The following is a 72,089-nucleotide window of genomic DNA, read 5'->3' on the forward strand; positions in this document are numbered from 1 at the left end:
CCCACCCTCATTAGTTCGGTATATTCATGCTGAGTCTGAGTTTGACTTTTTCTACATCTTCCTTCGTGGGACCAGTTTCCGCAACCTAAGCATTGTTCATATCTTTTTGCTCTTCTCTTCATTGCGTTTTTGGAAATTCCACAGAATGGTGGCCTTTGTTCATTTTGGCGCCACTTTTTCATCACCTCATTGCTAAAGTGAAAGATTCTCTTCCTAACTTCTGAAGGCTACTTAGGTTTTTGCGAAATGTATGCAGCAAAGGAATTTGAAATTGAAATAATGCATTTCCAGTTCTTTAGGGTCTGCCGGTAAAAGACCAGTGTTGTATTTACCGGTGAGAGGGATAAAATGGTATGGTAAGGTTTTGTAAGGTTTTTGGTTTTGTGATTTGAAGAATGGTTTGATGGGATTGTGACAATATTACCTTCTTCCTTATACAACGCTTCGTGCGGTCTTGAAATGAATAATTGCGACAAGTTCTAAATCACACGAAACATGTGACTCACTCAAAGCTTCCGAAAAAATATTTATATGGCATGAGGTTTATCTCACAGTAACGGAGGAATTGCGTATAAACGCCATATTTTGCATAAATTTCTTCTCAATATAACAAAACTTCTTTTTACTTTTTCACTTTTTTTTTGTTATAATAGATTTGTAGTTGGTTATTTGAAAAACTTTTTGTTGGATATGCTTTTGGTTTTGTTATTAAAATAGTCTTTGTTTGCTACAAAAATTTTGTTTATTAGAGAATCTTTATAATTAGCTGAGCAAGAAATTGGTCAAGTAATTCCCCTCCCCACACTTGAATCTCACATTGTCCTCAATGTGAAAAGATTCATAAAAAGATTAATAATAATATTCATATGAAGTATGGAGGGTAAAATGGAAAGGAACTTCCCTACGGGCTAACGAAATTTCGATAGAGCGTCCCCTGTGTTTCGTCCGTTTTCCTGTAGTGTACCTAAGTAGTAAAACTGCAAACAACTAACAAACATCCAAATCACAATTATTATATATTTATTATTATTATTATTTATTTATTTATGATGCCTGGTTTAATCAGGGTCTTGGCCAGACCCTACTCCCAATATGTTTATCGGTTTTGGTGGAGGATTAGTACCTCTGAGACGGTCTTGAATGGTCCATCGATGTATGGTTTTAATCGATGTCCATTAACTTTGAACTTGTGGTCGTCAGAATTTGAAATCTCGACTGTCCCGTAGTCAAAAACTAATTCAACTATGTGTGGACCGGTCCAACGAGATTTCAACTTTCCTGGGAAAAGACGTAAACGTGTGTTGTATAACAATACACGATCGCCAACTTGAAATTTTTTGTTTCCTTTTAAATGAGCGTCGTGTAAACGTTTAGTCTTTTCTTTGTAAGACCAGGAATTTTCATATGCCAGTGCTCTTAGTTCTTCTAGTTCGTGAATTTGATCTTTCCGGTTTTTACCGGCGGACATTAGATCAAAGTTCACTGCTCTGAGAGCCCAATACGCTTTGTGTTTTAGTTCTACGGGTAGATGACATGCCTTACCATAAACAAGTTTGAATGGTGTTGTTCCTATGGGGGGTTTTGTAAGCCGTCCTGAGGGCCCACAAAGCATCATCTAACTTTTCTGTCCAATTTTTGCGATTCATTCCTATAGTTCTTTCTAAAATCCTCTTGATTCCTCGATTCGAGACTTCTACTTGTCCACTGGTCTGAGGGTGATATGGTGTTTCCAGTCGATGGTGAACTCCAGATCGTGCTAAGACTTTGTCCATTAGGGCATTGCAGAAGTGAGTACCTATGTCGCTGATTAAGGCCATTGGAGTACCGAATCGTGAAAATAACTTTTTCAGAAATCTTACTACAACCCGAGCATCATTAGTGGGAAGAGCTTGAGCTTCTACCCATTTAGAGACGTAGTCGACTGCTACTAGGATATACTTATTTCCGAATGAGTTAGGAAAAGGGCCCATGAAATCTATTCCCCACACATCAAAGACCTCACAAAATTGAATGCCTTTTTGAGCCATATCATTCTTGGCTGAGATTTTCCCGGCTCTTTGACAAGCATCGCATGCTTGGATCAAAGCATGTGTGTCTTTATATATGGTGGGCCAGAAAAATCCTGCATCAAACACTTTTCTGACCGTGGTGGCGGTACTGTGGTATCCCCCAGTAGGTCCTTCATGACAGTGTTTGAGAATATCTAAGGCCTCCTTTCCCGCTACACACCTACGAACAACCTGATCGGCCCCTATCCTAAACAAGTATGGATCTTCCCAGAAGTAGAACTTAAGGTCAGAGAAGAATTTCTTCCGTTGTTGATACGTTAGCCCTTTTCTTTGGATTCTACAAGCCAGATAGTTTGCGAAGTTGGCAAACCAAGGACTTTCATCCTCTGCATGACTACTTGGATATGCATGAGAATTTAATTTGGAAAATTATCATCGATAATTTCTTTGTGAAGTTCTTCTGAAGCTGGGCATTCTAAGCGCGAAAGATGGTCTGCGGTGAAATTCTCTGCTCCTTTTTTGTCCTTGACTTCAATGTCAAATTTTTGGAGTAGTAGGATCTATCGGATGAGTCTGGGTTTTGCATCTTGTTTTTTGAAGAGGTATCTTATGTAGGCATGGTCGGTGTATACTATGGTTTTGGAAAGAACTAGGTAGGATCTAAATTTTTCAAAGGCGAAAACTACTGCTAATAACTCTTTTTCTGTTGTGGTGTAGTTTTCTTGTGCATCGTTAAGAGTTTTACTGGCATAGCAAATTTGGTGAAAGTGTTTTTCTTTGCGTTGTCCGAGTACGGCTCCAACTACAAAGTCACTTGCATCGCACATGATCTCGAATGGAAGGGTCCAATCGGGTGTAGTCCTGATCGGTGCGTTGACAAGTTTGTCTTTTAATATGTTGAATGATTCAACACATTCTTTAGAGAAGAAAAATGGTGCGTCTTTCTACAAAAGTTTGGTCATAGGTCTAGCAATTTTTGAGAAGTCGTTTATGAAGCGGCGGTAGAAGCCTGCGTGACCTAAAAAACTTCTAATTGGTCTGACTGAAGTTGGTGGTGGAAGTTTGGATATGGTTTCTATTTTGGCCCTATCAACTTCTAGTCCTGCTTGGGATATCTTGTGACCGAAAACAATGCCTTCCTTTACCATAAAGTGGCATTTTTCCCAGTTGAGCACTAGATTCACTTCTTCACACCTAGCTAATATTTTGTCTAGGTTTTTCAGACAATGATCGAAGGAGTCTCCGAAGACTGAGAAGTCATCCATGAAGACTTCCATAGAGTTTTCGATCATTTCATGAAAGATGGCCACCATGCAACGTTGGAAGGTGGTTGGAGCATTACATAGTCCAAATGGCATTCTTCGGTAGGCGAAGGTTCCATACGGACATGTAAAGGTGGTTTTCTCCTGATCTTCAGGAGCAATGGGAATTTGGAAATATCCGGAAAATCCATCAAGAAAACAGTAGAACATTTTTCCATATATCGCTCAAGCATTTGGTCGATGAAAGGAAGTGGAAAATGATCTTTTCTTGTGGCGTCATTAAGCTTCCGGTAATCAATACAAACTCGCCAGCCTGTGATGGTTCTCATTTGCAACTTTGGTCCTTCTCGTTCATTACGACTGTCATTCCTCCCTTCTTGGGTACTACTTGAACTGGACCTACCCAAGGCGAATCCGAGATTGGGTAGATTAATCCGGCATCAAGCAGTTTTATTACTTCCTTCTTCACCATATCTTGCATGTTGGGATTGAGATATCTTTGATGTTGGACCACAGGTTTGTATTCTTCCTATATGAGAATTTTGTGAGTACAAAAGGAGGGACCTTGATATCCATGATTTTCCATGCGATAGCCTTCTTATGGTTTTTGAGAACCTTAAGAAGTTCGTCTTTCTCTTCTTTAGAAAGGTGAGATGAAATAATTACTGGGAGTTTAGAGTCTTTTTCTAGAAAGGCGTATTCGAGATGGTTTGGTAGTTCTTTTAACTCTAAGGCTGGTGGTTCTTCAATTGATGGTTTTGATTTTTCATTACATTCAGTGATCTCATATACTATTTCTGATGTATCCTGATAGTTATTGACAGTATTGAGATTATCATTTTCTAAATTGGGTTTGGTAATAGTGTCAGTTAAGATTTGCGTTTCTAATGAGGTATTAATGGATGATTTTCGCACATAGCAACTCATGATAGAATCTATTATGTCGACACAGTATAATGTGTCATCGTGATGTTGCGGATATTGCATAGATTTTCCTATGTCAAAAGTGATTGCCTCGTCAGTGACCCTGAGAGTGAGTTTGCCGGTGCAAACATCAATCATAGCCTTTGCGGTGGCTAAAAAGGGTCTTCCTAAAATCAGTGGTACACTTTTTTCTTCCTCCATGTCTAGAATCACAAAATCTACTGGGAAAACAAATTTGTCAATTTTGACAAGCATGTTTTCAACAATACCCCGGGGATATTTAACAGATCGGTCAGCTAATTGAATGCTCATGCGGGTGGGCTTTGGTTCTCCTATCCCTAGTTTTGCAAAAACCGCATAAGACATTAAATTAATACTAGCTCCTAGGTCAGCCAGGGCATTGCTAACAGACAAATTTCCTATGAGACAAGGGATAGTAAAACTCCATGGATCGGTCATTTATGGCGGCAGCTTGCTTTGAAGGACAGTTGAACATTCTTTACTCAAGGTGACATGCGATAGCTCCTCCAGCTTCCTTTTGTTGATCAGCACTTCTTTGAGAAACTTTGCATAGTTCGGCATTTGAGCAATGGCTTTGACGAAAGGGATGTTGATGTGGAGTTGTTTGAAGAGTTCTAAAAACTTCCCGTACTGAGCTTCCAATCTCTCCTGTTTCAGCCGTCCAGGGTATGGAATAGGTGGAATATAAGTTCGGAATGGCTCCTTGGGTTGTACGGTGCCCATTGGGATCAGTCTTTCCTGCGTTTTATCAGGGGATTCCTTTTTCATAACTGGTTCTGAAGTTGGTGAGGCAACAGTGGTTGTGCCACTTCTTAATGAAAAAGCGTTGGCTGCTGCATTTGGGTTTGTTATAGTGTTGCCTGGAAGAGCGTCGGGTTTTTCTGACAATTGTCGGGCAATCTGTTCGATCTGAGTTTCTAGATACCGCAATGATGCTTGTTGACTTTTGAGGTCGGCTTCATTTTTTAATAATACTCCGCTGATATCATCAACTCTTGAGTCGGCCTTCTTCTCTGCTTCAATTGTTTTGGTCATCAGTTGGATTAGCATTTCTTCGATCTTAGAGTAGCTTGGGTTTTGATGGCAACTAGAACTTTGATCTTGGAATTGAGGTTTAGGCTGGAAGGGTTGATTTATCGGTCTTTTCTCAAATTCGGGTAAGTGAGTGTTACCTCCGTCTTGACAACTGAAATTCGGGTGGTTTCTCCATCCTGGATTGTAGTTGTTGCTGAAAGCGTTGTTCTTTCAAGCGATGAAATCGACTTCTTCCATGGCTATGATGACTTGTTTACAGTCACTCGTCTTTTGATTTCCCCCACAAGTGTCACATGTGAGTCTGGTTTTTGATAGTTCGGCTTGAAGTTGTTCGAATTTTTTAGAAAGAGCTTCAAGCTGTGCTGTGACAAGAGTGTTGGAATCAACGTGGTGTATTCCTTTATGGGTAGGTGTAGATCTTGGTGGGTTGTAAGCAAAACTCTTCTTTGCGGCCTTCTCCAGGACTTCAAATGCTTCGTTAGGTGATTTGGATCCCAGGTCTCCACCAGCGATCTGGTCGATGGTCTGTTTGTTTTGACTGGATTGTGCGTCAAAGAAAGTTTGAACTTGTAACCATACGCTCAGTCCATGGTGTGGGCATCTTCTTAGAAGACTTTTGTATCTCTCCCATGCTGCGTGTAACGACTCATCATCATCGGTCCGGAATCCGGTAATGCTGGCCCGGTATTTGGCAGTTTTATCGGGCGGAAAATATTTGAGGAGAAACCGTTCAACCATCTGGTCCCAAGTGGTGCTGGAACCAGAGGAAATAGATTCTATCCATTCTATCCATTCTGAACAGTTTTGGATTTTAAAGGTGCCGCAGATTCGTAGAAATCGGGATATGTGAGAAAGAGGGTCTTCGTCGAGGAGACCATGAAATTGAACTGAATTTTCCACCATATGAATGGTGCCTGATTTGATTTCGAAATTTTCGGTGATTTTAGGTGGAGCCACTCCATTGTCGTAGCCTTCGAGAGATGGCTTGGCGTACTGGCTCATGTTCGGCTCATTGTTCTGGGCCGTCATCATTTATTCGGTTTTGATTTTCTCCTGATGTGGTGGCGTCTACTGATTCGTCTTTGATTGCTTCTGCGGTTTCTGTAGTCCGTTTACGCATTCTTCGACGAAAGAGTCGTTCCGGTTCAGAAATTGGAGAAACAAGCTCAGGCTCAAAAGTAGAGGACATACATGGGACTAAATCAAAATTAAACTAAAGTAAAAGTTAGCTAAAGTTAATCTAAAGGTTAGTCTAAGTTAAACTACGAGTTATGCTACGCTATTTTAAACTAAACTAAACTAAGGTCTAAATAAATTAAGCTAGAGTAAGGTAAGGTAAATAAAGATAAAAAGTAGGCTAGCCGTAATATTTATATATTTTAATATTTAATAAAAAATAAAAGTAAAACAAAATAAAATAGAAGTTAAAACTTTGTACAATTATAGACAATGATTAAATTAAAACTTGGATCGTTCTTAGAAACGTACCATGTCACCGGCAGCGGCGCCAAAAACTTTGATGCGTGTGCGCGTGTAGTAGTAAAATATAAAAGGATGGAATTAGTTGCTTTTGCACAAGATCGTGTTTTAAATTTATAAAAGTGATTTCTACAAAGACTAAACATACCCAAAATAGGCAAGTGTACCTATCGTATATGTAGAATAGTATTGGTAAGAACCAAGTATCGATCCGTGGAAACAAAGGTTTCTAATAATAAATCATTGTTTTACTTTAATCAAAGGTTTTAATCATTTTGGGGTTAATTTTGAACTTTTTATAAAATGTAAAAACTTATATATAATATATAGGTGACCAAGATAATAAATTATAAACGAGTTGTCCAATTATGCGAAGGTTAGCATCTAATATCTAGAATCCACTCCATTGTTCATTGATGATTAATAGTTAAACATGTGATAGACTTGTCCTAATAATATATGATAGAATTATGATCCTCATTTTGGAGTGAACACATTCTATGACATAATGAATAATAGCATGCATATTTTCAAGTCCATCCTATGCTTAATAGCACGCTACCCCGAGAATGTCAATTTAAGTAGATAAGCAGTTGGTAAAGTAGAATGATTAGAATTGACTTCGATTTCTCAAATACCAATCCTAACAACTTTGAGTGGTTGTAGTTAACTCACACAACCTCCCCTTGGGTGATTTATGTAGGTTATAATTACACATTCCGTTAACATGTTATTTCTTTAACTAGCATGATATCCTAAGCAAAGCCATTTTCGGATTACCAAGACTTAGAGAAATACATCATAACTTATATCTCATCATTTCTAAGTACAATATAAGGATCCATGTTTCGATAATGTATCAAAGTATTTCTATCTTTCAAGAACATGAATCGATCATGAACGATTGCCAATATAATTGAAAATCACCAACTTTGAATTAGTATTTTAAGATGGTGAAACATTTCTCATCAAAAGATAATTGTAAGATAACCATGTACTTTACCAAACTAAACCACATGTTTTATATAATCATCAAGTAAAACAAATCTTCTTCATAGATTTTAGATGGTAAATGGAGTTTAGCTCATAATGAACATGATGATAAACATTAAGATGGATGATAATAACAAATACATGATTAAACTTGGAACAATCTAACCAAATGTAGATGAAGCTTCCTTCTTAATGATGATGATGATGGATGATGATGATGGTTGATGGTGATGGCCTCCAAGCCTTCAAACTCTTCACTAAACCTTCTATGTGAGTGTTAGTGTGTGTTTTTATAAGAGATAATCGGATAGAAATCTTTTCAAGGCACACTTAATGAATGCAACATGAGCCACTATTTATAGGCAATCTGGATGGTGAGGCACGGCCCCGTGCTTGATGAGCACGGCCCCGTGTATTTTTATGACATGTGCCAGATTTGTTTTGTCTTTTGTGTGAGGTGGCAAAGGCCCCGTGGTAGGTAGGCAAGGCCCCGTGTTTTTTAGTGAAATGTGCTCAATTCTTTTTGTCTTTTCTGTATCCTCGTCCACGGCCCCGTGCGTGATAAGCACGGCCCCGTGCTTTTTTAGTGACATGTGCTAATTCTTTTTGTCGTTTCTGAGAGGTAAGCACGGCCCCGTGTTTCAAAAAGCACGGCCCCGTGTCCAGCAGTTCACTATTTTGTCTTTTCTTGTAGATTATTTTGTCTTTTCTGAAAAGTGACCAGAAGCACGGCCCCGTGCTTCCAAAAGCACAGCCCCGTGTTTGCCAAAAGCACAGCCCCGTGTTCCCCAAAAGTACAGCCCCGTGTTTCCAAAAGCACAACCCCATGTTTCCTGAAAGCATAGCCCCATGTTTCCTGAAGCACAGCCCCATGTTTCCTGAAGCACAGCCCCATGTTTTGCTGTTTTCTTTGGTTTTTCTTTGTTTTTTCATTCTTTTCTTCGTTTGAGGCTTGGATTCACCCGAAAATACATTTTAATATGATAAGTAGTTATTTTAACTATATTATACGATAGAAGTTGCTGTTTTAGAGATTATTTGATGCTTAAAAAGATGTATATTTTTATATACATGACATACCCTTACACCTAGCCCCATTACAACCCTTTTTAAGTCCTCTTGATTTGCATTTGTGTCAAAGAAATTTTATGGATGGATACCTGTTTATGAATGATACTGAGAGCAGAGTGATACTAGCACATCGTTTGCTAGTCCATATATTAAACCGAGAGGAGAGTTATTATATTATGAGTGGTATGAGCATGTGTACCTTAACCGGAAACAAAGTACACTTGTCTGGGCGGCTCTATTGTTTTTATTATAGCATTAACCGTATTTGTGCGATATCAATCTAGAAAGTGTCAATCTGGGAAACTGGGTATGACCTTAAACCTTACTAGTATTAATGGAGATAATCTACATACCTATGATGGAGGTTGATGTTTGCTTTAGAGTTTGCTTGAGGGCAAGCAAAATATAAGTGTGGGGATGTGATGGTTGGTTAATGTGTATATGTTTTAGTTCGTTTATTATTTTGTTTTAATCATTTATTTTAGGAACTTCGATACTTCATACGTGTATTATTGAATTTCAGGTCACAGGCATTAAAGTACTCAATTTGGACCTGTTGTGGTATGGAATGAAGACCCGGGATGTCCAGCACGTGAAACGAGACAAGATAACAAAGTTTGCTGGTGACAAGACCCATCGCGATACGCGATGGGCTTGCTTGAGAACCCATCGTGTATTGCGATGGGATTTAAAAATAATGTTGACTTCTGGTCCATCGCGTATCGCGATGGGGGGTGCAGATGGGAAATTAGGTTTATATCATACTCTTCATGATAAAGAACCCTAACTCCGTTTTTATCAACAAGAGGCAATTCCAGCATTCCAAGAAGGCGATTTTCACCATCATAACTCGTGCCAAGACCTTATACATGATCCATATCATCCATATGGAAGATTTCACGATGTCAAGGCTCGGCTAATCTCCTAGAATCGCACCAGGGATGTATACTTTGTAATCTTTACAGTTTTTCTCATGTGATTAAGAACATTCTTGTATGATTATTGATGATTGATATATGATTATTGATGTTTGGTATTTATGTGTGTTCAATCGGTTTAGGCTTACGTTAGTCTGAACGATTTGTTACCAGTTGCTAGATAATTGATCATATGACTGTTTGGTAAAATTGAATACGATAAAACATACGATCGCCCTTAACTGAGTCACACTGGCAAGAACTGTTTGATAACCAGTGCCGTGTGTAAAGTGATTGTTGATGTCTAAGGTTTTGTCTGATTAATCAGTCTATAGTTAATCGTTAATAATTAATTTGTTAGGTTGCATGAGATAACTGTAGGTTGCTTACTTGAATTCACGGGTGTGATTTGCTTTGTTAATTGCTTGAAACTCGTTTACTTGCGTCTTACATAATTCTCTAAATTCACTTTAATTGCTTGTGTGATCAGCACTAAAACCAGTTACATCATAATATTAAATATGTACACGAATCACATTGACCACAAAATGGTGGATACGATACATTACTTATCCTATCTGGGTAGTTTAATTAGGTTTTTGATTGACTCAAATGACGGTCATCACTCGACTTATGGTTTTAAGCCTTTATAATATTTTATTATTATTTTATTCGCCATTATGCCTACCTTGGTTTTCTTATAATTACTCTAGACGATCGAGCATCACTTCGACATCTTTTACCTTTTCCAACACTTTCTTGATCAACACTTCACTTTGGCACGCAAAACGAGGCACCAACAATTTTCCATACTTCGGCACGCCTTATGAGGCAATTCTTCGGGACGTCGAGATGGTTGATCCTTCTTGATTGGAACCTCGGTAGTAAGTGGCACGAATATCGAGGAACGTCGGCATGGAAAACGAGGAATAAGGGCACGTTTTTCGAGGTGGATCGAGGTTATGATTCTTGGGTTCTAGAGAGATGCTATATAGAGATATATGTGTGTGATTTGACTATGAAATGTGAAGAACCCGAGCTTGCTATTTATAGGCAAGGCAGGGGACCCATCGCGGTAATCGATGGCCCTTTGAGCTAGTCCATCGCGTATCGCGATGTAGCTCTGCCTTGTCACTACTAGGCTTGCCACGTGGCGACACATGGCAGACGTGATTCCACGTGGTGACACGTGGCGGAAGTTGTGCCACGTGGCAGGCCAGGTGTCCAGCCTGTCAGTCCACCCATCGCGTTACGTGATGGGTTTCCCCTTCTGATCCATCGCGTATCGGAATGGGTCAGGTGACCATAATTTTTATTTTTAACCCTATAGATTAGAATTTTACATTTTTGATCCCCTGACTTTGGAAACTTGTTATTTTTTATCCCAAAATTTCACGATGTTACATAAACGAGTTAAAAATCGAAAAGATGTGGTGTTAGGGCTTTCCAGAATTCCAAAACGACTATTTTGTCTTGTAGTGGTTCATTTGACCGGTTCTGTTTGTTTAATGGCTTGGATTTTAGGGTTTTAACGAATTTTACATTATATAAACATCACATATCAACCCTAATTCGATAGACATCCTCATTCTAGCCACCAAACATCATTCTTGGACGAATTACCATGGAGGACAAACTATCGGTTTCAAGTTTCATAACCCGGTTGTTGGTTTTGAGTATTTTAACAACTGTGAGTTCTTTTTTGAGTTTTAGACATTCAAACAAGTTGTAATTAGTTTCTAATGAACAATTTTATCATATTTATCTGTTTTATCTTCTATTCATTCATGATTCTTGGCTAAACTTGTTTGAATCACCTATGTTTGATGTATAACGGTTTAACTGAACTAGTTTTGGGTGCTTAACGTGTAGTTGATTGTTTGTCCATTGTAATGCTCGTATTTTTAAATAATTATGTGTTTACCTGCTATCATAGATGTATTTTAGGTTAAATGTACCCTGTGTGATTGATTATAGCATGAATTAGTTTCGTGTCATCGTTAATTGCATAGTTCGGTTAATACTTTGTGTATTGATTGATTGTGGTAGACGTACCATTAGGGTTTTTGTTGCTTAGGTCATTAAAACCAATAGGTTCACCGCCTTTGAGTTGGACCAAGACCTTAGGTGTCAGCTTATCTTGCTAGTTTAATTGATTTGGTTATTCGTTGCGAGACCACGTGCGGTTTTCCAACAGTCGACTAGGTAGTTTGTGATTTGAGTTATTTTGCCTTTAGTATAGAGTTACCCCTTATATCATAGGTTGGTAATAGCTCGAGCCTTAGTGAGACATATGACTTAGACATGGACCAAGTTATGAGTCATTAGGGTACGTAGATAAAACAACCAAGAATTAAAAGCTATCTAGACGTTATTAGGGTTTACTAGTAGCACTGACCATAGGGACCCAGTGTCTTGACCTCACCTATGTTAGATCATCTTTAGAACCCTGGTTTCAACCATGTGTTAGCACCCGAGTCATCTTATAGCCGTTTAAATCATCCTGCCTAGGTGATTCGTTTTCCCATTATCGTTAAATCCCATTAAGTTTTCTCGTTAGTTTCTTTAAGTTGGGTTAAGTTAGTTTAATTAATTCAAATAAAATAAAATTATAATAATATCTATTAATAATCATTCAGGCAGGACTTAGTTAGGTTTTAGTATCCAAGCCACCTCTTGTGTCCCTAAGTTTGATACCCGGACTTCCTTTCTCTTTGCTACATGCGATCGGTACACTTGCTGATTGTGTGAACTAGGTTTGGTTGTTTTGTTTTAAAGCTTCTTTGCGATTCGTGTTTATTTTATATATATATTTTTGCACATAAAGTTTTTGGCGCCGTTGTCGGGGACACGGTTAGAGGCGATTAAAGAATATTTTTGTGAGGCCTGGGAGAGATTCAAGGACCTACTTCTTAGTTTTCCTCATCATGGCCTGCTGACATGGATGCTTGTCGAGAAGTTCTATAATGAGGCGATAAAGCACACTAGAGAGATGCTAAATCAGACGGCCAATGGGAATCTGCTGAAGAACAAACTTCTTGTCGAGTGATTTGATCTGTTACAGGACCATGCCGCGAGCTACGAGGGGCGAGAGACTAAGGCCCCAACCAATACAACCAAAGGATTGTACGAAGTGGATTCAAACACCTCACTCCAAGCTCAAGTTGACTCGCTAAAGAAAATGATGAACGGTCTCACGGTGAAAAATGTTGCAAACTGTGAGGTGTGTAGAGGCGGCCATGACACCATAGATTTCCCAGTGAAAATCAGAATCTCGCCTTTCAATATCAAAACCCCGCCTTCGGCGATAACACTGGCTAGAGAAATCAGAATAACTTTCCTGGAGGCTAAACCAGTGGCTATCAGCAGCAACAACAGCATCATCGTGAAAACCTAATTGAGGAGTGGTGCAGGGGCACGTGAAGAGCCCGTTATTTAGGAGGTGACTACATGAGGAGTCGTCGAGGAGCATGCAGTTGACGAGGAGATTCAGATAGAGTCTCCGCCGGCCAAGGTGCACCAGAGGTGCAGCCCAGCAAGTACAACACATGCCGAGAAGCAATCAAAACCGTCACTGAGTGTTTATAAGCCGAAGTTGCCATATCCCGGGAGACTTCAATTGAATGGATACGAGGAAGAGAACGCCAAATTCTTAGAACTTCTTAAGCAAATTCACCTACGTTCCATTCCTTGAGGTACTGACTTAAATTCCCAAATATGTCAAGTTCCTCAAGGACACTCTCACGAATAAGCAAAAGTTAGCCAAAGTCTCCTTTGTTCCTGTTAGTGCTAGGTGCTCTTCCGTATTGAGAGCAAGTTGCCTGAAAATATGGCCGATATTGGGAGTTTCACGATTCCTTGCATCTTAGGCGACAATATGGTTAGTCATGTGTTCGCTGACCTTGGGGCCAATATTAATCTTATTCCGTATTCTGTTTTCAGTAGACTAGGGCTAGGCTAACCACGGCCCACTAGAATGAGCATTCAACTCGCGGACCGATCCATGAAATATCCATGTGGGATTGTTGAGAACATGCCTGTTCACATTGATAAGTTCATCTTCTCGGGGACTTCATTATTCTTGACATGAACGAGGATGATAGTGTTCAACTCATTATAGGCAGAACTTTTCTAGCCACCGCGCAGGCGTTGATCTACGTTCGCGATGGTAAATTGATCCTTCAAGTAGGGGACGAGAACGTCACATTTGACGTACGACAGTCTAGAAAACACCCCAAATCGACTGATGACTTCCTACACTTCATTGATACGATCATGACTCATATGGGTGAGTTTTTCAGTGACATTTGTGAAGGCTCTGCCTCAGACACACATATTCTAGATAAGGAGATTCTAGAGTTTGAGATGGTCGCAATGACCGAACAGCCCTCTGATGCTGACGCCGAGTCGTCCTCCCTTGATTTTGATTTGTCTACCAAGATCATGCGAGTTGATCCGAAGGATCGACCTTCTGTCAAGAGTCCTCCTTCTTCCTTAGAATTTCAATATCTACCTACTCACTTAGAGTACGCGTTTTCGGATGAAGAGAGAAAGCTGCCAGTGATTATTGCTTCTACACTGATGGAGCGCGAGAAGAAGAAGTTGATGAAGGAACTCAGGGTGCACAAGGAGGCCATTGCTTGGAATATTATCAACACCAAAGGTATAAACCCCTAATTCTTCACTCATAAAATCCTCATGGAGGATTATTTCAAAACCGTTGTTCAGCCTAAGAGAAGGCAGGCTAAATCCGAAGATGCAGGATGTGGTGAAGAAATAGATTGTCAAACTCCTTGATACAAGGATCATCTTTCCCATTTTTGATAGTGCATGTGTTAGTTCAGTACAAGTGGTTCTTAAGAAATGTGGCATGACTGTTGTCACCATTGAGAAAAACGAGCTCATTCCCACTCGAACTGTGACTGGTCGGAGAGTCTGCATCGATTATCGTAGACTAAATGATGCCATCAGGAAAGACCGGTTTCCTTTACCCTTCATTGAACAGATAATGGAACGTTTAGCAGGTCAGCAGTATTACTTCTTCCTTGATGGTCTTTCTGGGTATTTTCAGATCCCGATAGCTCTAGATGACCAGGAGAAAATCACACTCACTTGTCCTTATGATATGTTTGCCTATAAACATATGCCGTTCGCACTTTGCTATGCTCGAGCCACATTTCAGAGATGCATGGTGGCTATAGTTCTTGATATGATCAAGGAATCCATGGAGGTTTTCATGGACGACTTTTTGGTATTCGTGAATTCTTTTGATCATTGTCTTTTCAATCTTCAAAAGATAACGCCTCGTTGCATTGATACCAACCTAGTCCTTAACTGGGAGAAGTGTCATCAGATGGTTCGCGAGGGCATTTCCTTGGGGTATCGAATCTTGATTGCGGGGATTGAGGTAGATCGAGCCAAAATCAAAACAATCTCTAAACTTCCCCCGCCTACTTCCGTGAGATCTATTCGAAGCTTTTTGGGTTACGCTGGATTCTACCGCCGTTTCATCAAAGCTTATTCTAAAATCGCGAGACCCACGACAAAGCTTCTTCAGAAAGATGCTCCATTTGTCTTTTCTGAGCAGTGTATCGAGACGTTTGATCTTTTAAAAAACAAACTTGTTAACGCCCGATCATGGTTGCTCTGAACTGGACGCTACCATTCGAGTTGATGTGTGATGCGAGCAATTATGCATTAGGTTCCGTTCTTGGATAGCGGAAGTAGAGACACTTCTATCTGAGCTACTATGCGAGCCAGACCCTAAACGACGCCCAGCATAATTACACCACCATTGAGAATGAGCTGTTAGCAGTTGTGTTTGCATTCGATAAGTTTAAGTCCTATCTTGTTCTGTCCAAGGCCATTGTTTACACAGATCATGATGTTATTTGATATATCTTCAGTAAGTGGGATGCTAGGCTTAGTCTTATCCATTGGATTCTACTACTTCAAGAGTTTGATATAGAGATCTGTGATAAAATGGGGCCGAGAATGTGGCGGCCGATCATTTGTAACGCCTAGAGAGTGCCGAAGTTGGAGATGAAAGTGTTGAGCTCGATGATCATTTTCCTACCGAGTATTTGATGTTCGTTAAGGCACAAGATTTCGGTTGTAACACCGCGTCTTTTACCCTCTTTAATTTAAGCCTAAATTACTAATTTAGAAAGTACAGGGACCAAAAATGAAAATTCTGAAAATCTTCTCCCGTCGCGGTACGCGACGGGGTAACACTCAACCCATCGCGTAGCGCGATGGGCTTGCTGAGTCAGTGGACACGTGTCCAACGACGTGTCAACATGTGGCACGTTGTGACAGGCCACGTGTCACCACCGCATAAGGCGGCGTCTTTTTGCGGCGCCGCGTTACGCTATAGGGCACAAGGAACCCATCGCGTACCGCGATGGGGTCCAATTTTGGCTATAAAGGGGGGGGGGGGTGACGGGCATGAGCTCCATTCATCCCAAACACACCTCCATTTACACATACTTAACCTCGAAAGGCGTGCCCCATTGCCATAGTAAGCCGACATGCCATTTTCTCGTATTTCGTGCAAGAAACGAAGTTATAATCAAGTAGCAATCACTTAAGCGAGTTGATCAAGATCCTGCCTTTTTTTATTATTAATCTAAGTATCCAATCTGAGGTAGGAGTTACGTTTAAGTTATTTTTGCTTAGACTATCAATCGAGGCTATAGCCTTTAACCTTGATCATATTTTACAAATCATTCACAATCATGTTTTCATAAACGTTACTTCATGATGAAGTAATGTTAAACGAAAGATATATTTTGACGGGCATGTAGTAACTGGAAGCGGGATATCACTAGTAGTAAGTTTCTTGCCTAAGGAAAAGTAATTCGTATAAATCCCAATCAACCGAGGGACCCGTTTACTTACCTGTAGAAACTTACCACGTGATAGAACCTATTAGGCCAAAGCATGTTATATCAAACGTCACATAAAACAAGTTTTTTCATTCACAATTAAAGATAAACGATTTCAAGGTTAAGTTTACAATCATAGCTTAAAATCATTCAAAACATTCATACGAACCTATTTATGTATAGGTTAATATCATTCACACTCACTCAATCAATCAGTCAAGGTTTTCAACACCGACGGTACTGGTGAATACGTGAACCTTTTTAATCAGTCAAAACATATTTATACTCAATGAGACGAACGGGCGTTTGTCTCAACGAGTCAATCAATTTCTACATGAGATAATGAAATCCCTAAAACGTTATAATACAAAGTAGAGAATAATATCAACTCAGACCGAATACGCATGTGTCTGGATCCAAACATTACTGTTAAAGCTCAAATCAATCAATCAAAAGCAATGAAGCCACGAGCTTAAACGGTCATGACCAGTTCTCAGTTCAGGGCCGTTTGGCTCAGGGAATACCGTTGTGTGTGTAGGGCAGTGGTACATATACCGGAAGTAGAAATACTTTCGCTGAGGTTGTCAAGAAAACTATATTTGTATTATAATGTCATTCAAATGTTTTATCGAGTCATACGTGTTCACCAGCATATAGCTGACGTATTTTTCCAACCCATTGCAGGTAATTAAGCATTAGTAGCACTAGCAAGGATTGGAGTCTTTTGAAGTTAGAAGCGCGTACAAGGTGGCTCCGTTTTTGATAACTAAAATCCTTGTAATATGAAACATATGTTTTTTAAACTGATACTCGGGTATTTAATTCCCGAGTAAAATTTTTCAATGTAAATTAATATTATATTCAACCTAAAGTCTTCCGCTAAAATTAAACCATAAACTCTGATATATTTACAAAACATGTACCAACTTGTGGTCATACGCCTAGACCCTAAACCGGGGTGTGTCAGTTTGGTATCAGAGCCATCAGTTTAAGCGAATTAGGTATTAAACATTAGTACCTAGGCTTTAACCATTATTATGATTATTATTACTATTCGTAGGGATAAGATAGGATTGGTAAACCTCCTATCCCTAATCTACCTAAATGCAGATGTCTTATATTAACTATTTTGGCCATAGACACCGATTAGTTATTCGATCAATACGGACAATCAATCACGAACCATCCGATATGGAAAGTAGCAATAGTTATTATACTAGTTTTTTCAGTCACAATCAACCAATCAATCCAGTGTTACCGTATGGGAGCCAACTCGTGTATCTCCCAAGCAGTCAACAATGTCCAATCGAAATCTCTGATAATACCGAGGACAACATTCCCCAGTATTACCCCTCCGACATTCCAACATACCATCCTTCCGAGGAACAGGAAGTGCAAAGCAAGATCAAGCAGGAAATTGAATCGGAGTCATCAAGCTGGATGAATTGTCACTCTGATCAAAGGAGATGGCAATTTGGATCACCACCATTGAACTATCAATACGAGACCACACCAGCATCTGCAGAACCCAGTCATAAACCAAAAATGAGGGTTAGTATGCCATATAAAAAGAGACTTAACTCATCACCAATCAAGAATCCTTATAAATCGGAGGAGGATCCTGAAGAAGAGGAGGATCCCGAGGAGGAAGAAGAAAACGAGAGTCCTTAATTTCCTCCATATTTAGGACCAAGACCTTCGATTTCACAACAAGCTAAGGAGATTCGTGAGGAAGCAAATCTTATCGAGGAATTTTATACTACCAATATTCCCGATGAAGAAATGCACGCATACGTTGCGAAACCGCATCTTTATCCACAAGAAAATGTATATCTCTTTCCAGCTGCATCTGCACCAATGGGATATCCGAACCCGCCAAACTCGGTGATGGACGAGCTAAGGAATGAGGTTGTGGATAAGAAGAAAATAGGAAGGAAAATAGTTAAGAAATGTGACAAGATGAAGAATCTTGTTAAGAAATGGATTAAGGATTAGAAATCGTAGTTGTGTACTGTTGTAGTTGTTGTAATCCTTTTTCTTGTAAGATAAATAATGTAATATAAAGTGTGTCCTTCCTAAATCTTGTTTTATTCATGTAACAGCATGTCTAAAGCAAACAGTAATCCAGAAATTCAAGTAAACAATAAAGGAAAGACAATTGAAGAAATTTTGCAAGAAAAAGCTACCACGAAAAATATACAAGCTATACCTCCAAATTATATGCTTGGTATCCGCGACTTAATAAAAGAAGCTGTGAACCCGATTTATGAAATATTGAAAAATGATCCTAGTCGTTCCGTTTCTCAATCTAATAAAAGAACAAGTCAAAGTAGAAGTGAAACCGCTACTTCAAAAAGAGAATCCAAGAAAGAATCTAAGAAAGAGTCGGAAAAGAAAGAAGATAAGAAAAAGGAAACTGACAAAAAGAAAGAAGTGAGTGATGAAAGCTCCACTACTGAAAACGACCTCCGTGAGAAGACAAAGAAACTTAAAATACACGAAGGTTGTGATTTCAAGGTGTTTAAAGTCTATAACCCCAAGGAATTTCACAGGGATAAAGGAGCAATACATACCCTCCGATGATTGGAGGAAATGGAATCAATTGAATTGATTAGCAAGTGTACGGAGAGTGAGAAGGTGCAATATACTTCCCAAATGTTCAAAGGGGAAGCATTAGAATGGTGGAATACCCTGATTGGAATCAAGGGTAGAGAGAATTTATACAACTTGGATTGGGCAACATTCAAAGCCATGATACTAAAGAAGTTCTGCCCGATAAACGAAATGGATCAGATTCAGACTAAACTGTGGAACCACAAGGTTTTAGGGACAAACCTCAAGGAATATAACACTAAGTTTCTTGAGTATTGTAGGATCGTGCCTCACTTGGTCACTCCTGAAATTAACAAAGTGACGCGATATATTTACGGGTTACCAATCGAAATCCGTGATTTAGTCCGTTCACATATGCCGTCTTCGACGGAATCTGCCATGGAGTTGGCCGGGTATTTGATGGATGGGATGATAAGGAATCGGGATGAGAAAAAGAAGGATGATGGAAAGACTAGTGTGAGAGGAAAGATAAAGAAGACGGAGAAGAAAAGAGAAGGGGGATTTGTGTATAGTCGCCCCATTTGCAAGTCATGCGGAAGGAGACATTTCGGTAGATGTCTTCGACCAACTAACACTGTTGTATGTGGATTTGCAAGAAACCAGGACACTCGGAAGCAGATTGTAGGAAGAAGACCGGGGTATGTTTTGAGTGAGGCGAGAAGGGACACTATAGTACAGAGTGCCCAAAGAAAAAGCCAATGACAAATGCAGTAGGTGCAAGTGGCAGCGGTGCGAAGACCGATGCCAAGAAAGAAAACGCTCGTGTCTTTATGTTAAACACTCAAAAGGCAGTTGACATACCGGACGTGATCACCGGTACGTTTCCTATAAATAACGTTTATGCTAGGGTTTTATTTGACTCGGGTGCAAACCAAAGCTTTATAGATTATAAATATTGTAGTCTATTAAATGAGCCCTTAGTTAAACTAAATAAACATTATGAAGTAGAAACCGCTGATGGAAGTATAAGTAGAATAACCGAAGCTTTAGATAATGCCAAAATTTCTTTAGCCAATCACGTCATACCTGTATGATTGTTACCCATGAAATTGGCAGGTTTTTATGTAGTATTATGTATGGACTGGTTATCGTTTAATCAGGCCCGTATCCTATGTAATGATAGAGCCATTGGCATTTGAACACCTAATAATAAAACCATTCGTATAACTGGAGAGATAAAGAAGGAGGAAAAGTAGGAATCATTTCAAAAATCAAAGCAAGTCATTGCATAGGTAAGGGATGCCTCGCATTCATGGCTTATGTAACCAAGGAACCTGAACCAAAGAAGATGGAGGAAGTGCCAATCGTGTCCGAATTTCAAGATGTCTTTCCTAATGAATTACTAGGAGCCCCGCCTGATAGACAAGTAGAATTTAAGATCAACCTTATGCCGGGAACTTCACCAATTGCCAAATTACCTTATCGTCTAGCACCAACGAAAATGAAAGAGTTAAAGAAACAATTGGATGAACTTTTGGAAAAAGGATTCATACGACCGAATTCGTCACTGTGGGGAGCTCCAATTTTATTTGTAAAGAAGAAAGACGGATCAATGAGAATGTGTATAGATTACCGAGAGTTAAACAAAGTCACGATCAAGAACAAGTACCCATTACCTAGAATCGACGATTTGTTTGATCAACTCCAAGGAGCAAGTTGTTTTTCCAAGATTGACCTAAGGTCGGCTTACCATCAATTGAAGGTGTAAGAAGAAGATATACCTAAAAAAGCCTTTAGAACCCGACACGGACATTATGAGTTCACCGTGATGCCTTTTGGACTCACTAATGCTCCAGCAGCTTTCATGGACATGATGAATCGGATTTGCAAACCATACTTAGATAAGTTTATTATTGTTTTCATCGATGACATTCTTGTTTACTCAAAATCCAAAGACAATCATCAAGTTCACCTTAAGATTATACTTGAAATCCTAAGGAATGAGAAATTGTACGCCAAATTCTCAAAGTGTGAATTTTGGTCGTCCGAAGTACAATTTCTTGGTCATGTTATAAATGAAAAGGGTATTCAAGTAGACCCAGCAAAGATCGAAGCTATAACTCAGTGGGAGAAACCCAAGACACCGACTCAAGTCCGAAGTTTTCTAGGCTTAGCCGGATATTATCGAAGATTCATTCAAGACTTCTCCCGAATAGCTATCCCATTAACTTCACTCACAAGAAAGTCAATTAAGTTTGAATGGGGACCGAAGCAAGAGGAAGCATTCGAAACACTCAAACAAAAGTTAACCAACGCACATATTCTGGCCTTACCAGAAGGATTGGAAAACTTTACCATATACTGTGATGCTTCACACACAGGAATGGGATGTGTTTTGATGCAAGGAAAGAAAGTAATTGCCTATTCTTCGATACAACTGAAAGTTCATGAAAAATATTACACCACACATGACCTTGAATTAGTCGCTATAATTTTCGCTTTGAAGTTATGGCGACATTACTTGTATGGTGTAAAGTTCACTGTATACACTGATCACAAAAGTTTAAAGCACATATTTGATCAAAAAGAGCTAAATATGAGACAAAGGCGTTGGATGGAAACGCTAAATGGTTATGACTGTGATATCGTGTATCATGAAGGAAAAGCCAACGTTGTGGTTGACGCCTTAAGTAGAAAAGAACATGAGAAACCAAAGAGAGTACGAGCTCTTAAATTGGAACTTAAAGTCGATTTAGCTAGTCAAATCAAAGAAGTTCAGAAGTTGGCACTGGAAGAAGGAAACATTAAAGCCAAAAAAGAGAATGGTACAATCGATCAATTAGTCAAAGGAAGTGATGAAATACTTAGACTTGGTACAAGAATTTGGGTACCAATGATCGGAAATCTAAGAGATAAGATTCTCGAAGAAGCACACAAGTCAAAATACACGATGCATCTGGGTAGCGACAAGATGTATCACAATCTAAAAGACGATTACTGGTGGATCGGAATGAAGAAAGACATTGCTTTGTATGTAGCTAAATGTCTAACGTGTTCCAAAGTGAAAGCTGAACATCAAAAGCCGTTAGGACTACTACAACAACCCGAAATTCCAATATGGAAATGGGATATGATAACTATGGATTTCATTATGAAGTTACCTAAAACTTCACGCCAAAATGATGCAATCTGGGTTATTGTAGATAGACTTACCAAGTCTGCTCATTTCATTCCAATCCAAGAAACATTCAGCATGGATAAGTTAGCACACTTATATGTCGAAAACATTGTATCCTTACATGGTGTGCCGCTATCCATCATATCCGACAGAGATAGTCGTTTTACTTCGAATTTTTGGTCAAGCTTTCAAAAGCTATGGGGACCCGATTAAACTTAAGTACTGCATACCATCCCCAAACTGATGGCCAAAGTGAACGTACAATTCAAACCTTGGAAGATATGCTTCGTGCCTGTGTTATCGACTTAAGAGGAAGTTGGGACACTCATATCGCCCGCTGATGGAATTCTCGTACAACAATAGTTATCATACGAGTATCCAAGTATCACCATTTGAAGCATTGTATGGTCGTAAGTGTAGGACGCCTGTATGCTGGTCAGAAACAGGTGATAGTCAGTTATCAGGACCTGAAATTGTTCAAAAGAACCACTTGTCAAGTTATACAAATTCGTGAACGATTGAAAACGGCGAGAGATAGACAAAAGAGCTTTGCGGACGTTTGTCGCAAGCCATTGGAATTTAAAGAAGGAGATAGAGTGTTGTTGAAAGTATCACCTTGGAAAGGTGTAGTAAGATTCAGAAAGATAGGAAAATTAAGTCCACGATTCATCGGACCATTCAAGATCCTCGAAAGGATTGGACCAGTTGCTTACCGACTAGAATTACTCGATGAAATGAAAGGAATTCATGACGTGTTTCACGTATCCAATCTACGCAAGTGTTTGGCCAACGAAACCCTTGCTATGCCATTAAAAGATGTCAAGATCAACGAGAAACTTAAGTTTGTGGAACAACCTATCCAAATAGAAGATAGTATGATCAAGTTTCTCAAACACAAATGACTCAAACTCATGAAAGTCAAATGGGATTCAAGACGCGGACCCGAGTACACTTGGGAACTCGAGTCAGAAATTAAGAAAAAGTATCCCAATCTATTCCAATAAATCTCGAGGACAAGATTATTCAAAAGGTAGGGAGGATGTAACACCGCGTCTTTTGCCCTCTTTAATTTAAGCCTAAATTACTAATTTAGAAAGTACAGGGACCAAAAATGAAAATTCTGAAAATCTTCTCCCGTCGCGGTACGCGACGGGGTAACACTCAACCCATCGCGTAGCGCGATGGGCTTGCTGAGTCAGTGGACACGTGTCCAACGACGTGTCAACATGTGGCACGTTGTGACAGGCCACGTGTCACCACCGCATAAGGCGGCGTCTTTTTGCGGCGCCGCGTTACGCTATAGGGCACAAGGAACCCATCGCGTACCGCGATGGGGTCCAATTTTGGCTATAAAGGGGGGGGGGGGTGACGGGCATGAGCTCCATTCATCCCAAACACACCTCCATTTACACATACTTAACCTCGAAAGGCGTGCCCCATTGCCATAGTAAGCCGACATGCCATTTTCTCGTATTTCGTGCAAGAAACGAAGTTATAATCAAGTAGCAATCACTTAAGCGAGTAGATCAAGATCCTGCCTTTTTCTTATTATTAATCTAAGCATCCAATCTGAGGTAGGAGTTACGTTTAAGTTATTTTTGCTTAGACTATCAATCGAGGCTATGGCCTTTAACCTTGATCGTATTTTACAAATCATTCACAATCATGTTTTCATAAACGTTACTTCATGATGAAGTAATGTTAAACGAAAGATATATTTTGACGGGCATGTAATAACTGGAAGGGGGATATCACTAGTAGTAAGTTTCTTGCCTAAGGAAAAGTAATTCGTATAAATCCCAATCAACTGAGGGTCCCGTTTACTTACCTGGAGAAACTTACCAAAATGATAGAACCTATTAGGCCAAAGCATGCTATATCAAACGTCACATAAAATAAGTGTTTTCATTCACAATCAAAGATAAACGATTTCAAAGTTAAGCTTACACTCATAGCTTAACATCATTCAAAACATTCATACGAACCTATTTACGTATAGGTTAATATCTTTCACAATCACTCAATCAATCAGTCAAGGTTTTCAACACCGACGGTACAGGTGAATATGTTAACCTTTTTAATCAGTCAAAACATATTTATACTCAATGAGACGCACGGGAGTTTGTCTCAACGAGTCAATCAATGTCTACATGAGATAATGAAATCTCTAAAACGTTATAATACAAAGTAGAGATTAATATCAACTCAGACCGAATACGCATGTGTCTGGATCCAAACATAACTGTTAAAGCTCAAATCAATCAATCAAAGGCAATGAAGCCACGAGCTTAAACGGTCATGACCAGTTCTCAGTTCAGGGCCGTTTGGCTCGGGGAATACCGTTGTGTGTATAGGGCAGTGGTACATATACCGGAAGTAGAAATACTTCCGCTGAGGTTGTCAAGAAAACTATATTTGTATTATAATGTCATTCAAATGTTTTATCGAGTCATACGTGTTCACCAGCATATAGCTGACGTATTTTTCCAACCCATTGCAGGTAATTAAGAATTAGTAGCACTAGCAAGGATTGGAGTCTTTTGAAGTTAGAAGCGCGTACAAGATGGCTCCGTTTTTGATAACTAAAATCCTTGTAATATGAAACATATGTTTTGTAAACTAATACTCGGGTATTTAATTCCTGAGTAAAATTTTCAATGTAAATTAATATTATATTCAACCTAAAGTCTTCCGCTAAAATTAAACCATAAACTCTGATATATTTACAAAACAGGTACCAACTTGTGGTCACACGCCTAGGCCCTAAACCAGGGTGTGACATCGGTCACCCTTGGTTCGCCTATATCGCGAATTTTCTCGTTGACGGGTCTATCCCGAAAAAGATGTCTCACCAGCAAAAGAAGAAACTTTTTGCTAACATTAAGCTCTACATATGTGATGATCCATATCTATTTCGTATCGGTGCTGATCAACTTGTTAGGAGATGTGGGGATGCTAAGGAGGGGTGGTAGATTTTGAGCCATTGTTACGAGGGACCGGCAGGAGGACATCACGGTGCGAGCCTCACCGTGAAGAAGGTATTGATGCTGGATTTTATTGGCCATCAGTGTTTAAGGACGTGCATGCATTCGTCAAAGGTTGTGATCGTTGTTAGCGTATTGTTAATATCTCTTCCCGGAATGAGATGTCCCATTATTTTATTCAGGTTTGCGAGGTCTTCGATATACGGGGTATTGATTTCATGGGCCCGTTCCCGTTATCTCGTGGGAAAACGTACATGCTCGTGGCTGTTGACTATGTCTCAAAGTGGGTCGAAGCCAAAGTCTTGCCCACGAATGACGCCAGAGTTGTAGTGAGATATCTTAAGGTTCTATTCTCTCGGTTTGGTATTCTGAGAGCCTTGATCAGTGATCGAGGTACTCACTTCTGCAACACGCAGATGCAGAAGGCGTTGCAACGCTCTGGGGTCACCCATAGGCTTATGACGGCCTACCACCCACATACTAGTGGGCAGGTGGAAGTGAGTAACCGGGCATTAAACGCATTCTTGAGAAGACGGCTGGGCTAAACCGAAAGGATTGGTCCGACTAGCTAGATGACGCTCTTTGGGTTTTCCATACAGTGTATAAAACTCCGACTGGGTCTACGTCGTTTTGGATGATTTATGTGAAAATATGTCATCTGCTCGTCGAGTTAGAGCATCGTGCTTCATGGCACTTCAGACAGTAAACCTCAACCTTTCGACTGTCGGAGATAATCATTTTCATCAGCTTCATGAGTTAGAGGAGCTTCGTTACCATGCATATGCGTATTCTTATAAATACAAACAGAGGACTAAGGAATTGCATGACCGAAAGCTACGAGGTGATAAACAATTCAAGTGTGGGGACATGGTGTTACTATTTAACTCCCGGTTAAAATTATTCCCTAGAAAGCTTAAGTCCCGATGGTATGGACCGCACACGGTCAAGGAAGTTTTCCCATATGGAGCAGTTTAAATAAAAGATAAGAATGAGAGCTTCAAAGTTAATGGTCATCGTCTGAAGCACATCGGTGAGAAGGCGAACATGAAGAAAGGCGAGGTCTTGCGCCTTACAACATTACTTATATAGACATGAGAGGGGGGTCATGCTAAGGACCCAGTAAACCAAGCGCTCTCGGGAGGCAGCCCGAATTGTAATTTATCTGTTTTTTTATTTTTCTTTGTTACTAAAGATTCTCCCGATTGAAGCCGCTCATACTCAATCTTCATTTGAGTGGCTGATTTTGAGGGTATTATATATATATATATATATATATATATATATATATATATATATATATATATATATATATATATATATATATATATAATCCAAAAAAATATAAAAAAAACATGTTTATTACTAATCTTTGTTTTTGTTGTGTACGCCACTATATGCGAGCGATTTTGCTAATGTTATATCTTTCCGCATGATAGCTCTGGATGGCGTTTTGGAACTATTCTCCAAAGGTTGCGGCCACGAACGAAATTCTATACGGCCGTTGATACACATATTATGAAGACATACACATAAAACATGGGAGTAATACATTCTTATATCCGATTATTTGCTTTTGTTTTTAGTTGCTTTTATTTTATTTTCTTTTCCAAGTGCTCATCGGGGAAGAATTGTTGTTCAAGTGTGGGGATGAGAGTTAATTTTTCTTAGTTTTATAATATATATATATATATATATATACAGAGAGAGATAAATTGTACTAAAATCCAATAAGTTTTTAAATTTTCATGTCCTTTGATATCAAATATTTGTATTAAACAGGAAATGATATTATTACCGAATGTTTTTGACAATCTATTAGTGTTTTCTTAATATATATATATATATATATATATATATATATATATATATATATATATATATATATATATATATATATATATATATATAAATCAGAACAGTTGTGCATCTAATTTGGGACACTACAACAAAAAAGGGCTTTTTAGCACGCACAAAAGCGTCCTAAAATGCTATTTTATATGACCTTTCATTTAATAGGACCAAAGAGAAAAGCGTTTCATGTAATGGGGTTGTAATAAGTCTCGGAACTCAAAAGGTGTCCTGATATCCCAAATAAGATTAAGAAACCAATTTTACGGTCGCATAATATATCCATTAACAACCTAAAAAGCGTCTCAATAAAAACATATTAGGACACTTTAACAATGTTCTGACACGTGCTTACCTAATTGTAAACTTTTGATACACATACAAGCATCCTTAAAAATTAATTTATAAGACCCTTATGATGGAACATTATACTACCAAGAAAAGGGTCCTAATATCCCAAACAAGATTATGAAACTAAGTTTTATGGTCGCATAATACCTCTATGAACTTAAATAGCGTCCTAAAAAAACATATTATGACACTGTTACAATGTTCTAATGTTTAATAGGACAAAAATTCGAAGTCCTAACAAATCATATTATACAACCCTTTTTTAAACGTCCACACACACAATTTTACGATACGGTTATGGACATCTAATTAATGGTTTTTATTAAACAATAAAAAGATCATTAACATATATAATCCTAATAGTTATTGTGTATAACATCAAATATTGAAAGAAATAAAACTTCATTATATTAAATAAGCTTATTCATAGTAAAACACTAAACATAAATAAGTTATAGCATTATCCAACATAAACTCTTGTGACATTCAACAAAGAAATTAAAAGCAATAAAAGAAACAAGCACCATAAAATCCCGAGTCATCCTGCGTCCTCAATCCTCACGGACTACCTAAAAATAAACCATCCATGTATAAGCATAAAGTTCCATGTTATTAAAATTATTCGTATAACAAGTTTAACAAATACATACCGAGATGAATGGACAAGGCCATGCGATGGATACACTAATACAATCTTGAATTTTGGAAAAACAAACTCATATGGTCTCACCAAATTTTCATCTCTTGATTGTTGCCACAAATATGTGGGCAATGTTCGGATTCACAAGTGAGAGACAACTTTCAAGTCTCTTTTGTGTTCATGTAAAACTTTTGTGTTTGTTCTAGATTTCCAACTAACGAAGCAGATGCGATGGATGCACCAATACAATCTTAAATTGTGAAAAATAACCCATATGGTCTCACCAAATTTTCATCTCGTGATTGCTGCCGCAAATATGCGGGCAATGTTCAGATTCACAAGTGAGAGACAACTTTCAAGTCTCTTTTGTGTTCATGTAAAACTTTTCTGTTTGTTCTATATTCTCGAAAACACGTTTGAACGAGTCCTTGAAGACTGAATGACTAAAACTTTCGGCTAAAACAACAAGGCCACCAGTTCTCTCAATAACAACCTTCATCTCTGCAACCCCGACCTAATTATATAAAAACTAAATTAGCAATCTGATAGTTTAGGGGTTAAATTATCAAAGGATCAAGGTATTGAGTGCTGACCTGGTCAAGGGAAGAAACAAAAAGGTCTAAAACATGACCCTGGTCAACCATCTGCTTTGCAAGCTCCTCATAATTAGAGGTGGCAAATGGGTTAGGTTGGGTCGAAACGGGTCATGGGTCGAAACGGGTTAGAGTTGAAACGGGTTAGGGTTGAAACAAGTCACTTAAAAAAGGGTTGTTTTGGTTCGGGTCGGAACGAATTAGGGTCAACAGGTTCGGGTTAGAACGGGTCAAGGGTGGAACGGGTCAAAACGGGTTTGGGTCAAAACTCGTTTAAGTGATTTTTCATTTCGTTTCAGCACGTAACAGCTCGTTTAAGCGATTTTTCATTTCGTTTCAACGCGTAACAGCTCGTTTAAGCGATTTTTCAGTTCGTTTCATCGCGTAACAGCTCGTTTAAGCGATTTTTCAGTTCGTTTCAGCACGTAACAGCTCGTTTAAGCGATTTTTCATTTCTTTTCAGCACGTAACAGCTTGTTTAAGCGATTTTTCAGTTTGTTTCAGCACGTAACAGCTCGTTTAAGCGATTTTTCAGTTCGTTTCAGCACGTAACAGCTCATTTAACCGATTTTTTAGTTTGTTTCAGCATGTAACAGCTTGTTTAAGCGATTTTTCAGTTCGTTTCAGCACGTAACAGCTCGTTTAAGCGATTTTTCAGTTCGTTTTAGCATCTAATAGCTCGTTTAAGCGATTTTTCAGTTCGTTTCAGCACTTAACAGCTTGCTTTAGCGATTTTTCAGTTCCTTTCATCACTTAACAGCTTGTTTCAGCATGTTATTGTTCCGTTGTTGTCGACTTTTCAGTTTCGGTTAATTTGTCGATTTTTTTTGAACGAGGACAACGGACGAAACATTTTAGTTTTTTTTACATTTTTTGTTTTTGTTTTATTTTTTGAGTTATGATTTTTTTTATTAATTTTTTTGAATATTTTTTGATGGTTTCTAATAAGATCAAAATCCCTAAAAAAAATTCAACAAAAAACAAATAGAAAATAATAACTCAAAATATAAACGAATAACGAAAAAAGTAAAAAAAAAACAAAAATATTTTCGCCGTTATCCTCGTTCATCAAAAAAAACCGACAAATTAACCGAAACCGAAATGTCGACGAAAACGAATCAAAAACCTTAATCGACCCGTTTAGTGTGAAAACTCGATAGAAACCGAAACCCAACCCATCCAGTGCTAAAACTCGTGTCGGCACGAAAGCTGATCCGAGCCGAAACCTAAACCGATATCGTTCCAATCTAAAACCCGTTTCAACCCAAACATGTCACTTTTCCTTAAGACACTAACCCACATCGACCCATGTAGTTAAATTTGTCAACCCATTTTGACCCAAAAATCAGAATGTGGAATTTCAAGTGACCCATTTTGACACATTTAATTAAAACCTATGACCCAAATCAACCAATTTGAATTTTAAAACAACCCAAATTTACCCATTTGGAATGGTTTGGGTCAAGGTTGCCACCACTACTCATAATACTGAACCGCCTTTGTAAACTACGGGGCAGCGTCCTTGCTAGATCTTTATGTGAACGAACCGGGTCCGAGAGATCTTTGGATACAATCTACCAAAATAACAAAATGTAACAGAAATATTATTTTCTTATAAGTGAAAAAAAATTAGCGGTATGATACGATATGATCATATAGCTTTATAAGTCATAACATAACCATCAAGAACGAAAACTAAAATCGATTATGTTTATAGTTAGTTACTGTGTTCATCAATTTATCAGCCAATTTACAAAAAGCCATATAGAATAACCAAATTAAAAGATCCTTATGATAAACGACTTACAACACCAGTTTCATTTGTTATACAGTTCAATTTTTAAATATTTCAGTTGCTTACAAGGCAATGCTGAAACATATGCACACAAGCTTGTAAATGAACCGAATGAAAACAAACGTAGCATGTTCATGTTCAATTAGCTTTAACCAACTAACGATCGAACACAACTAATTAAATGAACGAGGTTTTCTGGCTAATGTGAAGAGCAATGTGTTGAGCCTGAAAAGATATTAAAATTATACTAAGTTGTAATGGACCAAAAAATTTAAATGAACGAACATAAACAAATCTAAAATGAATGAACGTGAATTAATGTTCACGAACATAAATGAACAAAACTACATGAACGGTTCACTGAAAATTCGGTTTGTATGTAAGCCTAATGAAATAGTACCATTACGACGATAAGGGAAAAACTAATTGTATTTTGTATAAAGTATAAACAGTAAGCTATGCTCATTAACAAGTAGACTATTAAATCTAGTTAACATGCTTACCGAACCGGGACCTTCTGTGCACGGACCACCCACTAACGCAACCACACGACCACCAGTTCCAGGCAAGCAAGCCCCAAGCAAACCAGCAACAACACTCAATACCACACCAGTACACCTTAAAGACAACCGGCCACTGATCCGTTCCCAATTCCTCCAAAAGCTGAACCATCATCACTTCAATAAGCATCAGACTATTTACATTCAAACAAATTAACCATAATTTAACTTGCAGAATGAATAACATAAGCTCCTTCAGACGCCGGGAGCAAAAACTGAGTAACTCCAGGATTCGGAAACCCTTGCCCTTGCCCTTGCCCAAACCCACTACCAACTCTCCTACCACCAACAAAACCTCCACTTAACCCTAACTGACTCAACACCTCATCCTTACTCATATCCTTCGATCCACGAAACATGTAAACCCTAGACATCTCACTAAACCCTAACTCATGCACCTGGACTTGCATCCCGAATGACACAAACCCTACCAACGCATTCTCCGGCAACAACTCAAGTGTCTGCTGCACCGCCGACTTCGCAAACGCTAACTCCTCATCAATCACACACGTGTCAATCAAAAACACATACACCAGAGCAATCGGCGTGTTTTGGATATCCGGAATTGAGTATTCAATTGTGGTGTAGGTCGGGTATAGTTCAGCCGGAACGTTGGCTTCCGATATGCCGGAGAAGTGGTGTGGGAAGTGGTTACGCTGGAAGCAGAACGGTCAGATCCAAATAAGGGCGGAGTAATCGACGCGTGAGTAGGGTTGAGTACGGAGGAACATGTTTTGCAACGGAGTGGTGGGTAAGTGTGACACTCCGTAAAACAGCTCATGTTCCGTACAATGCTTAATAATGAATTTTTAACGTTAATTCCCGCTTGATTAAATTTTGTTAAGTTTAATCAAATCGAGTCTAGCATAGACCCGCGTATGCATGATATATTGCATATAAGTAATTTATTTTATTTTATTTTGATTATGTTTAACGGATACAAACGTTGGTGATAAATACTTTTAAACGAATTTGACGTATATATAAACGAACCGAAAGGGTTCAATCCCTTGATACAAGATTATATATTTTATAATTATATTTATAAAATATTCGAAAAATGAATACTAAACAATTTATCAAGCGTTTATTATTAATTATTTTACAATATATTATAGATCTAAGCATGCTAATGCTTAAAACCATATCTTGCGAGCACAATATAATATATGCTCAGCAACTAAGAATCATAGATTATTAAACAATTGACTAATCTATTTTTAATTCTAAATAGTCTAAATGATACTGGTAAACTTAAAAGAAAAAGAATAAACAAATACCTTACAATAAAAGAGCCTGCAGGGTGGGAGTAATAATAAGAAATCACATGGAACAAAATGTTACCAACTTCAATTATTAAACATCCACAACACAGTCTACTTCCCTTCTTTCCTAGATATGGGGTGACCCACCTATCCCATTCATATCTTTGAAATTTTTGTGATTTTATCAGTGACCAAATTCAACACTCAAACCATTAAACTGTTTCATGTTTTCAGTATGCAATCACCTGCTTGTGCAGTCAGCCAATGCCATCCTCAACCAACATCCACAAAAATTCAAAGTCCACTATCACACTCAACAATCAACCACAGTGATTCCTAGATTGTTTTTATCATATGAACCATGCTAGTCCTATACTTAATTTATAAACCAATAAAAGGAAGCAAAGGAACACATACAACATCCAACACTAAGTCTTAACTTCTGTATATATTTGTCCTCTGTTACAACTGGCCACCCTACCGTCACCCGACGCCACCATATCCCTCCCGCACAGTAACACCGTCACGACCGATACACCACCTCCACTGAACACCGTCTCCACCGTGACTCCGCTCGACGCCACCCCTCCATACTCGCGATTAACCATCACTAACACGCCACACACCACCACACGAACACCCACTGCGACCCTTCTCAGTCCATCTCCAACCTCACTGTGATCCACCACCTTTCCACCTCCATCTCCCTCGCTTCAGTTCTACATCACAAACACATCCTAGCTTCATTTCAAGGTTAACAATGGCATAGGATTCTTTCAAGAGGTGTTCAAGGCTAAGGAATGGAAGGACGGAGTTTTAAATCTTTTATCCCCTTTCTCTAAACAAAATCCTAGAACTAAGTAAGCTAAACCTTCATAAGCCTAGTTTATGTTTATATAAAATGCGTTTATGCTAAGCTTTCACATAAATGGTTAACTACATTTTGAAGAAAGCCTTCAAATACACACATCATGCACTAAAGTGTCAAAAGGTTTAGAGAAAATTTCTAAAGGTTGGTTTAAAAGTGGGGCTAAATATGTTTACACCTCAAAAGAATACTAAGTTTTGATAATGGTGTCTTGAGAGGATATATAATGTGTAAGCATGACTAATGAATGTGGTTAAAAGGGTGTTCAAACATAAATAATGTTAAAAAGTTAGTTTTTCGTTATCATGTATGTTAAAAAGATTGTCTTGAATAAATATGGATTAGTTGGTGAAAGTTGGAAAAGTGAACTTATAATAAGTGTGTAAATAATTATAAACGAGTAAAACTCGGTATATATGCTTAATAACTTGGTTATTTGAAAAGTTCGTCTATGATTGATATTAAGCGAGAAATAACTATATTAGAAAGATGCATATATCTTGGATACAAAAATGTGGTTTTAAAAGCTCATAAATTGAAAAATATGATTAAAAGTGTGTACAAGGTCCCTAACGCAAATATTAACGGATTCTAAAGTTAAAACGTATTTCATCATTTTAGTTTAATCATTTTCATAAATGAAAATGAATTTCTATGAATTATTATGTCAAATATATTTTTATAAAGCTTAAATACAAATTTTAGTTAAAACTACAAAGTAGACAAAAACTTGACAAAAGCTTTTATATATATATATATATATATATATATATATATATATATATATATATATATATATATATATATATATATATTTCTCGAGTAGCTATGTACATAAACTATTAGTATTAAACCATCATTTTTGGTTTCAAATCAAAGACAGGATGGATGACTCGTGATTGTTATCCTCAAAGTAAGTTGAAATATAACCCGAATGGAAACATATAACATTTTGATGGAGAAATAATTATTATTACTACGAGATAAATAATTGAGAATGTCGACATGAAGGATCATAAATGCCAATGTAATTACATTATATTTTAACCAAATACTGGTCATAACTTAAAAGAATAAGCATTTTTTTCTGAGAAATATATATATATATATATATATATATATATAGGTTCAAATAAGAAGTTTGTTTTTCCTAAGAAGGCTAGGAAGGAGGGTATTTTAGTCTACTACCTAACATTGAAAACCCACTTAATTTAATTACAAAAACACACTTAATTAAAACCCACTTAAATTTTCACTCATCTCCTACAACCACCACCGCCCACCGCCACCACCTTGCCGGAAAAGTCTTCGGAAATTTCACCGGAAAATAAAACACAATGGAAAACACTATGGAAAAAACACAATGGAACACTACGAAAATAAAACACAATGACAAAAACACAATGAAAAACACAATTAAATTACACAATATAAAAAACACAATGCAAAAAAAACTATGAAAAAAATTAAAACACACTTGTATAACACAATTTTGTAAAACAAAATTTTGGTGAAACACACCTTGCAAAAAACCCATGAATTTTTTTAATTTTTATAAAGCAATATGGTACTCATATAAAAGAATAAAAGTCACTCATTTTTATGGTAAAATTGTTTTGAAAAAAATTGTCGTATAAAAAAGTTATGGACGTTTTAAAATGATGGAGGAATTTGATATGTGCCTTGCATGTGGAGAGAGAAAGTTAACAAATGTATTATCCCTATTATGCCCTTATCATTGTTTTACACTTGATGATCTCTTCAATCTAATCTCAACCATTCAATTCTCAAATGAATGGACAAGATTATTTCTTATCCTTCATAGGAAAACTAATCTTCTTATTATAACTCAACCCTATATATATATATATATATATATATTTCTTATGCAAGCAACCGGCACGAACAACGAAACTACTAGTTGGGTGAAAGCGACTAACATAAACTGATTTACGAGTCGATAATGGTAACTAACTGACCTTACACGTTTAGGACGTGTGATGGCAACAGACCTCGAGTTTAAACTAAATATATAAAGAGACTAAACGCTAAACTAACAAGGTGAGTTTCACTACCCCCTTTTTACCGTTTTACTGTTTTATTAATACGGGGTGAGGGGGGGCATACACATCTACTTTTATATACAATAATTAGAATCAAAACACATAATCCTTATGCGAACATGAGTTGAACTATGTAGTGCTATAAGTCCCTTGCTTGCATACTATAACCATTAGCTAACGGAGTTAGCCAACGGAATATACGAATAGTACTATTGACGTTGACATTTCCCCCTACTGTTAGGTTAGTCGCGCTAACCTCCGATATTGCATAGAAACAGGGTGCGTATATTCCATCTGTGAGATTTGAACATGGCAAAAGGGTATAAGTCGTGGTTTGGTTATAGGCTCAGGGTTCGTCATATTAATTCGTAGATTTAGCTAGTCTACGGAGGATCATTGTATTTGTTTCAACAGATTATCGTATACTTATTTGTGAACTGATTCGACGTTTTATGAATAACTTGATTTCATATCGAGTCTCAAAAACTGTGAACTCACCAATCATTGTGTTGACTTTTTAAATGTATGTTTTTCAGGGAATTAACAGTGCTCAAAAGGAATCATGAAGACGGGACCTCAATGCATAATTAGGATACCATTTTGGAGAATTTTTCTTGTATAACCCTATCGATGTTTACGGTCATATGCAAAAAATCTCCTAATTTTTTTCAACAAATTTTGCTTGAAAAATAAGTTATGATTTGTAAACGCTTTTTAATACTATTGGTATCCTAATACATGTATGTTGGCGATAATCATATGCTTATGGTATACATGACGTCACTCGCCCGTACTTCCGCCTTAGCGGGGTGTTACAGTAAGGGTTGGTGAGGATGAGTGGGTGGGACCGGATCGGAGAGATTGAAGCGGCGAGTGGGATCACGCATTTGCTGGCTTCGACTTTCGAGTGGGGTCATGCGTTCCAGGTCATCCGGACGCCGTCCAGGCCTTCAGGATCGGTGGTGGCGAAATATGTTATTGACATGTTGATGGAGGCCCAAGTATTAAAGAACGTGCCATGTTGTATTTGGAGGCCCATGATCGTGCCTCCAAAGGTGGCCCACGAAAACGGGCATTACTTGGCCCACGAAGTTCCGTTTCAAGCCCATTACCAGTCGAATCGAAGCTTGAGATGAGGAGCACGTTGTGGCAAATGGCCGACAGTGGTTTGGCTCCTGTCCAAAGCCCAAAAACGCCTTCTAAATAAAGTTATGGGCATTTTTATGTGTTTTCAGTAGTTTTTGAATTTTTATTTTTGGGTTTGTGTTTGGCCCATGGCCGTTTTTGGGCCCATTTCATATTAGAAACTCTATTTATATTCAGTTTATGTAATGTGAAGAATCAGACTTGAATTTTGATAATAAAGATTTTTCACTTCAATTTCCCCTTGACCTTTGGGTGGGATTTGGGAGTTTTGGGAAGTTCATCACGGGTATTCACAGAATCAACGTGGTAGATCTTTGTTATCATTTTACCGCTGCATCACATGTTTAAGGAGTTGAAGGTTTTAGTTGTGGGGAAGATGGTGGTGGTTGTTGTTACAGACAAGGGGTTAGTGAAGATGATGGTGAAATTGAAGAGGAGTGAGGGGAAAGGTAAGGGCAACTACTGTTTTGTGAGCTAGCTGATGAATGGAGAATTATTATTATTATTATTATTATTATTATTATTATCTATAAAATTATTATGTTGTTATGTAAATATTAGTACAAAGTTATATATTAATTTTTGTTATTAAAAAGTTGTTACAAACTAACTTCTTAAAACTATGAAAATTTAAGTGTTTATAATTTTTTTACAACTAAATGTTAACACTCGTCATCATTGTTGATGAGTTTGTGGTGAACTGGTATGAGAAGATTTAGTGGTTCAGTGACCTAGATTTGATTCATGATCTCATCAATAAGTTTCAACGTCACCAAGTGATGATGAGGACTGGGTGAGTAAGTGGTTTTCACTAGTGGATTCTTGAAATGAACGGATTTTACCTCACTACACTGTTGCGGCTTCGGACAAGTGTTCACGGGCGTTGGCTTTAGGTGAGGTTTTTCCCCGGATCAAAATATGAGTATATCCCAATGTGATGAATTTAGTCAATAGCTCATTTAAAGGATTCGATAGCCGTTTAAAAGTAACACTCGACATCATTACTTTCCAAGGAAGTTAAAATTTTTTAAGGATTTCCTTTATTAGGATATCATTGGTTTGAGTCCTGAAGTTGGTTATTTTGCAACTATTCGTTATAGGAGTGTTGGTTGTTTATACAAAAGTGTTAAAATTCTACCAATATTGAATCGTTGACCTTTTATTTTATACCACCTTACCACCCTATTAAAGTGGGAATGAATTTAATTATTGTTTTATTATTTATAAATATTTTGTATAACTATTTCATTTAGTTTTCCAACTTTTTATCATTTTTTTGTAGTTTAGCATGGTGTAACCTTTTACATGTGCATAAGTTTTACTCAAAACTTTACTATTAAACTTCTAGTTGACAAACCTAGCGTGATTGAAAATTGAACATCTTGTAAGCGGTACTTTGCGAATGCCAAATTGCCAGCAACCTTTAATGTTTAAATGAATAAGGTCTTTGTGGACCATATTTGTATACTGAGTATTGACACATTTCTTCTAACATGCAAGTAAATTTATTACAAAAATTCAAAATAAGTACATAAAGAAATCATTTCAACCACTTTACGATCTATGTATTATTTTCAAGTGTTTGAGGTGTTACTTACACATGGGTTTTACAAAAATACCTTATGATTAATGATATAAACCGTAAACAAACGATTTAAGAATAAGTGGTTAAGGGAAGCGGGACCGGTACATCAATGAAGGCAGAGGTAGCCACTCCCCTCCTTCTTACGATGTCGCACAAATAAATCCCGCAAATGTAATTCAGCTTTAAGACCCAAGTGTCAAGTGTCATATTAAGTTATGTTATATTAAAACTCTAGCAAATAAGTGTCATATTACGGTGTATTATAATAACACTACAATGATTAAGCGTCCTATAAAGGTTAAAGTTATAAGACTCAAGTGTCAAGTGTCAAGTGTCATGTTAAGTTATGTTATAATAAAACTCTAACGAATAAGCGTCCTATAAAACGGATGTTTTATGACTCAAATATCAAATGTCCAATTACGGTGTATTATAATAATACCACAATGATTAAGTGTTTTATAAAGGTTAAAGTTATAATACCATAGTGGAAAATGTCTATTAAGTTATGTTCTTATATGACTTCGACTAGAAATGGTCCTATAACATCGAACATTTATGACTTAACTACAAAGTGTCCTATTAACTTATGTTATAATAAGACCTCCAGTAATCAAGTGCCCTATTACATTACCACATAATGGGACACCAAAAACTCCATGTCTTATAGATTACTTTATTAGGATTTACATTTTAAGTGTCTTATTAAGTTATATGATAATACAACCCCAAAGAATCATCCATCATATAAAATAACTTTTTAGGACAACGGTTCTGTAGCGTATATTGTAAAAGGACCCCAAATGTTTATTTGTCCTATTAAATAGATTTTAGGACCCTATTTTACAAGCGTCCCACACAAAAGGCCATAAAAAGCCCTTTTTGTTGTAGTGGGATGTGTTAGTTGGCCCAACTAATCCTGAAAAGTCTCCCTTTAGTATTTTTAATTATACCTTAATGAATTCATAAACTTTGTGGGTTCTCATCTTGGGGGAAACGGTGAAGCAAAAATTCAATAGGATATATGGAGGATTACCGTAATATTTTTACTTTGATGTGGTAAGAATTGGGTGCACTTAAAATCTAGCACAACACTCGTTTTATGAACAGTAGTTGAGTGGGTGCACACCGCCAAAAGTCTATCTTTTCACGAGCTTAGAATTAGTTATATATTATTATTTAAAAAAAGGTACAAATAAAAGATTCAAAAAGCATACAAAGAAATAAAAAAAGAGGCCAAAGTTGTCCATACTAGATAGCGCTGCGAGTTTACGCGCTGCCAAGGGGATAATGACTCTAAGGTTATCGCTATTGGTGATCGAAAGTTCTTAGTCAATAATAAAGTTTTAGGTTTATATAGGACAAAGTCCAATAATATCTAGGATCAGCTCATATGATCATCGCATGACCAATCATTCATAATTCCATATAGTGCACTTTCTTCTTACCTTTAAAGAGTCATTTGCTTACGGTGATTTGTCGGACCATTTTGCATCCACTCTAGCCTAGCTAGCTTTCTATGTTTGAGTTACGATTAAGATTAGCTACCACTCTTGAGTGTGAGATCCATAGGTTTACTGATGATCACTTAAAGTTAATGCTAAATACAATTGGGGGCTCGATGGGTTGGTGGTTGGGTTTAAAGTGGATAAATATATTTCAATCGTGGTTAATACGCCAATTGGTTTATGATGCTTGAATAAAATAATAAATAAGCCGAGAATGTTACTTTCTTCTTGGTTATGATCCTGTGCATACTTTTTTTTTCAGGGATGAAAAAGGTTTAAGTGTGAGAATGTTTGATGTGTTATAAAACACACACGTTTCCATGCGCATTTTGATGTTGGTTTACGTTTAACTTTGATGTCTATCGAGTTATTTTCGCGTGAAAGTACATATTTGTGTATGATGTAGGCCCCGGGGATGAGAGGAGCGGAAAACGAGCCTTAACGAAAAGAAACGAGGCTAAACGGGGATTGAATCAGAGACGGTGTGCGTATACAAAGTTAAACGAGTTAAAATTCAAAAAAACGGGGCGATATGGCTGGCCAGAATTCCAAAACGACTATTTTGTCTTGTAGTGGTTCATTTGACCGGGTCTGTTTGTTTAATGGGTTGGATTTTAGGGTTTTAACGAATTTTACATTATATAAACATCACATATCAACCCTAATTCGATACACATCCTCATTCTAGCCACCAAAGATCATTCTTGGACGAATTACCAAGGAGGACAAACTGCCAGTTTCAAGTTTCATCACCCGGTTGTCGGTTTTGAGTATTTTAACGATTGTGAGTTCGTTTTTGAGTTTTAGACATTCAAACAGGTTGTAATCAGTTTCTAATGAACATGTTTATCATATTTATCTATTTTATGTGCTTTTCATTCATTATGCTTGGCTAAACTTGTTTGAATCAACTAGATTTGATGTCTAACGGTTTAAATTAACTAGTTTAGGGTGCTTAACATGTGGTTGATTGTTTGTTCATTATAAAGCTCGTATTTTTTGATATAATTTTGTGTTTACCCGCTGCCATAGATGTATTTTAGGTTGCATGTACCCCGTGTGGTTGATAGCATGAATTAGTTTCTTGTCATCGTTAATTGCATAGTTCGGTTAATACTTTGTGTGTTGATTGATTATGGTAGACGTACCATTAGGGTTTGTGTTGCTTGGATCATTAAAACCAGGAGGTTCACCACCTTTGAGTTGGACCAATTGGCCTTAGGTGTCGGCTTATCTTTCTATTTTAGTTGATTTGGTTATTCGTTGCGAGACCAAATGCGGTTTTCCAACTGTCGACTAGGTAGTTTGTGAGATGAGTTATTTTGTCCTTAGTATAGAGTTACCTCTTTTCTCCTAGGTTGGTAATAGCTCGAGCCTTAGTGAGACCAATGACTTAGACATGGACTAAGTGATGAGTCATTAGGGTACATAGATAAAACAACCAAGAATTAAAAGCTATCTAGACGTTGTAAGGGTTTACTAGTAAAACTGACCATAGGGACCCAGTGTCTTGACTTCACCTATGTTAGCTCATCTTTAGAACCCTGGTTTCAACCACGTGTTAGCACCAGAGTCATCTTACAGTCGTTAAATCATCCTGCCTAGGTGATTCATTTTCCCATTATCGTTAAATCACATTAAGTTTTCTCGTTACTTTCGTTAAGTAAAGTTAAGTTGGTTTAATTAATTAAAATAAAATAAAAACAATAAAATAAATTAATAATCTTTAGGAAGGACTTAGTAAGGGTTTAGTATCCAAGCCACCTCTAGTGTCCTTGAGGTCGATACCCGGACTTCCTTTCTCTTGCTACATGCAACCGATACACTTGACGATTGTGTGAACCAGGTTAGGTTGTTTGGCTTTAAAGCTTTGTTGCAATTCATGTTTATTATATATATATATATATATATATATATATATATATATATATATATATATATTCTCGCACATCAATAGTAATTCTAGAAATTGTAGTTATATTATAATATATAACACGATAATTGTACTACTAATAATATAATATAATAATATTGATAATATAACAATAGTTATAATATAATTTTAATATAATAATAACATTTATTATTATTATTATTATTATTATTATTATTATTATTATTACTATTGTCGTACCGGGTCATTTCTATTCCTTGAAGGAACAAAAAAAATCCCTTTTTATAGGAATGAAACATGTTTTATTTCATGAAATTCCAGTTGTGTTTCTTTAACTAAGATATCTACAGTAAATGTCCTTTATGTTTCAGATTCAATATAGGCGATGACCTTTTACACTAACTCTGTTAACTATTTTTTTTTTAAATTTAATTTGGCCATGCGTGTTACGCATATAGTCTTTTACCTCATTTACTTATAAAATCTTGAGAAAATTATGACTTATGTTCCTGTGCTTTATGGGCCGGGGGGGGGGGGGAGTATACATGTCTTATTTTCAAATTGATTGATTTGTGCCATCAAACTTTTTCGGCCGACACACTATGCCTCTAGCCGTTAGTTGATCATGCGTTGTCTAAGTGAAGTTACCATCATGCCCTTAAATAATAAAGTGAAATTACCATGTTTTCGTTTAAAAAGAATAATAATAACAATAACAGTAACAATTACAATAATATCCAGATTCATTATCAGATTCGTCAATCCATCATACTCATCACAATCCTCTCCGCCATCCAAACCCTCCACCACACCATCGTCATTCTCTGCTACCCAAACCCTCCACCCCACACCACTGTCATCTCTCCCAAATTCGTAACATTTAAAACCCTAAAAACTTTATTTCCCCAAATTCCCACGAATTTGAAACCTTAGAAATTCTTGAATTTTCTATTTTAATTGATGTTAAAAAAACCATTTTAGGAATGATCGATTAAGTTTTATTTGAGTGATTAGATCCTAAACATAAAGATTGTTTTTTTCAGGGTGGTTGATTTTAACGACAGAGGAAACGGAACCCATGTGGCCGGCGACAATGGTGATACGGTTTTGATTGTTTGAAGAGTCGCGGGAGAAGAAACAGAGGTCGTAGCTGAAACAGAAAGATTCACCACGGATGCTGACAACATAAGCGAATCAGATGATAATGATGAGTGTTGGTGCATAATGTCAGTAGTTCAGTGTCTAGTGTCTGTAATTGCGTTTGTAATATTTTATGTTTTGTATAAGCGAAGTTGCTAACAAGTTCGCTGATATGGGCGAACTTGTTAGAGAAGCGAAGTTAGTGACAACTTCGCCTGAACATGCCAGGTGAAGTTGTCGTGATTATATAAGCCATCTGTTACGGCTTAAAAAAAAATAGGTAAATTCAGTTTTACAGTTTTCGTGTATTCGAGTCAGAGAGAGTCTGTAATCAAGTGATCTTCGTATCACGTGTTTAAGGTTGGTATACAACGTGTTTGATTATCGTGTGTTAATCGTATTGTTTTCTATACTCGTAACGTCTTACGTAGGGATTCCGCACCTGCGTAGTACGTGATATCTCGTGTAGATCCGGCTGGGAACCTACAATTGGTATCAGAGCGTTTGCTCGATTGTGTGGTTCGGGATTATCACGCGGGTATAGAAATCGTTCCGTTCGACTATTCGCGGGACGAGTTTTCTGAGTTTTTGTGTCATACTCATCTCCTACAAGCTTAAACAACCCATAGCACCTTCACAAACCTCGAAAAACCCAGAAATCTAATCTGCAGAAACTTCGTGTTCATCAGGCGAAGTTGCCGTCACTGTAAGTAGGGTTACGGCGAAGATATAAGGTTAAGCGAAGTTATCCACAACTTCGCCTACCTCTTCAAGTTCGCTTACCTCAAGCGAAGTTACCCACAACTTCGCCTACCTCCCAAGTTCGCTCAACTTAAGCGAAGTTATTCTCAAGTTCGCCTATCCAGCGAATTTAAGAAAGTGAGCGACGTTACAAATTCACGCGAAGTTAAGCTTTAAGCGAAGTTATCCGCAACTTCGCCAACAGTGCTGTTTGAAAATAAAATTTTTTATTTTCGGATTTCTTTGAGTTTAGAGAAAGATGTCTTCGATAAACATTACTGAACTAGTAAAGATGGAAGTAGAAGCAGGTTCGGCTACAAAGGCACCTAAGATGCTCAAGAAAACTGATTATGTAGCGTGGAAAGATCGTTTTGGACAATATGTCAAGTATCAAGATGCCAAGATGTGGGTGTGTATACAAGATGGTTACATTCCACCTACTACTGAGTATGAAGGTCGTGATCAGATCAAGAAGTACAAAGAGATGGAAGATGAAGAGAAGAAGATGTATGAGGCAGAAAGTAAAGCTCATGCAGCAATTACAATGGCTCTTCCACAAGAGATACTTCACACCTTCCGAAAGTATAAGACTGCTAGAGAGCTTTGGGAAGCTCTTGAAAACCGTTTTGAGGGCAATGTGGGAATTCGTGCTTCGAAGATTAAACTTCTAAAAACCCAATTCTCGGTCTTCAAGTATCTGAAAAACGAATCACTTGATGATATCATCACCAGATATTATCATCTGATGACTGAACTCAGCAACTATTCAATTGCATACAAAGAACATGAGATTGTTGAGAAGCTTCTTGATGCTCTCCCACCAAAATGGGAGATGTATACTGTGTTGATGAGAGAAGATAAAGACTTTGCTGACTATGACCTTGAGACAGCAGTTAACAAGTTGAGAACGTTTGAACTGAACATGGTACGAAAGGAGACACCTACCGATCAGGTTCAAGATCCGGGTATGTATGGGGCAAAGGTTAACTCCGGATCAAGTTCGAAAACGGAATCATCTGCTTATTACTCTAAGGGAGAGTCAGGCGCGAGCTCAACACATGAGGGACATGTATCTCTCAATATGAACGGTGATGTGTGCTATGTAGCTGGAGGGTCAAATACTTCTCAACCTCAAGCGACCAAGAGTAGTTATTCCCCAAGTGTTTCAAACAACAACTACTCGAAGATGCCCATGAGTGTCAAATATGCTGAACAGCAGTTTGCTCTCTATGCATCTTTTATTGCTTCGTATGAGAACTACATTCAGGGTAAGATCGTTGATCCTGCAGTTTTGGATGAAGACTATGACCAGATTGATGCTGATGATCTGGAGGAGATGGATCTGCAGTGGCAGATGGCTATGATTGTCAGAAGGGTGAAGAGGTTCATGAAGAAGACTGGCAGGAAGTTTGTCGGTGAGAGGCCAGGGTTTGATAAGTCGAAGGTTCACTGCTACAACTGTCAGCAGAATGGCCACTTTGCAAAAGAATGCAAGAATGAACGTGTAGAACGCAGTCAGAACACATCTACACAGCAAAGTGGTAGTGGTAATGACTATAGAGCCATGATTTCCAGACAGAATGAAGAGTACAACTGGAATCTACATGTTGAAGAAGTATTTGAACAGGCCAACTTGGCAAACATCGAAAATGCAGATAGTGAGAAGGGAACTGGCGAATATGAAGCGTACATGGCAGATGTAGCAGACCAGCTCTCCGAGGTAAGTACCGAACTCCCTTGTACTAAGTGTGAACTTCTGTCTGAACAACTGACAACTCTAACTGATCAGTTTGTTAGTTTGGATGCGCAATATAAAACTTTAAAAGAAGATCATCACTTCACTAAAGCTAGAGAAAATAGTTACAAAGTAAAAATTAAAGCTAGTGAAACAGATATTAAAAGTCTTAAAGCAAAGCTTGCTGAAAAAATTAATATGATTGATCTTAGCTATGAGGTTCTAGAAGAAAAAACCAAACTAATAGCTGAGAGGGAAAAACAGATAGCTGATCACCAGGTAAAAGTGGTGGAACTTAACAGGAAACTGGAACAATTCAGAAATTCCTCCGCTATACTTGATCACCTTGTTAGTGATCAAGGTTCTCCAAAAAGGGGAGGAATTGGTTATCATGAAGTTCCACCACCTTTCAATCATAATTACACTTTTAACCCTAGTAATCAGAAATCTGTCGATGTTGACTATGGTCAGACAGTTCCAGTTCCAGTTACTGCTAAAAAACCAGAAGTTAGTAAGCCTGTTACAAGTGTTAAAATTTCTGCTCCGAGTCCTGTCTCATCTAACTCGGACAAGTCTTCTGAGTCGTGTGACACAAAACAAGAGGAAGTATAACCAAAAAGTGGAGAGAAAAATAAAACACCTGAAAAGAAGCCTCCACTAAACCCGTATGTCCCACCTTATGTGAGACAAATGGGCAGTAATACTGCCTCAACATCTAAGACAACTTTTGATAAGAAAGTTGAACACAGGAGTTGTTTCAGATGTAATCAATTAGGACACCTTGTTGCTGATTGCCCTCTGAAGCAGAAATTTAGAGGAGTGAGGCCTTCAAAATCTGAGAAAAGAGCTAACGGTAATCGATTTAATGGTAAAAATGAAAACCCATCAAAATTCAGAAATTGGTCTAATCCAGGTTTTCAAAGAAATAGATCCAGTTTTTCACTGCAAACAACCAAACCATAAGTAATAATTCATTTAATTCAAGACGGGTTGAGTGGCCTCATAGACAATCCATAAGATGGTATCCTGTTAGGACTCACAGAAATTATAATGATACTAACTTTGGACAGCCAAGGTACGGGATGTATCGACCCAAGACCAAGAGGTCTTGGGTCCCCAGATTTTAATCATCTGATTTAATCGTGCAGGAACAGGTGAACAGGGCTGCCAACAATCAATGGGTTGTGGATAGCGGCTGTTCCTGGCACATGACGGGTAACAAGAAATTGTTACACGACTTGAAACCTGTTCAAGGAGGAAGAGTGTGTTTCGCAGGAGAGAGCGGTAGAAAGATCACATGAATTGGGACTGTGACTAACGGGAAGATGACGCTAGAGAAAGTTAACTTTGTTGAAGAACTGAAGCACAATCTGTTGAGTGTTTCGCAGATCTGTGATAAGGATTATACCGTGCATTTCACGAAGAATGAGGCGATAGTGTTGTATCCTGGTTTTAAGATACCAGAGGACTGGATTGTTATGAAGGCTCCGAGAGTGAAGAATACGTATATCATGGATATGAGGTCTACTGAAATGGCCACTGAAGAATCATGTCTTTTGTCGAAAGCGACTGAATCAGAGTCCGAATTATGGCATAGGAGAATGGGGCACATTCATCTTCGTAAGATGAACTACCTTGTCAAAAATGGGCTTGTGTTGGGAGTTCCCTTGAAGAATTTCAACTTCGAAGACAAATGCTTATCATGCAAGAAGGGAAAGCAACATAAGAAATCCCATCACACCAAGAAGGTCAACTCAATAGTCAGTACCCTAGAATTACTTCACATGGATCTCTTCGGTCCCGTGAATGTAAAAAGTCTAGGGGGAACATCGTACTGCTTGGTGATTACTGATGATTTTTCTCGATACTCGTGGGTATATTTCCTGAAGTCGAAGGATGAAACTGTTCAGATGGTAATAAATTTGATTACCAAAGTTGAGAACATTATGGGAAAAAGAGTTAAATACATCAGGAGTGACAATTAGGACTGAGTTCAAGAACTATCAGATGGAGATCTTCTGCCTACAGAAGGGGATTGAACACCAATACAGCGCACCGTATACTCCGCAACAAAATGGAGTGGCTGAGAGGAAGAACAGGACTTTGATTGAAGGAGCCAGGACCATGCTGGCTGATTCGAAACTTCCCGTGGTGTTCTGGGCTGAAGCTGTTGCTACAGCCTGTTATATCCTTAATAGAGTGTTAACTGTTAAAAGATTAAATAAAACCTGCTATGAACTAATGCATGGGAGAAAACCCAACTTGAGTGGTCTTGAACCATTCGGGTCCCCGTGTTCGATATTAAAGACCAATTCAAAATTTGGTGGAGTAGCCGACGAAGGAATCTTAGTCGGATATGTTGTTGGGACTCCCAACAGACGGGTCTTTAATACATCGACCAGCAAGGTTGAGGTGGTATGTAACACTGATATCACAAGTTACAAATCACCAAAACCAAGCACGGGACCCGCTGGGGTTTTTGACTATGATAGACTTTTTAAATCTTTTAACATGCCTTATTTGGATTTTGCAGAAGATGAGGAACGAATTGCTACGAAGATGATATGCGATGAGGAAGACACTTTGGTGCAAAGACCACAGTGTTGGTGCATAAATGTCAGTAGTTCATAGTCTAGTGTCTGTAATCGAGTCTGTAATGTTATTTATGTTTTTGTTTAAGCGAAGTTGTTAACAAGTTCGCCTAGGCGAACTTGTTGAACAAGCGAAGTTATAGACAACTTCGCCTGAACATATCAGGCGAAGTTGTCGTGTATTTATATTAGATGTTACGGCTTGATAGGGGTTAATCGAGTTGACAGTTGTTAGCAGTTTTGGTTAACGAGTTTGTTCGGTAACGTGAGTCTGTAATAGTGATATCGTATCACGTGTTCGGTTATCAATATAACGTGTTCGTTTATCGTATCGTGTTTGTTTGATTTGCTTTCTACGCTCGTAACGATCTACGCAGGGATTCCGCACCTGAGTAGACCGCGATATCTCGTGTGATCCGTCCAGGGAACCTGCAATTGGTATCAGAGCGTTTGCTCGATTGTGTGGTTCGGGATATTCACGCGGGTGTAGAAATCGTCCCGTTTCGACTATTCGCGGGACGTGTTTTCTGTGTTTTTGATCATTCTTACCTCCTACCACCGTGTTCAAGCCTTTACACCGTCAAAAACCTCGTTAAAATCCGATTTACAGATCTGCAGAAACTTCGTGTTCATCAGGCGAAGTTGCCGTCACTGTTCGTAGGGTTTCGGCGAAGATATAAGGTTAAGCGAAGTTATCCACAACTTCGCCTACCTTCTCAAGTTCGCCTAATTCAAGCGAAGTTCTCTACAACTTCGCCTACCTCTTAAGTTCGCTTACCTCAAGCGAAGTTAAGAATCAGCGAAGTTAATCAGCAGTGTTATCAGCGAAGTTCTTCAGCGAAGTTCTCTACAACTTCGCCTACTGCAAGCGAAGTTATCCGTAACTTCGCCTACAGTACTTTAATATAAAAAAAAAAAAAATTTTCTTAATTTTTCAGGTTTCTTACTTTTCGGGAAAGATGTCGTCAATCAACATCTCTGAGTTAGTGAAGATGGAAGTTGAAGCAGGGTCAGCTACCAAGGCCCCAAGATTGCTGAAGGGAACCGATTTCGTTGCATGGAAGGATCGGTTCATACAATACGTCAAATACCAGGATGCGAAGATGTGGGTATGCATCCAGGATGGTTATATTCCACCAATTATGGAGTATGAAGGTCGTGACCAAATCAAGAAGTATAGTAAAATGGAAGAAGAAGAGAAAAAGATGTATGAGGCCGAGAGCAAGGCTCATGCTGCTATTACTATGGCTCTTCCACAAGAAATCCTTCATACGTTTAGAAAGTACACATCAGCAAGAGAGCTTTGGGAAGCTCTTGAGAGCATATTTGAAGGGAATGTAGGAATCCGGGCTTCAAAAATAAAATTGCTCAAAACCCAGTTCTCAGTCTTCAAGTATTTGAAGAATGAATCCTTAGATGATATTATCACTCGATATTACCATCTGATGACTGAATTGAGCAACTATTCCATTTCCTACCGAGAAGAAGAAATGGTTGAGAAGCTTCTAGATGCTCTCCCACCAAAATGGGAGATGTACACTGTGCTGATGAGGGAAGACAAGGACTTTACCATATATGATCTTGAAACGGCAGACAACAAGCTCAGAACCTTTGAGCTTAACATGGTCAGAAAAGAGACACCTATGGATCAGGTTCAAGATCCAGGTATGTATGGAGCTAAAGTCAACACTAGCTCAGGGTCAAAGACTGAATCTGCTGCCTACTACACAAAGGGAGAGTCGGGCCCCAACTCATCACATGAGGGGCATGTGTCAGTTAACACAAATGGGGATGTTTGCTATGTAGCAGCTGGATCGAGTGGTTCTCAACCCCAGGTAAGCAAGAGTTGTTGCTCTCCAAGTTCTCCCAGCAACAACTACTCCAAGATGCCTATGAGTGTCAAGTCTGCTGAAGAGCAGTTTGGTCTCTATGCTTCTTTCATTGCTTCCTATGAGAACTACATTCAAGGGAAGATTGTTGATCCAGCTATGTTGGATGAAGATTACGATCAGATTGATGCTGACGATATGGAAGAAATGGATTTACAATGGCAAATGGCCATGATCGTGAGAAGAGTAAAGAGGTTTATGAGAAAGATGGGAAGGAAGTTTGTCGGTGGAAAGCCGGGGTTTGACAGGCAAAGGTGAGATGCTACAATTGTCAGCAAAACGGTCACTTTGCAAAAGAATGTAGGAATGAGCGTGTGGAACGAAGTCAGGGTAGGTCTCCACAGCAAAGTGAGGGTAGAAAAGATTATAGTGCCATGATGTCCAGAGAAGATGGTGAATACAACTGGAACCTGCTATCTAAAGAAACTTTTGAGCAGGCAAATTTGGCAAAGGTAGAAACTGAAGAAAGTGAGAAGGTTACCGGAGAGGAAAAAGCTCTTATGGCAGACGTTAATGACCAGCTCTCCGAGGTATGTTCTAAACCAACTTGTTCAAAATGTGAGAACTTGTCTGAGCAACTAGCAACCATAACCGATCAGTATGTTAGGTTGGATGCTGAATTTAAAACCTTAAAAGAAGATCATCACTTTATTAAATCAAGAGAAAATAATTATAAAATTAAAATAAAAGCTTGTGAAAAAGATGTTAAAAGTCTAAAAACAAAACTTGCTGAAAAAATTGAAGTGATTGATTTAAGCTATGAAGTTTTGGAAGAAAAGACCAAACTAATTGCTGAGAGAGAAAAACAGATTGCTGACCACCAGGTGAAAGTGGTGGAACTGAATCGAAAACTGGAGCAGTTCAGAAATTCTTCTGCTATTCTTGATCACCTTGTTAGTGATCAAGGTTCCTCTGCTAAGAGAGGAGGAATCAGTTATCATGAGGTTCCACCACCGTACAATCACAATTACACTTTTAACCCTAGTGTTCAGAAATCTGTTGACTTTGAGGTTGCTCAGACAGTGCCAATTAAAGTAACTGTTAAAGAACCTAATGTTAGTAGAGGCGAAACAAGTTCGCCTGTTTCAAGTGTTGAAATTTCTGATCAAAGTCCAGTCTCGTCAGTTTCGGATAAGTCATCCGAGTCTGGTAAGGAAAAAGAGGAGGTTGTGTTACCCAAGAGTGGAGAAAAAGATAAAACAAATAAAAGGAGTACTCCACTAAACCCGTACGTCCCACCATATGTGAGACGAACGGGCGGTAATATAGCCTCGACATCTAAAACACCGGTTGATAAAAAGGTTGAGCATAGGTGTTGTTTTAGATGTAATCAATTAGGACATCTTGTTGCAAATTGCCCTCTGAAGCAGCGATTCAGAGGTGTAAGGCCTACTAGAGCTGAGAATAAACCTAATAGTAATTATCATGCTGCTAAAAATGAAAACCACTTAAAATTCAAAAATGTGACTAATTCAGGTTTTCATAGAAACAAATCTCAGTTTTACACTGCTAATAACTAAACCACAAGTTATAACACTTTCAATTCACAAAGGTTTGGTAGGCCTCACAATCAATTTTCAAGGAGGTTTCCTAATAGGACTTACAGGAATTTTCGGGATACTAACTTTGGAAAGCCAAAGTTTGGGATGTATAGATCCAAGACCAATTCGTCTTGGGTCCCTAAATTCTAATCTTTTGCTTTATTGTGCAGGAACAGTTGAACTGGGCTGCCAACAATCTTTGGGTTGTAGATAGCGGCTGTTCCCGGCACATGACGGGTAACAAATACTTGTTACAAGATTTGAAACCTGTTCAAGGAGGGAGAGTGAGCTTTGCCGGTGAAAGTGGTGGCAAGATTACTGGAATGGGAACGGTGTCAAACGGAAAGATGACTTTGGAGAAGGTTAACTTTGTAGAAGAATTGAAGCACAATCTGCTGAGTGTATCGCAGATCTGTGATAAGGAGTACACCGTTCACTTCACAAAGAATGAGGCGATTGTGTTGAAACCTGGTTTTCAGATACCAAAGGAGTGGATTTTGATGAAGGCTCCACGTGAAAGAAATACATATATTATGGATATGAGATCAACTGAAATGGCCACGGCAGAATCATGCCTTATGACGAAAGCGAGTGAATCAGATTCCAAATTGTGGCATAGGAGAATGGGGCACATTCATCTTCGGAAGATGAACCACATTGTCAGGAATGGACTTGTGCTGGGCGTTCCCTTGAAGAATTTCAATTTTGAAGATAAATGTATTGCGTGCAAGAAGGGAAAGCAGCACATGAAATCCCATCTCACCAAGAAAGTCAATTCTATTGCCAGTACTCTGGAGTTGCTTCACATGGATCTCTTCGGTCCCGTGAATGCAAAAAGTCTAGGAGGAACTTCTTATTGCTTGGTGATCACTGATGACTACTCATGATATTCGTGGGTTTATTTCCTGAAATCAAAAGACGAAACGGCTCAGATGGTGAAGAATTTGATTACCAAAGTTGAGAACGTTATGGATAAAAGGGTTAAGTTCATCAGGAGTGACAATGGAACGGAGTTCAAGAATTTTGAGATGGAGATCTTCTGCCTTCAGAGAGGGATTGAACACCAATACAGCGCTCCGTATACACCGCAACAGAATGGAGTGGCTGAAAGGAAGAATAGAACATTAATTGAAGGAGCCTGTGGTGTTTTGGGCTGAAGCTGTTGCTACAGCCTGTTATGTTCTGAATAGAGTCTTAACTGTTAAAAGACTTGGTAAAACGTGTTATGAGCTTATGCATGGGAGAAAGCCCAACTTGAGTGGTCTTGAACCATTCGGGTCCCCTTGTTCGATTTTGAAGACAAATTCTAAATTTGGTGAAGTAGCCGATGAAGGAATCTTAGTCGGTTATGTTGTTGGGACTCCCAACAGACGTGTCTTCAATACATCGACCAGCAAGGTTGAGGTGGTATGTAACACCGATATCACAAGTTACCAACCGCCAAAACCAAGCAACGGACCTGCTGAGTTTTTCGACTATGTTAAACTTTTTAAGTCTTTTAACATACCATATTTGGATATTGCTGAAGAAGAAGAGAGAGTTGCTACGAAGATGATCCTTGATGAGGAAGAAAATCTATTGCAAAGACAGTTGATCGATAAATGTCAACCTTCCTCATCCAATGCTGTCGATACCCCTACAGCCTCGACTGAAGAAGAATTTTTCAATCCATTTCACTCTCAGCATGAAACAACCATTGACGAGCTCTCTTTTAATTTGGAAGACAATTTGCATGTCGGTTCTGTTCCGACCACAAGGATTCATAAAGATCACCCTTTGGAGAATGTGATTGGTGATGTGTCCTCCGGTGTACAAACAAGACGTAGCTTGAATGAGCACACCTGTGTTTACACAAGCATCAAGGAGACAGGGATAATCAACGAATGCTTGTACACCTGCTTTATCAGTCAGATTGAGCCGAAGAATTATCAAATGGCTCTCAAGGACAGCTCGTGGGTCGAAGCTATGCAAGAAGAGTTGGCTCAGTTCAAGAAAATGGAAGTATGGAATTTGGTTGAAAAACCGAAGAATGTGCATGCGATAGGCACAAAATGGGTGTTTAAGTGCAAGAGAGATGAGAAGGGGATTATCATAAGAAACAAGGCGAGGCTAGTCGTTAAAGGTTTTAATCAACAAGAGGGGATTGATTATAATGAAGTGTTCGCTCCGGTGGCAAGGTTGGAAGCCATTAGATTGTTTTTGGCGTTCGCTGCTTATAAGAAGATGAAGGTATTTCAGTTGGATGTGAAGAGTGCGTTTTTGAATGGGAAAGTTGATGAGGTAGTGTATGTTGAGCAACCTCCGGGTTTTCCTGACCCAAACTTTCCTGATCACGTGTACAAGTTAAGCAAGGCATTGTATGGACTACATCAGGCACCTCGTGCCTGGTATTCAACTTTATCTGATTACTTGCTTGAAAATGGGTTTGAAAGAGGGAAGATTGATAGCACGTTGTTCGTTAAGAGAGAAGGAAGCGACTTCCTGCTAGTGCAAGTCTACGTGGATGACATTATCTTTGCTGCATCTAAAGTCTCCATGTGTCAGGAATTTGAGGACGTCATGAAGAAAAGGTTTGAAATGAGTGCTATGGGTGAACTAACTTTCTTTTTAGGATTGCAGGTTGATCAGAAGAAGGATGGGATGTTCATTCATCAGACCAAGTATGTCCATGATGTGCTCAAACGATTCAAGATGGAGGACAGCACTCCATTCGACACTCCTATCTGCGTCAATCACAAATTGGGTGCTGAGTCAGACGGTGATGCAGATGTGGACCCAACTCAGTATCGGGCTATTATAGGTTCTTTAATGTACTAAACTGCTTCTAGGCCTGATATAATGTTTGCTGTTTGTCTTTGTGCTCGTTTTCAGGCAAACCCAAAGGAATCTCACATGAAGGGTGTGAAGAGGATCTTGCGGTATCTCAAGGGCAGACCGAAGCTGGGGTTGTGGTACCCGAGAGGAGGAGACTTGGAGCTAGTTGCTTACACAGATTCTGATTATGGAGGGTGCAATCAGAGTCGGAAGTCAACAACTGGAGGATGTCAGTTTCTTGGTGGCAGATTGGTGTCGTGAAAATGCAAGAAGCAGACTTCAGTCGCAATTTCAACCTGTGAAGCAGAATACATGGCAGCATCCAACTGCTGCTCCCAGGTTCTTTGGATTCAACAACAGTTGCGCGACTATGGTCTGAATTTCTCACTTACTCCTATTTGCATTGATAACACAGCTGCTATCTCAGTAACTAACAATCCCGTGAAGCACAGTAAAACTAAACATATTGACATACGTCATCATTTTATACGGGATTGTGCTGAGAAGAAACTGATTGTGCTTGAAAAGGTGGATACGCTTGATAATTTCGCTGATTTATATACTAAAGCGTTTGACAAAACGAGATTTCAAAACCTTATTGAGTTGAATGGGATGATCAATCCCGAGTAACCATGCTTTTCAAGTTATTTAAAAAAAAAAAATCACTATCGCTTAAAAGTATGTCGGTTACCACAGTTTGAAGGACATGTCTTAGGATATGTTTGGTCCTCAACTCTACTTGTAGATTTTGAGGATAGCCATTAACCAGATGACTGAAAGTGACCGGGGCGGTTTATGATGAGTGTTCATTCTTTCGCTTAAAATTAGTCGATCATATTAATTAGTTAGAAGGACACATACTAGTATGTGGTCGGTCCAGCTGATCCATTGGATTTTCGGGATAGCCGTTTACCTGAAGACTTTGTTTTGGTCGGGGCGATTAATGTTTAAATTTTTTCTTAAGGGAAATGAAATTATTTTTCAAGTCTACTACTTCGTAAGAAGATCGTTAGCTATGTTTAACAGAAAATTGATCCAACCTTGGAAAATGATATATATACTGATTCTGTGTGCTTAACTAGTGAAGTTATTAGGCTTAAAAGGCTTTAGGACAGTCATTGTATGTCATGGTAACTTTTTATGGTGCGTAAAAGTAGATGTGATACAAACTAAAACTACTTGATTTTACGTGGAAACTCCTTACGAGTTTTGCATGTCTTCATATATATCTTTCCGAATGATAGGCAGAAAAGCGATTACCCAGTCATACACGAGCCCGTAAGTGTTCTGATTCCCGTGAAGATAGCGTTTCAAGAAACTGCAGTGATCCAGATTCGGGACTTGCGGTTATTTACTACTCTGAAGTCTATGTAAATTTGTGAGTTATTTAAAAAAAAAAAAAAAAAAAAAAAAAATTCTCGATCATAGAGTAAGAAGGAGAACGGGAACCAGATGAAGAATACTTACAAACTTAATCAGACACTATGGGTCGAGGTCAATTCGGGGTGACTTGGGGAAAGCCAAATACGCTTTGAGAATAGATAGGAGGCATCATAATCTCTGAGTTGTTGCACACTTAATTTTTGAGCTTAATTGAACTTAACACGTATCACAGAAACGATGAAAACCATCTTAAGTTATTCACCTGCTTACAACCTGTCTCTATATGTCATAATACAGCTAAACACGGATGTATGTGACAGTCACGTAATTAGTATGATTCCTGTTCGGATCTTTTCTAAAACGTAGTAGTCCCTATCGAGACTGAAATTTGATCCCTTATACTTTATTTTTAAAAGTTTCTTGTACTTAGTTAGTTTTATGATTTTATAACTGGTTACTTGGACTTGATCGTGTCATTTAATTCTTAAAGGGAAGTTTTAGAATTATAAGGGTTGATTTTGTAAATATAGGCGATGTTGTTAAACAGGCGAACTTGTGAATAACTTCGCCTAGGCGAAGTTAACCGTAACTTCGCTTGTATAACTTCGCCCCTATATAAGGATTTTCAAAGGTCATCAGTTCATTATTTGAATTCTCAGCGAACTTATTCTCGATAATATCAGCGAACTTGTCCGATTTACATCCACTTATCTTTTTTCGATTTCAGTTAGTATTCAAGGTGTGCTTGGATTCTATATCTTATACTCGATGTTCGATGTTGTTATTCCTAGGTTGTTTCGACACCCGGTTAACGACCTCGGACGTTCGAAACCTATACCTGATTTCAAAACTTGTTTTACGTGTTCATGAACAAACTGTTCGTCCGGACTGCCTTAATACCATGTGTTTTAGTCTCCTAAATCGTCAAAATTGGCCGAAACACCAGATTTTCGAGTTTGAATCAAACTCACTGTCGCCGATTCATATTCAGGCGAACTTAAGGTTTAGGCGAAGTTATCCGTAACTTCGCCTGATGCTCAACTTCGCCTGAAGCTTAAATTCGCCTGAGGCGATGTTGTGGTGAGGCGAAGTTATCATTAACTTCGCCTGGACCTTTTAATTTTTAAATTATTAGACGAACTTAAAGATGAAGCGAAGTTGTTCCCAACTTCGCCCCAACTTTAACTTCGCCTATACAGTTTTTATCACAACTTCGCTCATGGTAACAAGCGAACTTGTGTTATGTCTTAATATTTATCTAACTTGGTTCATTTGTTGCAGAGATGGCTGCTGTTGCCGGTGCTGGAGGTGCTGGAGGAGATGACGGAGGAGATAATCAGAGGCAATTCTTCCCGGGTCACAACATGTTCATCACCTTAGACCCGGAAGCGAGTGGTGTGGAGGATTATCGCGAGATAATCACATTCCTCCTTCGCTCGAGGATATTCCACGCTATCACGACGACACTGCCGATATCCTTACCCAATATCGAGGACTTCTGGCAGACAGTGGAGTACGATTGCCGTGTTGAGCCCCCGGTTATGCGAGCAACCGTCAACAACCAAGAAGTTCAGTTCTCGTCTGAACAAATACGGGTGGCGTTGCGATTTGGTGAGGAGACTAGGGATGACCCTACAGAGTTTGTGGCTCCGTTTCGTGATGGAGCATTCCTACGAATGGGATATTCTGGTCCCTTGGGCGATACCCAGAGACGGAAGGGGTTCCTGCTCGATCAGTGGCGCTTCCTCAAGCACGTCATGATTGTGTGTATGTCTGGGAGGAAGGCGGGCACTGATGGTATGGGTGCGACCATGCAGTCCGCAATGACTGCTCTGACCTATAACAAACGTTATAGCTTCAGTCAGATGGTCTTTTACGAGATCGATAGACAGAGGAGGGCGATGGCTCGTGAGCGGTTCATAATGTATCCAAGATTCATCCAGATGATCTTGAACCATGTGGCTCCAAATTTGCCACAACGACGCCCGATAAGATACGTGGAGAATGTGAGCAAACGTATCTTTGCTCAATGCCGTACATCCAGTGCGAGGAGCAAGCCTGAACTGCGTCCAAGGCATACTCCACTCTTTGGGTACTTGATAAACCCGGGGTATGTGCCAGCTCGGGGGGACGAGTTCAGAGACCCTCAACCACAACAGGCAGGAGCAACTCGAGATGTACCTACTGTGCCTGTTGTATCGGCTGAGGAGGATGTTGACCTTGATGCTGCATTTGGCGGCCAAGGATTCTTCGACATGGATCGTTTTGATCCACATGAAGAAGTGCAGGTCTCTGCTGCACAGGTTAGGGAAGTGATTGTTACTAGAGCAGCTACGACGGTGGCTGATTCAGATCTTGACGAGGTTATGGATGAGGCGAGAAGGATGATGGTGAGACGAGAGAGAACGTTAGGGAAGAGAACGAGGACGGTGGATAATAGTGAATCAGAAGAAGAGGAAGAAGATATCCACAAGTTAATTAGACGTTCAAGACGGGAGAGGACAGGTGCAGGTATGGGAGCTGGAGAGACTTCAAGGGTTGTACGTTTCGCTCCATCCGCACTGTCAGGTATGTCGATTGTTCCTACTTCTGTACAGGTTACAAGCGCCGCAGATGTTCCTGTGGTAGCTACATCAGCTGTCGGCATCCCATCCATCACACTACAGACGACGACTCCGGAGATTGTGTCGTTACCACCTCCAACGCTTACTCCTTCAGAGGTGGTGGCACAATTTATAGAGTCTACCGTTGTTGCAACTGCAGGGTTGTCGGTCACGATACCACCTGCGGTTACGTCCACAACTGCTTCTGATGTCCCGGTTACATTCGAGATTCCTCCTCAGTATACTCAAGACACATCTAACATGAGGTTTGATTTCGATGCAACCCTCTCAGACTCGGAGAGAATAGCTGCACTTGAGCGGGTCGTGGCAGAGCAATCAAGGATAAACTTTATCCAGACCCAAGCTATTCAGCGCCTTGTGGCAGAGAATCAATTACAGTCGTCCCTCCTGGTTGAACATGGGCGAATTGTAGATGCTATGAAGGAGTTCTTGGCATCTCAGGGGGAGACAGGCTGTAGAGGCGACGAGTTAAGGACGAAGAAGAGAAATGACAGAGACGATGATCCCAATGCACCGAAAGTTGCAGGTGGTGAGCTGCCAAGAACTACTCAAGCTCTTGGGACTTCCACAGCTCAGGGGGAGTCTGCGGGTGCAGTTGGTGGTGATGAGGTGGTGATGGTAGATGATGATGATGATGTGATAGATGCGTTGAAAGAATTGAATGATGATATGCTAGAAGATGATGATATGTTTGATTATGATGTGCTGACTATTGAGGAGATTGAGAAGATTGGAGCACAAATTGTGATTGAAGATGAGATTGAAGAGGGTGAGATAGTAGAAGAAAATGTTGAACACGAGATCCCAGATGTTGAGAAAGCCGATATTGGTACTGAGATGGAGAATGATGAGACAGAGTGGGAGGAGCAGCCTAGGTGGAAAGAAGGATATGCTCATTGGTTTATTAAGTCTAAAAAGTCTGCTGTTCCAACCATGTTCAAGAAGAATTATAATATCAAAGGCTATGCTGAAGCGAAGAAAGGGATTATTTGCTGGATCTATGATGAGCAGTTGAAGCTCTTTGTGCTCAAACGGTATGACGACGTTCAGTATTTTAAAAGAATGTTAAGGTCGTTGAATACACTGCCGGAATGTGAAGTAAAAGACTTAGCCAGATTGGGGTTAATCAATCGAAGTGACGATAATATGGCTAGAGTCATTGAGAAAATTGTTTGGAGAGAGAGTATAAAAGAGAAGAAATTTGAGCTGTTGAAGCCACAAAAGGGAAAACTTGTTGAGGACAAGGATAGAGGTCTAAGAACTGATGGAAAACCTTGGATGGTAATGAAGTATAAACCGATCCGGTGCCTGAAAGAAGTACCGATGAAGCTAATGCCCAAGGATGTGCTTAAAGACCTAAAGTGGTGGTATGTGGATTGTGAGACAGCAGAGGCGGTGATGGAAGACGAGGATGAACAAGAGCTCCTTAGAGTTTACGATCCGATGCATTTGGTAAACTTATCGCAAGCTGATCTGAAGGTGCTTAATGAGAAGAAAATCTTTTATATTCCTGCTTGGAAGGATGAAGCGAGGAAGTATCAAAGAGTCGTGTCAGTTTGTGTTAGAGAAGGAGTGCATGCGTGAAGATACAGGATTACAAGACAAGAGCTTAAAGATCAAGATATGAAGCTACTGCCAAGGGGGAGTCTGTTGGTGCATAAATGTCAGTAGTTCATAGTCTAGTGTCTGTAATCGAGTCTGTAATGTTATTTATGTTTTTGTTTAAGCGAAGTTGTTAACAAGTTCGCCTAGGCGAACTTGTTGAACAAGCGAAGTTATAGACAACTTCGCCTGAACATATCAGGCGAAGTTGTCGTGTATTTATATTAGATGTTACGGCTTGATAGGGGTTAATCGAGTTGACAGTTGTTAGCAGTTTTGGTTAACGAGTTTGTTCGGTAACGTGAGTCTGTAATAGTGATATCGTATCACGTGTTCGGTTATCAATATAACGTGTTCGTTTATCGTATCGTGTTTGTTTGATTTGCTTTTTAAGCTCGTAACGATCTACGCAGGGATTCCGCACCTGAGTAGACCGCGATATCTCGTGTGATCCGTCCAGGGAACCTGCACATAGTATGATGAATGTCAGCCTTCCTCGTCAAATGCTGTCAATACCCCTGCTGCCTCTACTGAAGAGGAATTCATCAATCCGTTTCACTCTCAACATCAATCAACCATGGATGAGCTATCTTCGAACTTGGAAGATAATCTAAATGTCAGTTCGGTTCCGACTACGAGAATTCACAAAGATCATCCTTTGGAGAACGTGATAGGTGATCTGTCCGCCGGTGTACAAACAAGAAAAAGCTTGAATGAGCACACCTGTGTTTACACAAGCATTAAAGACACGGGCATTATCAACGAATTCTTGTACACCTGCTTCATCAGCCAGATTGAACCAAAGAACTATCAAATGGCTCTTAAGGACAGCTCGTGGGTCGAAGCCATGCAAGAAGAGTTAGCTCAGTTTAAGAAAATGGAAGTATGGAATTTGGTTGAAAAACCAAGAAATGTGCATGCGATAGGGACGAAGTGGGTCTTCAAATGTAAGAGAGATGAGAAAGGGGTTGTTATCAGGAATAAGGCGAAGCTGGTTGTTAAAGGCTTTAATCAACAAGAGGGGATTGATTACAATGAAGTATTTGCTCCTGCGGCAAGATTGGAAGCCATTCGGCTGTTTTTGGCATTTGCTGCTCATAAGGAGATGAAAGTTTTTCTGTTGGATGTGAAGAGCGCGTTCCTAAACGGTAAAGTTGACGAGGTTGTGTATGTTGAGCAACCTCCGGGTTTTCCTGACCCTGACTTTCCCGATCACGTGTACAAGCTAAGTAAAGCGCTGTATGGACTACATCAGGCACCTCGTGCCTGGTACTCAACGTTATCCGATTACTTGCTTGAGAATGAGTTTGAAAGAGGTAAGATTGATAGCACGTTGTTCTTCAAGAGAAAAGGAAGCGACTTCCTACTGGTGCAAGTCTACGTAGACGACATTATCTTTGCTGCATCAAAGGTCGCCATGTGTCAGGAGTTTGAGGCCGTCATGAAGAAGAGATTTGAAATGAGTGCTATGGGTGAACTAACTTTCTTTTTAGGATTGCAGGTTGATCAGAAGAAAGACGGGATGTTCATTCATCAGACGAAGTATGTCCATGATGTTCTCAAACGCTTCAAGATGGAGGACAGCACTCCATATGATACTCCAGTCTGCGTCAATCACAAATTGGGTGCTGATTCAGACAACGATGCAGACGTGGACCCAACCCAATATCGGGCTATTATAGGTTCTTTAATGTACTTAACTGCTTCTAGGCCTGATATAATATTTGCTGTTTGTCTTTGTGCACGCTTTCAGGCAAACCCAAAAGAATCTCATTTGAAGGGTGCGAAGAGGATACTGCGGTATCTCAAGGGCAAGCCGAAGCTGGGGTTGTGGTACCCGAGAGGAGGAGACTTGGAGCAAGTCGCTTACACAGATTCTGATTATGGAGGGTGCAATCAGAGTCGGAAATCTACAACTGGTGGATGTCAGTTTCTGGGTGGCAGATTGGTGTCGTGGCAATGCAAGAAGCAGACTTCAGTCGCAATTTCAACCTGTGAAGCAGAATACATGGCAGCATCCAACTGCTGCTCCCAGGTTCTTTGGATTCAACAACAGTTGCGCGACTATGGTCTGAATTTCTCACTTACTCCTATTTGCATTGATAACACTGCTGCTATCTCAGTAACTAACAATCCCGTGAAGCACAGTAAAACTAAACATATTGACATACGTCATCATTTTATACGGGATTGTGCTGAGAAGAAGCTGATTGAGCTCGAAAAGGTTGATACGTTAGATAATTTCGCTGACTTATTCACGAAAGCGTTTGACAAAACTAGATTTCAAAACCTTGTTGAGCTGAATGGGATGATCAATCCCGAGTAACCATGCTTTGTGTTTTTGATTAAAAAAAAAAAAACCGTCACTATCGCTTAGAACTATGTCAGTTGCCTCAGTTTGAAGGACATGTCTTAGGATATGTTTGGTCCTCATTTCTACTTGTAGAATATGAGGATAGCCATTAACCAGATGACTGAAAATGACCGGGGCGGTTTATGATGAGTTTTCATTCTTTCGCTGAAAATTAGTCGATCATACTTAGGTAGAAGGACACATACTAGTATGTGGTCGGTCCAGCTGATCCATTGGATCTTCGGGATAGCCGTTAACCTGAAGACTTTGATCTGGTCGGGGCGATAGAAGTTAAATTTTTCTTTTCGGGAGATGAAATTATTTTTCAAGTCTACTACTTCGTAAGAAGTTACTTTACTATGTTTAAAAGAAAATTGATCCAACCTTGGAAAGTGATAGATATACTGATTCTGTGTGCTTAACTAGTGAAGTTATTAGGCTTAAAAGTCTTTAGAACAGTCATTGTATGTCATGGTAGCTTTTTATGGTGCGTAAAAGTAGAAGTGATACTAACTAAATCTACTCGATTTTTTGTGGAAACTCCTTAAGAGTTGTGCATGTCTTCATACATATCTTTCCGAATGATAGGCAGAAAATCGATTACCCAGTCATACACGAGCCCGTGAGTGTTCTGATTCCCGTGAAGATAGAGTGTCAAGACGCTGCAGTGATCCAGATTCGGGACTTGCAGTTATTTTCGTGTTGAAGTTGTGTATATACGTCTTAATAAAAAATAAAAAATAAAAAAATAATTTCTAGAGTTCATAATGATAATGATTATCAATCAAGACACAAGAAGGTGAACGGGAAACAGAGTCTAAGATCGAAGAGTAATTACTACTTAATCAGACACTACGGGTTGAGGTCAATTCGGGGTGACTTGGGGAAAATCAAATACGCCTTGAGAATAGATAGGAGGCATCATAATCTCTGAGTTGTTGCCCACTTAAGTTTTGAGCTTAATTGAACCTAACTCGTATCACAGAAACGATGAAAACCATTTTAAGTATATTACCTGCTTACAACCTGTTTCTTTATGTCATAATACAGCTGAACACGGATCTGTGTGACAGTCACGAAATTAGTATGATTCCTGTTCGGATCTTTTCCAAAACATAGTAGTCCCTGTCGAGACTGAAATTTGATCCCGTGTACCTTTAGTTTAAAAGTTTTTTTATTTTTGAAGTTGTATGATTTTATACCTGGTTACTTGGTCTTGATCGTTTCATTTAACGCTTTAAAGAATGTTTTCTAACTTAGTTGCAAATTGTTCAAATTATGGGGTTTGTTTTGAAAAATTTTTAATTTCAGCGAAGTTCTGCATAACTTCGCCTGATAGGCGAAGTTATCCACAACTTCGCCGATACATCTGTGACCCTATATAAAGGACTTTAAAGGTCAAACTGTTCATTTATTTCAAAACCCAGCGAACTTATACTCACAGAAACCTCGGCGAACTTATCGATTCTATTATCATCAATCATTCTGTGTTTCTTTCTCGATTTCATTGTCGATTAAAGGTGTGTAGGGTTCTATATTCGTATAATCATTGTCTTTAATGTTAATCACAGGTCGATACGACCCGTTTCGTGACCTCGATTATTTGAAACCTAAACACCCGATTTTCAAACTTGATATTACGTGATAGTAATGTGCATGAACGTCTAAAACTTCATAAAATCATGTGTTACGGAGTCCTCGATCTCCAATTTCATCATCTACACGTCGTTCAACAACCTTAACTGTTGCTGATTCGAATTCGGCGAAGTTACAGTTTAGGCGAAGTTATCCGTAACTTCGCCTGAGGTTTAACTTCGCCTGATTATTGATTTTGAAACAGTTTATGAGGCGATGTTGTGATTAGGCGAAGTTATCCGTAACTTCGCCTGGATCATTTTACTTAACTATTATCAGACGAAGTTCAAGTTGAAGCGAAGTTGTTTCCCAACTTCGCCTCACCTTTAACTTCGCCTATACAGAATTGATCACAACTTCGCTCATGGTAACAGGCGAACTTGTGATTCGCTTTGATGTTTATCTAACTTAACCTGTTTGTTGCAGATATGGCTGCTGTTGCTGGAGCAGGTGGTGCAGGCGGTGATGACGGAGGTGATCAACAAAGACAGTTCTTCCCGGGTCACAACATGTACATAACATTAGACCCGGAAGCGAGCGGAGTTGATGATTTCCGAGAAATCATCACATTTCTTTTACGCTCAAGGATATTCCACGCCATTACAACAACTCTGCCGATATCCTTACCCAACATTGAGGATTTCTGGCAGACTGTGGAATACGACTGTAGAGTCGAACCCCTGGTGATGCGAGCAACAGTAAACAATCAAAGAGTTCAGTTCTCTTCTGAACATATCCGGGCGGCTCTGCAGTTTGGAAACGAGACAAGGGATGACCCGACAGAGTTTGTAGCTCCTTTCCGCGATGGAGCATTTATGAGGATGGGTTATTCAGGTCCCTTGGGGGATTCGCAGAGAAGGAAGGGTTTTCTGCTTGACCAGTGGCGCTTTCTCATGCATGTTATGATCGTTTGCATGTCAGGGAGAAAGGCGGGCACTGATGGCATGGGCGCGACCATGCAGTCAGCGATGACTGCTCTGGCATACAACAAGCGATTCAGCTTTAGTCAGATGGTATTTTATGAGATTGATCGTCAACGAAGAGCGATGGCGCGTGAGCGATTCATCATGTATCCAAGATTCCTACAAATGATCTTGGATCATGTTGCTCCAACACTTCCTCAGCGCCGTCCGATCCGATATGTTGAGAGTGTGAATAAACGGATCTTCGCCCAGTGTCGATCCTCCAGTGCGAGGAGCAAACCTGAGCTTCGTCCTCGCCATACTCCACTCTTTGGGTACTTAATCAACCCGGGGTATGTGCCTGCTCGTGGGGCTGAGTTTAGGGACCCGGCACCACAACAGGCAGGAGCACCTCAAGCTATACCTGCTGCTCCTGTTGTGTCACCGGAGGAGAACGTGGACCTTGATGCAGAATTTGGTGGTCAAGGCTTCTTTGATATGGATCGGGTGGATCCAGAGGAGAACGTTCAGGTCCCTGTTGAACGTGCCTCGACTGTGCATGTTACTAGGGCAGCTACAACGGTGGCTGGCTCAGATTCTGATGATGAAGTGGCAGAGGCGAGAAGGATTATGGTGACTCGAGAAAGACTACATGGGAAAAGAAAGAGAACAGATGATGATGACGAGTCAGACTTTGAGGAAGAGGTACAACAGTTGATAAGAAGGTCAAGAAGGGAACGGATAGGTGCAGGATCAGGAGCCGGTGAAAGCTCTAGGGTGGTACGTTTCACTCCACCAGCACTATCCGGTATGACAATGGTTCCCTCGTCACTACAGGTTACAAGGCCAAGCGCTACGGGTGTTCCCATGGTGGCTACCTCGTCTACATTTGGCCTCCCATCCACTACTTTCCAACTTTCGGCTCCCGTGATCGTTTCGTTGCCGCCTCCGACTGTTACTCCATCGGAGGTCGTGGCACGCTTTATCGAGTCGACTGTTGTGACCACTACAGGGTTATCAATGACGATACCACCTGCGGTTACGTCTATTTCTACTTCTGAGGTCCCGGTGACATCGGAAATCCCTCCTCAGTATACTCAAGATTTATCACATATGAGGTTCGATTTCGATGCAACCCTATCAGACTCAGAACGAATAGCAGCACTTGAACGGGTCGTGGCAGAACAATCAAGGGTGAATCCTATCCAGACCCAGGCTATTCAACGCCTAGTTGAAGAGAATCAGATGCAGTCGTCCCTGCTGGTAGAACATGGAAAGATCATAGATGCTCTGAAGGAGTTCTTGGCATCTCAGGGGGAGACGAGCTGTAAAGGCAACGAGTTGAGGACGAAGAGAAGAAATGATAGAGACGATGATCCCAATGCGTCGAAAGATGCAGGTGGTGAGCTACCAAGAACTGATCAAGCTCTTGGAACTTCCACAACTCAGGGGGAGTCGACATCTGCAGCTGGTGGTGATGATGTGGTAGTAGTGGACGTAGAGGAGATGGATGATGTTTTGGTTGGTGATGATGATGTACTACCAAGTGATGTGATAGAGAAAATTGGTGAAGAGATTGTGATGGATACAGAGATTGAAGAGGGAGAGATAGTAGAAGAGAATGTGAAGCATGAGATACCAGATGTTGAGAAAGCAGATATGAGTGAACAGATTGGAAGCGATGAGTCTGAATGGGAAGAGCAGCCTAGATGGAAGGAAGGCTATGCTCAGTGGTTCGTCAAAACGAAGAAACCGGCGGTCCCTACAATGTTTAAGAAGAGTTACAACATTAAAGGCTATGCTGAAGCGAAGAAAGGGATTATATGCTGGATCTATGATGAGCAGTTGAGGCTCTTCGTGATTAAAAGGTATGATGGTGTTCAGTATTTTAAAAGAATGTTAAGATCGTTGAATACACTGCTGGAATGTGAAGTGAAAGACTTAGCCAGATTGGGGTTAATCAATCGAAGTGATGATAATATGGCTAGAGTCATTGGGAAAATTGTATGGAAAGAGAGTATAAAAGAGAAGAAGTTTGAGCTGTTGAAGCCACAAAAGGGAAAACTTGTTGAAGACAAGGATAGAGGTTTGAGAGCTGATGGAAAGCCTTGGATGATTATGAAGTATAAACCGATCCGGTGTTTGAAAGAAGTACCGATGAAGCTTATGCCCAAGGATGTGCTTAAAGACCTAAAGTGGTGGTTTGTAGATTGTGAGACAGCTGAGGCGGTGATGGAAGACGAGGATGAGCAAGAGGTACTAAGAGTTTACGATCCGATGCATTTGGTAAACTTATCGCAAGCTGATCTGCAGGTGCTCAATGAGAAGAAAATCTTTTATATTCCTGCTTGGAAAGACGAAGCGAGGAAATATCAAAGAGTTGTGTCGGTTTGTGTTCGAGAAGGAGTGCATGCGTGAAGATACAAGGTTGAAGATTACAAGACACGTGATTGAAGCTAAAGAGATGAAGCTACTGCCAAGGGGGAGTCTGTTGGTGCATAATGTCAGTAGTTCAGTGTCTAGTGTCTGTAATTGCGTTTGTAATATTTTATGTTTTGTATAAGCGAAGTTGCTAACAAGTTCGCTGATATGGGCGAACTTGTTAGACAAGCGAAGTTAGTGACAACTTCGCCTGAACATGCCAGGCGAAGTTGTCGTGATTATATAAGCCATCTGTTACGGCTTAAAAAAAATAGGTGAATTCAGTTTTACAGTTTTCGTGTATTCGAGTCAGAGAGAGTCAGAGACAAAAGGCCATCCACGTTTCGGTATGTGTGGATGGTAATAAACCTATTTTCTATTTTATCAATGTTCAAATTCTCAATTACACACATTAGCATATCGATGTCACATTTATCTCTAATTTTTGAACTAGTTAATAATTAGTTTATTAATAACCTATACTACTAATAATTATTATTAGTCCACATATTTCAAGAAGAAACAATTGTAGAAGACGTCATACGAGTGAGACATGCACGTTAATAAAATAATTTAGAATATAAAAGGAAGTATAAAAATTAGGCCATCCACGTTTCGGTATGTGTGATGGTATAAACTATGATTCCATGAGCTGTACATATCTAATTGACATTGTTAAATTAATCATACCTTTGTCATCGGTACTCTTCTTTGAAATTTAGTAGACATGTTCGGTCTTGTCTTTTTTGATGAATAATGACAAGCAATGGAGGAGTCATTTGTGTGCAGTTTTGAGCCGTTTGTTTATAAGAAAAATAATGGATTATAATGAGTCTGATTTTAGATACTATTGTTGTGTTTTTTACGATTTAATTGAGTGTGTGAGAGAAAGGTTTACAAGAATTTTTTTTTTACAATAATTTATAAGTCTAAGATCATCTTCGACGGTAGCTAGGTTTGTTGAAGGTTTGTTCAACACTATACATGGCGGCGGGCAGTGGCGAAGCTTTGACTAAGACATCGGGGAGGCCGGACTCAAAATGTATACAAAATTTCACAAATGAAGGGGCCAGACTCAAAATTTTGGCTGAAAATGACTACTTTTACGTTACGTATAAAACAATTCGGACGAAAACATGTAAACTTACACTACTACAAATAAAAAAAAACAGGGGGTTAGGTCGCCCCCGGCTCTAACTAACCTTCGCCGCTGGTGGCGAATGTTACCCAATGGTGACGAAATCCGGACTTTTGAGGTCCGCAAACCTCTCTGGCCGATGCGGTGAGCCAGTTTAAAAATGATTAATTCATTCCCAATTCATCCCTTTCCAAAAGAATGATGACACGCAATTGAAAAATCAACGTAGTAACATTTTTTCAATTTCGAAATCACCCCCACAGCATGTACCATTGTCGAACCAAACAACCTTCCAGTTCTCGAACCGGACAACACCCTGGTTCTGGAAAATGATCAAGCAGATGACTACTCAATTACTTATAATACAACCCATATTTTAATCCATACGAAGATGTGGAGAATTGAGATTCGTCAAATGATGATTACCTTTGGAAATTCGTTTAGCTTGTAAATTTACTTTTATTTATGTACTGCTTTTTTTATTTGTTATAAGATTTTAAACTTTTCACGAAACGTTTTATTTTTCTTTGTGTAACACCTTATCTTTAAGTTTTATTTAATTTTAAATTTTATTCCCATATAAATACATAGGAAATCAACAATAATATATTATTAAAATAGAGACATTTACATATATCCCTTCCTTAATTTCTCTTATTACATATTTTCCCAATGCTAAACATTTAATTACATATTCTTCTTCCTAAATAACATATATTACATATCTTCCAGTTTCGTTAAAATTAACTAATTAAATGACCATTTTACCCTTAATGAACTAATTTATGTATATCTCATTCTTAATAGAAACAATTACATATATCCCAACCGAGCTGGGGATATAACCGAAGTGGGGTTCCCCAACTACATATATACCCAATTACAAACCGAATTTATAGGTCTAAGATCATCTTTGACACTAGCTAGGTCCGTTGAAGGTTTGCTTGACACTGGATGTGATGGCAAGTGTTACCCAATGATGAAGAAATCTAGACTTTTGATGTTTGTAAACCTTTTTGAACGATGCGGTGAGCCAATTAAAAATAATTAAGTCATCCCTGTCCATCCCTTTTTAAAAGAATGATAACAAGCAATCGAAAATCAACATAGTAACATTTTTTTAATTTCGAAATCGCCTCCACATGTACCATTGTCGAACCGGAGAACATTCCGGTTCTAGAAAATGATCAAGCGGATGATACTCAAATTACGCACTGTTTTATTTTTAGGTGTGTAACATCATATTTTTAATATTTATTTAAGACAGAATTACAAATTTTGTCCTTTAAAATAAGACGAATTACGGTTCGTGTCATTTTCTAAGTTTCCTTGCAGGCGGTGTACTTTAAACTTTTTTTTTCTACACGTTATGTCCTTTACGCTAACTGGGTTAGAAAAACTCAGTTAAATGCCCTCACGTGAGGCGCATGTGAGGGCATTTTTGTCTTTTCACCTGTACCTGCAAACACCATCATCAATCACCATCATCAATCTCACCAACCAATTCTCCATCACAGGCTAAGAAAAATCCACCCTAAACACCCCCGCCGGACTCACCACCACCACCACCGGAATCAATAGCCATGAGTGGTGGCCGGAAAACCGACTGTAGCCGCTGCTGTACACCCCCTAAACACCCCCGCCGTAGATGCTGCCGTACTGGCGGCCGGAAAACCGACTGTGACCACCATCATAGGATTCAGATCTTAACCCAACCCTCAATCACTAGTTTAACAACCTAGCTTCCGGTGGGGTCCAGATTTTGAACCGACTGTTCATCACCTCTAGTACATGGAATGGTTGTTGGTTTATTGAATTTATGTGTTTATAAGCAGCTAGGGTCTGATGGTTACTAGCAGTGGCCGGTGGAGAAGCGGATTTGGGGGTAGGTGAACAGTGACCGCACCGGCGACGACAGTGGTCTTGGTGGGTTTTTTCAATCTTCTTGTGTGGACTTTGTTACCTTCTCACCATTTACTCTTCCCTTTATTTAATTTACCAGCATCTAACAACCCGGAGCCATACAATCTCGCCGGAAAAAAAGCCCCAAATTTCAAACCCTAGTTCCGATTAAGCGGAACCCTAGTGACAAATCTACAGAATTCACAACCTTTAACAGAAAAAAACAAAATCAAACAACAAAAACCACTGTGATTTGTTTGGAAATTTGTTGTCTTGAATCCAAAAGGGTTTATTTTCTTGAATCTAAACCATAGAAATTTGTTTGGAAATTAACGCCAAATAAAGAGAAGGGGAAGAAAGAGGAGTTGATTTATTATGTAGGGAGGTGGCGGCGGTCTAACTCTGCAGTTGATGATGGAGATTTGGTTGGTGATGGTGGTGGTAGAGAAGATGGAGGTGGTGATGGAAGAGAGAGAGGATGGAGTTTTATTTTAAAGTATTTTAAAGCTTCTATGTGAAATCCTCGGATGTGTGGCCGGAATTGGAAGGGGCGACGGTGGTGGAGCCGTGAAGTGAGAAAAAGGGGGCCGGCGATGGGGTGTGGCATGTGGTATCAATGCAGCAAGATCTACACAGAACAATATATGCAAGAACAAAAATGAAGAAGAAAGAGGAAGAAGAAGTTGCAGGTACAGGTGAAAAGACAAAAATGCCCTCACATGCGCCTCACGTGAGGGCATTTTACTGAGTTTTTCTAACCCAGTTAGCGTAAAGGACATAATGTGTAGAAAAAAAAGTTTAAAGTACACCGCCTGCAAGGAAACTTAGAAAAGGACACGAACCGTAATTCGTCTTATTTTAAAGGACAAAATTTGTAATTCTGTCTTTATTTAATTTAAAATTACATCTAATACATAAGAAGTCAACAGTAATATATTATAAAAGTAACTAGCTTTAAAACCCGTATAATAAAAGAAATAATTCAAATAAGAAAAACACAATTAAAGTTTACAGATAGATACATAATGTATGTTTACCTTAATAATCTAAATCTTAAACAAAACAACTTAATAGAATATATACATCATATTCACAACTATGTCTAATCCCAAACAACATTTGTACACACTCTTGTATCATATACATATAAGATGTTTTTATTTAATGAGACTCGGTCTATCACCATGCTAACAAGATGTTCTTGTCAAACAACATCATGTGCGCCAAAAATTTGGTTATCTAAGAGCATTCACATTCAATCCTCTATCTCTAAATTTAAAATTATACTAAAAATCATTACATTTTCTCTCTTATTTTAATTAAATAATACTTTTTTATATATCTTTATCAATATCATTTCATTTTCCTCCACTCACAAATTTCAAAATATATTAAAAAATTGTATGGTGTGAATAATAACTTTTCAAACATACAGAAAAATTACTGCATTCTTCTCTCATTCACTCGCAACACCCTAAACCATTCCCCTACATTATAAAAACTCCACTCATATAATATGGTGGATTGAATGTGAATGCTATAATCCTCAAAAAACTAGTTTTTCATTGCACAACAAAGGTATTAAGTAAATATCATTAAACACTAATCCTTTGTGTTGATATAAACCGGGATTAAATACTCGAATAAATTTTGTTAAATTATCGTTTTAACCCAAACTCATTTTACTCAAAACAATTCGTTGACATTAGCTTGTTTTGAACTAAATATGAACACGTCCGGCCCATATAAACATACATAAAAACTAAAAATTCATGAATAATGAATTTGACTTTTATGTTAAAAAAATACTATAATTTAAAACAACTTGTTTCAATTCGAACTCAACTGATCATAACCCGTTGACCCATTCTTTAACCCAAACTCAGTTTACTAAAAGAGAACCCATTGGCATGAGCTTGTTTTGAAAAAAAAAATGAACTCTACCTGTCATTGTAAACTAGCATTTAAACTAAAAATACATGAATAAGTGATGACTTTTATGTTAAGAAATACTATAATTTAAAACTTGTTACTATATTTAAAATAAAATTGTTTCAATCCGAACTCATCTGATTATAACCCTTTTGACCCATATTTTTACCCGAACTCATTTTACTTAAATACTCATTGACTTAAGCTTGTTTTTAACAAAATATGAACCCGGCCCGGCGTTGAAAACTAACATTAAAACTAAAAATACATTAATAATTGATCTGACTTTTATATACTTAACGTTTGAGACCCACTCT

At 38.9% G+C, this 72,089-nt stretch overlaps 1 protein-coding gene across 1 annotated transcript; it reads right to left on the minus strand.

The window, feature by feature from the left end:
• Positions 1 to 28,507: 28,507 nt before the first annotated feature.
• Positions 28,508 to 32,973, minus strand: LOC143608677 (protein transport protein SEC23 F-like). Its single transcript, XM_077083645.1, has 4 exons — positions 32,842 to 32,973; positions 31,317 to 31,756; positions 31,044 to 31,203; positions 28,508 to 28,666 (listed from the first exon to the last, which is right to left on the minus strand). Exons 1-4 carry the CDS (start codon positions 32,971 to 32,973, stop codon positions 28,508 to 28,510), a joined length of 891 nt encoding a protein of 296 aa, XP_076939760.1.
• Positions 32,974 to 72,089: the final 39,116 nt, after the last annotated feature.

Source organism: Bidens hawaiensis, unplaced genomic scaffold (assembly GCF_021521415.1).
Source record: "Bidens hawaiensis isolate Kalapana, Puna unplaced genomic scaffold, B.hawaiensis_p1.1 tig00419401_1, whole genome shotgun sequence".
Classification (NCBI taxonomy): domain Eukaryota; kingdom Viridiplantae; phylum Streptophyta; class Magnoliopsida; order Asterales; family Asteraceae; genus Bidens; species Bidens hawaiensis.

Bases quoted from the DNA above. Each gene is read 5' to 3' on its own strand.
- LOC143608677 (XM_077083645.1), bottom strand. From the start codon at position 32,973: ATGGTTAATCGCGAGTATGGAGGGGTGGCGTCGAGCGGAGTCACGGTG. The intron at 31,757-32,841 runs GTGGCCAGTTGT...TTCTGCTTCCAG, and splicing joins TGGCGTCGGGTGACGGTAGG to CGTAACCACTTCCCACACCA. The intron at 28,667-31,043 runs GTAAGCATGTTA...TTATATAATTAG, and splicing joins GCACAGAAGGTCCCGGTTCG to GTCGGGGTTGCAGAGATGAA.